The 72,089-nt window shown below is 37.4% G+C and overlaps 4 protein-coding genes across 4 annotated transcripts; 3 read left to right on the top strand and 1 right to left on the bottom strand.

Annotated features, from left to right (window-relative positions):
- The first annotated feature begins 32,718 nt into the window (after positions 1-32,718).
- On the top strand, positions 32,719-48,568 carry LOC108599892 (3-phosphoinositide-dependent protein kinase 1). The gene is made up of 6 exons (XM_017987081.2): positions 32,719-33,231; positions 38,590-39,115; positions 39,197-39,562; positions 45,318-46,496; positions 46,553-46,827; positions 47,116-48,568. The coding sequence occupies exons 1-6, from the start codon at positions 33,091-33,093 to the stop codon at positions 47,515-47,517; spliced, it is 2,889 nt and encodes a 962-aa protein (XP_017842570.2). The 5' UTR covers positions 32,719-33,090; the 3' UTR covers positions 47,518-48,568.
- Positions 48,569-52,056: 3,488 nt separating this feature from the next.
- LOC108598122 (DC-STAMP domain-containing protein 2) lies at positions 52,057-54,879 on the top strand. The gene is made up of 9 exons (XM_017984738.1): positions 52,057-52,265; positions 52,315-52,625; positions 52,682-53,156; positions 53,212-53,365; positions 53,702-54,179; positions 54,236-54,341; positions 54,401-54,475; positions 54,536-54,673; positions 54,732-54,879. Exons 1-9 carry the CDS (start codon positions 52,069-52,071, stop codon positions 54,877-54,879), a joined length of 2,082 nt encoding a protein of 693 aa, XP_017840227.1. The 5' UTR covers positions 52,057-52,068.
- Positions 54,880-55,420: 541 nt separating this feature from the next.
- On the top strand, positions 55,421-59,505 carry LOC108599042 (DC-STAMP domain-containing protein 2). Its single transcript, XM_017985821.1, has 10 exons — positions 55,421-55,446; positions 56,018-56,826; positions 57,227-57,475; positions 57,534-57,901; positions 57,960-58,128; positions 58,541-58,849; positions 58,905-58,983; positions 59,043-59,105; positions 59,167-59,304; positions 59,356-59,505. Exons 2-10 carry the CDS (start codon positions 56,412-56,414, stop codon positions 59,456-59,458), a joined length of 1,893 nt encoding a protein of 630 aa, XP_017841310.1. The 5' UTR covers positions 55,421-55,446; positions 56,018-56,411; the 3' UTR covers positions 59,459-59,505.
- Positions 59,506-62,601: 3,096 nt separating this feature from the next.
- LOC108598714 (WD repeat-containing protein 78) lies at positions 62,602-65,215 on the bottom strand. Its single transcript, XM_017985443.1, has 5 exons — positions 64,967-65,215; positions 64,680-64,904; positions 63,196-64,625; positions 62,930-63,142; positions 62,602-62,879 (listed from the first exon to the last, which is right to left on the bottom strand). The coding sequence occupies exons 1-5, from the start codon at positions 65,150-65,152 to the stop codon at positions 62,663-62,665; spliced, it is 2,271 nt and encodes a 756-aa protein (XP_017840932.1). The 5' UTR covers positions 65,153-65,215; the 3' UTR covers positions 62,602-62,662.
- Positions 65,216-72,089: the final 6,874 nt, after the last annotated feature.

Below are 72,089 nucleotides of genomic sequence, written 5' to 3'. Positions count from 1 at the left end.
TTGCAACTTTGTTGTAAATGCATCACTTAATGATAATTGCAAGTAGCCTGCCCCCCTGCCCCTGCCGCTCCCGCATGTTTTGGGTAACTCTGGCATGAGGGTGCGATAAGTGCGAGTGCCAGTGCTTGAGCTGCTATGTCATGCCCATATCACTGGCTACTTTTGATTGCCTTTGGCTTAGTTCTCGGAATTCATTCGGTTAGGGCTGACGTCGACGCTGCCGGCATCAGACGTCACACATCACGTTATCAATTGAGCTCAACACTTTACTCTGCCCCATGGGACAAGGCACAGGGCGCACTCGTGTGGAGCTCGTGTAGCTTAAAGTCTTTCCCCAAGAATTTCAATAAAAATTATAAAGCCACAAAATCCATAAGTTCAAGTGTTTCTCATTAGGCTGTAATGTAATTTCTCTCTGCTTAGCAAATATTTTTGTAAACAATACGCGATTGACGCAAATTTTTATTTTTATTTACAATTTGTGTATACGCTGATTGTCAATATTGACAGTGAACTTATTTGCGAGCTTTAATTATTGACCAAAAGGGTTCGCAGAATGCAAATTGAATGAGCAACTAAAATAAAAACAAATATGTCTAAAAATAGCAAAACGGATTCGAAATCTTCGTAAACAATTAAATTACGAAATTTATTATATTGTTGATTTAGCTATTTTTAGTAAACCAAAGGGCATTTAGCTGTCGGCTATTCTCGTGATTTGCGTCAGTTACAATTACGTATTGCTTGGACTCATTCTTTGTGGGCTGCAGGTCTCGGCCCTCATTAGATGCACTCGTTTGCAACAGCAAGGCACAGTGGGCCAAAACAGTTCTAAGAATTTCTCTTAAGCACAATGCACATAAATGTATTATTAAAGTATTTGTATTTATTTGTAGATATATTAAAAATATTATTATTAATATATCAATGAAAATTTATACATACTTTCTAATTAGATTGGTAAGAAGTAAAAAGTTACAACTTTTCTATTTTCAAGCAAAAAATGTGAACTCAAAGCTTAAATTTTTCTTGGTTTTTTTCCATTCTATATGCCAATTTGTCCCACTGTGCGACGTCAAAGCTGTTGTTGATGCAGTTGTTGTTGTCGCGGCCGCTGACGCTGCTGCTGCTGCTGTTGTTATTGTTATTGTTATTGCGATTGCAACGATTGTTGTTATTATTTGTGATTTTGTTTTGCTTGCGTCGTTTGTTTTTGACGCATTGTGCTTTGCTTGCCATTTTCGTTGAGTGCGCTTCCTACTCAGTTTCTATTGCTTGTTGTCGTTGTCATTGTTGTCGCAGTTGCAACTGTTGTTGTTGTTGTTTTGGTTTTTTGTATCTGTTAGATGCACGACATCGCTTGCACCTTGGCACGAATCGCACACAACAATATCATTAACTTCATTAACAAGTGCATTGCAAATGTTTATTGTTTATTACGTCGTTGCTCAAGCGCTCAAGAAGATTACATACATATAGTATATATATATAGACTTAACTGAAGCCAAAAGAGCGACAAGCAGATAAATTTGGATTTTGGCACAATATCGTGTTTTCAATTTGAATCGCAAATTTTATAATGAGCACGAAGGTCAAGGCGCACAGCTGGCCAAAACTGGTTGCGTCTCTGTCTTGGCTACAGTTGCAGCAGCAGCAGCAGCAGCATCAGATTCAGATGTGATTTGTATCTGAAATTAGATCTCACTTTTATTTTTAACATTGATTTGCCAAAAGATAAATTAGCCGGAGAGCTTTTGCCGTAAATTATTTTCGTTTTCTCGTTTCACAATGAACATGTTTTTAATTAGCGCACTGAACTGATTTATGTCGCATAAATCTAAAATTGCAAATACAAAATGATTATTTTTAAATGCATGCCAATCAAAATCAACACAAATTCATAATAAAAACAAACAGCTGCTAACGAGATCGTAGAGGCGAGAAATGTACAGAGATTTTCTCTTTAGTAGGGGTCACTGCTAATCACTTGATGTCGACGCACATTAAAATAACATTAATGCTCTGAGCAAAAATGAGCAGCACAATATCAAACTCAAGTTTGCGATTGCCAACAACAACAAGAGCTGAAAGCCCCGTTATGTCAGAGCGCTCTTAAGTAAGAACAAGAGCGCACAGCTTAAGTGCGTAGCAAGTAATTTAAAGCGACACCAAGCGGATGAGTTTGAACTTAGCGTAAGAGAAGGACCTAAAGAGTGCACTTACCGCTCATGCACAAATACATGCAAAGCAGCACGCAATAGTGCCATTGTATTTGCATAGTGGTATTAAACACATTATTTTACACATTAAATGTGCACTATACATTTAATTAAACCCTTTGATTGGTAGCTTTGCACTAAACACAAAACAAATAAAACAAAAAGGCAAATGGCGCTTTGCATAGATAAAGAGAGAGAGCGCGCATGCTCTTACAGCTAAGCCAGCATTATATTTAAGCAATTGAGGCTTACTATTAACACTTATTCAATGAATTACACATTAGTTACACCTTTGCGCATTTGCATATTGATAAATTGACACTTCACAATAAGAAACACTCACAAACAAAAATAAAATAAAATGGTTGTTAGCGAACGCGCCCAACTTAAGAGAAAAAAACGCGCGCATTACACTAAGAAAATATCAAATTGTTGCATTTTACATGAATTTACACATTTATATATACTTCCATGTGTGCATAATTTTATATAAATGTTATTAAACACATTGCACACAATTTTACATATAATTATACTAGTTAAAACACAAAATTTTCGCAGCGAACAAAATGGCAGCCACTCGCGCGTGGGCTGCTTAGAATATTTACGGTAAATGACTCCAGTGTCATCTAGGCACAATTATGTAATGAGCATTAGCATAAGCTGTTAATTAGGATACATATATCGATAGAACACAGCAGTCGATTAATTTAATTAAATATTAATGTGAATATTGTTCAAATTAACGCATGATAATTTAATATTAATAATTTACATAATACTTAATTAAAATTATCAATGCTAACTCAAAAGAAAAAGAAATCATTTAATAATAGTTTGAATACGCATTAAAAATATAATTAATATTGTGATTTCGATAAATCTGTTTCCCCAACAATCAGCTCAAATTCTATATCAATTAATTTATGTGTTTTCAGTTACAACTGCAACTCCAGTTTAATCTGTTTTTGAAATTTAGCAGAAAGAAAGCTGCACTAAGCTAACAACTGCCAATTGCAATTACAATTCAAAGCCACAGATGTTCAATTAATATCACATATCGTCTCAGCAGCATTTCAAGTGCCTTAGTCAGAGTCAAAAGATATACACTCACGTCCATTCTACAAACAGCTGTTGATTGCAAAATCAAATTGAGTAATTGACTGACTGACTGACTGGCAAAGTCCAACCCAACCGTGGGGCTCCAAAAACCAAACCCATAATAATGCTCCAGACGCATGCCAAGAATGTGAGAGAGACAGAGAGAGTGAGATTACCTCATCATCATTAAGAAGACAAGAGCACATCGCTAGAAATGGCAATGAGCGCACGTTTCCAGGAAAAGCGTGCCTCAAAGCTCACACCCACATTCACACACACACACCCACACACACATACGCAGGCAATTGCACATTGGACTCCCTGGCTGTTAATTACAAGCAAACGCATTTTAATTTTCATAAAAATAATCAAAACATGTGCCAATAAAGTTGAAACAATGTGGCAAGCTAAGAAAACAACAAACAAACAATTTAATGCACTGCAAAAGATAAAAAAATAAATAACAATATATCAAATGCAGTTTAACCAACTAAGTTTAACTTACTACAAAACTGTATATCAACTGCTTTCAAAAGTCTTTGCAACTCTTTGTGGGGCAGTGTATAATGACGCTGGTTGTTTGACACATAAATAGAAACAATTGAACAACAATAACAAATGTTTCTGCAAGCGCGCGCTGATAAATGAATTCTGCGAATCTGTCGAGGACGCAACGCCATGTGCGAATTATATTTTTGGCTTTGTGCGTACTTTAACTTTTGCAAACAAAACACGAAGTTAATTTTAAGTAAACTAAATATGTAAATATGTGTGTCTATGACTATGACTGCGGCAAAGGCTTTAGCATTGAGCAACTTACGCTTGCGAAAACGCAAAGAAAAACAAATTGACGTCAATTGGCTGAGATAATAATCAAAATTGCAGCAACAACAAGAACAAGTAAATAAATAAATAACTACAAAAAAGAAAACGTCAAACAATTTTTTACACAAATGCAAATAAAAAAGGCAAGCGGCCCCCACTTGAGACGTCAGAGCGGCAACTTGGAATTTTAGCAACTAATTTTTTTATAGCACTAAATGTTTATATAGTGTAAGCTATACACTTGTATTTGCAGAGAGGCTTCCCCCTATGTGATATGCTGATAATAGTGCTGAGTAAATATTTTCGGTTGATGATTCAAGTCAAGTTATAAACAATTTACAACTCTATTGAAGCTTATCAGCAACATTGCCCACAGTTAATGTTGGCAAACGCATTTTTAGCATTAAAAATGCGGTTTACTATACCTAGAATTGTTTGCTTAGGCCAACGATAATCCACACCATATTTATATATATATATTGACAGATATTATGTTGGCAGTTCTAGGTAAAGCAAACTATACAGCAGCAGTACTGAGAATGCGAACAGCGTATTATGTTTCATCAAAATATGGCATGATGTAGCAGATACGATTTTCGTTTAATACGTATACGCAACGTTTCACTACTTTGTTGTCAAATATTTGTGCACACACATTGTTTTGCGTTTAAAAACTGTTTTGCAATTAACTGAAACTGAAAAATTGTTTGTTTACTTGCTCTTGGCCCTGAACTTGACGAGCACATTCACCCAGCCGCGAGCTGTGCGAGCTGCGAATGTTTTTTTCAGTCTCTTATTGATAACAATCTCACATAATTCGCCAATCCATTAACCTAACTTTTATAATCGTGGCCCTGGCTCAAGCATATACATGCATATGTATATGTCTAAGTAAGAGCTGCAGAGCTCTAAACATTCTTTTTATTTTTGCTTTGTGGAATGACTGATGAAATTAGTCAAGTGAAATCGCTCATACGACGCGACTGCCAGCCAGCCAGCCAGCAATGTTTGTATGTGCGTATTGTAATTTATGTGCAACGCTCTCATGTTTATTAAATCGTATTAAAATGTTAATAGCCTTGCCGTAACTCGACAAAATATGAACGACAACAACCAAAAGGCAAAGCCGTCTCAGCAGGTAATTATGCCTCCATTGACCCGACCACGCCCCATGTCGCCGCTTAAAGTGCATTTGTCGCAACGCCATGCAAAAAGGCACAAAACTGCACAAAAGTGCCAAAGTCGAGAAAAAAGTAATTAAATGTCAGACACAACAACTCGCAGCTCGCAGCTCGCAGTTCGCAGCTCGAAGCGCTGCAAATGAGCGGCAAGAGTCTAAATTCATAATACGTGTGTACCTCGAAACGCAAAAAAGCGATTACAGTAAAAAGTAAGTAAAAACAAATGCAACTGCGGCTGCTTACTTAATATACACTAACTATAGGGTATATGCCCCAACAAAGTAACTACTATAATATATTAAAAAGAAAATTATTAGCTGACCTCAAGCCTTCATTATCAATGCTAATCTCTGCTTGGAAATATTGTAGTCAATTAAATATTATATTTAAAAAAGAAAATAATAAACTGCCCTTAAATATTATTTCTATTCTTTATCAGGCCAATCATTTACAATATATATCATTGTCAATCATTTGCAAAAATTGTTGTAAGCTATTCAACTTTATTAAAACAATATTATATATTGAAAACAAAATTATTAGCTGACGCCAAGTATTACTTTTTATGCAATCTATTCGCTAATAATTAAATATTCTATATAAAAAAAGGAAAATAATAAACAAGCTTTATATATTTTTGATGTATTAATTATCAATGCTAAGCTATATACTAAAATTATAGTAAGCTAAATACTATAATATATTTTTTTTGATTAATTATCAATGTCAATCAATCGTAAAAATTTGAGTGATCAAAGTGTATATATAAAAAAGAAAATAATAAAATGACTGTGCATAATTTATTATCAATGCTTATAGCTTTGCAAGTATTGTAGTAAAATATACTTTATATACAAAACAAATTTTATATATTGTATATATTAAAAAGAAAATAGTGCGCTGACCTTGTATATTTTTTTTTATTAAATTTCAATGTCAAGAGCTATAGTAAATTAAATTATATTAATTCAATATTATATATATGAAAATAATACGCTGACTATATATTTTTTATCAACTATCTGTGTCAATCATTTGCAAAAAATTGTAATAAAATTATTAATGAAACTGTTTTTTAATTGATAAGCGCCTGGCATAAAATTTTCCTGTCTAGTTTTTCCGTTGTGTATAAAACAGCTGATGGGCTGCAACAACTATTAGTAAGTATTATTTACACTAAAAGTGTTGCTGCTTTTAGTTGAGCTTTGCGCTCTTTTTTGTTAGCGTCACTTGACTCGCATTAACTCCAATGGCCATTAAAACAAATTACAAACTTATTATTATAGTAAATGCGTTGCAACGCTCTGGGGCGTGGCAGTGGCATGAAATTGTGTAAAATAACATAATTTAAATTATTGAAACGGCATAAATAATGCAAAATAAAAATATGTAAATAAATTGCTGCAGTGGCTGTTAACACACACCCCCAGTCGAGGCCAACGCTGGTCGCCAGCAGCGTCACTAGCCGCCAAATTATGTAGACAACAGAGGTACAGTGGGCAGCATATCCAAATAAAATGCAAAAGGCAAAAAATTTACAATTTGTCTTTAAAATTTTAGATTTTTATACACAGCTTGCAAAACATTTATTACGTATACGCAATATATTAATTAAACGACATGTGAACACTCGTTTTAGGTGTAGCCAGTTGTACTTATAATTTAATTTTAACGCTCAGGCTGTTATTTATTTATTTTTATTTCTTTTTATTTTTGTCATTTCGTCCCACTGTGCTGGCGGCAGGTTCACATGGTGCGTGCATGTGTGAACATGCATTTATATCCATAATTCATCGCAATTCATTTAATATGATTTACAAAAGAAATAAAACTGAGCAGACGCTGAATTTATTGGCATTTGGCTCTGAGGCTGAGGATGAGGCCAAAAGCCGAGCTGCTGCTGCTCTACCAAAATAATTTGTTTGTATTTTGGTCAGCTGAGCGAAAATTCATTGGCGCTACTTAGCATTTATGCTGCACTGAAAAAAAGCTTATTTAATGTACAAATATATATTAAAATTATGTTCAAATATTTACTAACAAAAGAAAACATTTTGATTATAAGATCAAACTGAATTAAAATGTGTGTAAATAAATTATTTATTATTTGTTTACATATTATTTCAATACACTTTAACTATAGTCTTGAAATTCAATTTGCTGATTTCATTATTTTGAACTCAGCTGAGAAAAGTTCCAACAGCTTAGCAAACTTTAGTAGCCTAGCCAAGTTTTTACGCCTTCTTCATTCTCACCACATGCTAATAGCAGTGGCTATAAAATAAACCTGCTTTGTTGCAACTTTGGGCTTTTCTCACAATGTATCCTTTGGCATTGCTGTCATTTCTTTTCGTGTACTTCATTTGCTTAACCCATTCGTTAGCCCAGCAAGCAGCTGCCCCCCCGCATACTGTGCCCCATTCCCCCCACGCACTTTGGCAACTGCAACATTTGTTTTTTCTGCCTGAACAGCGCGAGAGGATGCGGCATGCCCCCCACCCCCCTCCAACCAGCAACATGAATACATTTTTCGCAATCTATTTGCTTTTATTTGTATTTATTTATATTTGCTAGCGGAGTTTTTACGGCTGGCGAAACGAACGAACGCAAACGTTGTGGGAGTTGGGCCCATTCCCATGACCATTTCAGTGCCATTTACTGTTTTCCCAATAAATTGTAAGTAATAAACTGGCAATTGGTTTGCTGTCTGGCCCCTGACAACGTCGACAGTAGACGTCGACGAAGACGACGACGACAGCAGCAGCAGCAGCAGACGAGAAAGGCGGCCGCGCCCAAAGCATTTTGACTTTTACTTCCTTGGTGGCCCCGGCGTTGGCCTAGCCTGGCCCAAAATCAAAGGCAAACTTACGAGCGAACTAGAGTAGACTGGCGGACGCTGCTCTAGCACCAACGCCACTGGGAAGCTGCTGCTGTCGCGAACGTTGTTGCCTCGACTCGACTCGAGGCTTTCACTTGACACTCGTACGAATGTTGCTGCTGTTGCTGTTGCTGCTGCTGCTGATGGGGCGACTCTTGAACCCGCTGCCGACTTATCGACATGTTGAAATACATGTTCTGACAGCTTTTATGGCGTGTTTACAAGGACATAATCCGCATGTAGCTTGTAGCTTCTCGCACACAGGCACAGCACAGCACAGCACATCACATCACACATACGCCCCGTGCAACGCCAGCGCCAGTTACTTGCCCACTTTTTATGGCGGCTCTTGCTCATTTCTTTTTATTTTTCTTTTTTCACTCTGCCCTTTTGACTAAGAAAGCTCTAACTGCGACTGCGACTGAGACTGCGACTGTTAAGCAAACTTCACATAAAATAGAATTTTATATGGCTAAAAAATGTAAATCATGTCAGACAGCCAGCAAGTCAGCCAGTCAGCCATCCAAGTCAGGGGTCCATCCTAGCTGATTATGAACAATGTTTGCACCAAAATGGACAAAATATGTCCGTGCCCCAGTCCAGCGATCTGCAGTCGAAATGTTAATGTCTTGTCGAGACATCGGCTGCAAGTTAAATAATTCAATCTGGCCTAATGTAGCCAACAACATGTTCGACTCTTACACTTGCCTGAGTACATGTGTCAATATCGAGACGTTACAATTGCTAAAAATTTGCTGCGACTTGGGACACAAGCATTTCAAATGTACAAAATTGTTCAGACTTGTTTAGATTTGTCGCAGACTGAATTAGATAAAATGCAAAAATAAAAAAAGTTATTTCAGTCTATCGAATGCTAAGCTAATCTCACTACAAGGAAATTTTTTAATTAAATAATAAATAATGAAAATTAAAACATAAATAAAAGTAACAAATAAAATATATTAAAATAAACAGCAATAATAATCATAGAAGAAGCAATTTTAATAATAAATAAATGTAATATAAAAATATAATAATAATATATGATATAAAAAAGTAAGAAAAATAATATTATTTACAATTTAATTATTTACATTAATATTTTTTAATTAATTAATAATAATAATAATAGTAATAATAATATATAATAATAATAATAATAAAAAATTAAAATTAATAATAATTTAATTATTTGCATTAATTCCTTTACAGTTCACAGGCAACATTAACATCATTAATTTATAATTATTATATTGTCTTTGGACAATCCACAGAAAACATTTTAATACAAATATTTTAAAAATTATAATAATTAAAATTTAGCTTGCATATTTTTTTTAAGTGTCTACAATAACTCTTGTAATTTAATTAAACATAAATAATTCGATACAAGTTATTTTGCTGCATAAGCTCAATTTCTATTTTTTTGCAATTTAATATTAATATTTAATGTCAACTATTCTATATTATTGCATTAGTTAGAAATGTTTGCCATTGCATTTAGAGCTCGGACATGGCTTTGACAGCTGGACGGGCCACTTGACCCCTTCAACTTCTAACTGTGGCTGAACTGGCAAATTGTGGCGACAACAAGCGTTGAAATGGCAACCGTACTTGATTTCAGCAAATGCTTTTTTGGCTTAAAATAATGAAAATTGTACGCGAAATCGGCAAAGCGAATCAAATGAAAGGAAATTGAATTGCAGGCGATACCCCAAACTTAACCATGTGCCCCACCAGTTTGTGTTGCTGCTGCTGCTGCTGCTGCTGCTGCTGATGATGTTGACATTGCGTGCAGCAAATGCCTGAAGCTGCAAGTCGTTGTATATATGCTCATATGTCCAGCTATAACAAACCTCCGCACTCCCCCCTCAGGCACAAAACTCATACTCAAACTAAAACTGAAACTCAAACTTGAACATAATGTAATTTCCAATGGCAGTCCCTGGGGCCAATGGCTGCGAAAAGGGTTGGAGCCGAGCCGAGTTGAGTTGAGTTTTGGTTTGTTTGCCTTACCGGCTGGGCGGTGGGTGGGTGGTGGGCGTACGCGTGCACTGACATAAGATACATTATTGCAAATTGTTTCGATTTCATAAGAAATTTTACAATGAGCATGTTGCCCTCTGGCATAGCCTTGGTTAGCTTTAGCTGTAGATGATTGCTATATGCAATCACAGTCACAGTCACGCCCACCCACCCCTTTTTGCAATACATTTTATTGCATTTGTCGCACATTTGTTTTGCTTAGTGTGGTTTTTTTTCTCGTTTTGCTTGGCTGCTGCCCAAAAATAAAAAATATTCTGCAACAAATTTCACAAAACTGAAAATTGAAGTCTCGCTGGCGCTGCCTCCATTTAACAAAATGAGCTGCAACTTTCCCAGCCAGCCAAAAGCCAACAGCCAACAAAATCAATGGAAATCATTTGCCACTGCATTTGATTAAATGGCCAGCTAGGCTGGCAAATCTGAAAGTCTAAAGGCTGCTAATGGGGCCAGCCGAGCAACAATAGCTCAAAGCAAATGCTATTAACTAGATTAAAGTTGCCAGCAATTTTACACTCAACACTCAACAACGAAATTGAACTGAGAATTTAATTAAATGTAAACTTGAGCGGAAGTTCTAGTTACAAGTGTCCTACAATTAATTTATTTGTTTTATAATAAACAACATTTAATGCTAAAAATTGTAATCAATATAAGTTATAAAAATTCGAATTGTTTACATTTTTCTTAAATTTTAATTATTAATTTTTGAATAATTTTATAAAGATTGTACCCTACTCAATAAAGATGATTAATGAGACTTAAAGCAAGCAATAAAAAATAAGTCAAACTTAAAAGATTTTAAAAAGATCATTGGACTTAGTACATAAATATTTGATTAATTAAGAATTATCTAAGTTTTAAACCACATTTAATTACTAAACAATTATTTATAATTAATGATTACAGCATTTACTAATTTATTCATTAAATGAATAGACTCAACTTGATTTATAAATTTCATTTGAATGTATGTTAAATACAAATTTATATTTATTACCTATATTATTTGTAATTTTTTCTTTACATTTTTTAATGCAGCTAACACGCATTTTGGTCTTCACAGGATGCGCTGCTCTGCTCAAGTTGTCAAGTGGCGCTGGCCCCAACAAGAAAATCCACTTAATAACTAGATCAACGACCTTGAACTACTTGGCAATTAAAACGCAATAAAACATTTAACAAACTCACACACACACACACGCACACAGATGCGGCTATTAGCTGGCATAAATAAATACATCAAAATATACGAAAAATATACAAAATAAATTTTCCACATTTCTTTTGCTATTTTGTTGTTGCTCTTAATTAGGCGTAGGCGCAGTTTAAAATTGAAATGCAATAAACACAAAATTTTCCACATGTGTGGAAAGCGAAATATAAATATGAATAAATGTGGTTGTAATTGTTTGTCTGGCATTAAATTGCTTTTATGCTAGTTTGGCCATCAAGTGGAGACAACAGCTGGGGAGATTTTCAATTATATTGGCGACATTGCCAGGTCGAGGCGGCGGCGGCGACGACAATTTGCAGCTAAAGCAATAAATTATGGCAATTAGCAAAAGGTTAAGGACACGCTATGTGCAAGTCTCTCTCACTCTGTCTATGTGTGTGTGTGTGTGTGTAGTAGGGTGTGTAACCTTAACGCCTTTTGCTTCAGTCGTAGTGGCAGCTCCTTTGGCTTCGCCTTCGCTTGTGCCTTGGCACACATTTTAGGCGTAATTGTAGCAATTTAGACGCCTGCCAGGCAGCGCAACATCCTTAAGGCTGGCAACCTGCTCTGCTATTGTTTTGCTGTGGCTGTGGGCGTGGCAAGTGTATACGTGTGTGTGTGGGGGGCGATCAGGCATTCTATTATCACCTTGATGGGCCCCAGACATACGCATAAAATTTTAATGAGATTGTTAGAGGCATAAAATATATATGTACAATACACACACACACAAAGTGCCACGCCCCCACCCCCACCACAATACACAGCTCACATTTTGGGGGTGGCTGGCAACTTCATCCAGCAGCTAAAGTACAAAAAAAAATTCTGCAGCTTGCACACGCCATCAAAGAAATATGCCAGACCAAAGACAAAAGCATCAAGAGTCTAACGTTAGCCAAGCCCACCCACCCACTCTCTACTTCTCTCTCTCTGTAGTTGAAAATATTCAAATGCGCAGCAAGCGCTCGCATAATTTAACTGCATTTTTAAATGTGCCGTAAACCGAGATGCTAAAAATATGTACAGAATATGGAAGGTGCTCCAAACTTCCACCCACCACCCAGCTCACTTTTCAAACACACATTCAACTTATAACATTAGAATAAGCGAGCTAAGCAATGAGCGAAGAAATTAAAGTTTGCTGTAGTTGCTGAGACATTTGATAGATTCAAAAATTCTAATAATAATAACAGTCATGGGAAATATTATTTGAGTTAAACAGAAGTTTAATTTTAATACTATAATTATGACAATTATTATGTGAATGTGAATTTGCTTTCAAAGTTTGAAAAATCTGAAAAGCTTAAGACTTGAACTTCTGCAAGCAATATAGTAGGCCGATAAATAACTAAGCTATGCATATACAGTTGCCATTATAGATTAATCATTTAATTTGCCTTTTTTTCTATTTGTAGTCTAAGCGCTTAAAGCATAAATTTAATGTAAAAGTAAGTCTTACCAATAATACCAAACTACAATTTTACAATTATGCAATTAAGCTACACCTCAAATAGCTTCTTTTTAGCTAAGTTTAGTTTAGTTAGTTCAAATACAAACAATACTCGCTGGCACGTAGGCCTCAATGCTTTGACTGTGGTCAAGCTGTGCTTGAGATCACGTATGAGCCCATGGCTGATTCTCTACCTGCAGTCAAAATAAAATAAAACCCACCCACACATTCTTCGATGCACATTGGGCGCTCTCTAAGCGACTAAAGCAGCGACGCTCTCAATCAGGCGCAGAGCAATCGAACGAAAGACAGGAGCAGCTCTCCTAACTTTTGAGCGAAGAGCAGCAAACATGAGTGGAAGGCTGGGAGGCAATGCAGCAGACGTGGCCACTTGCACTTAAACAAGCAGTGAACAAATTGTTACAATATTATTAATACATATTTTAAATATGTTTACTTATTATACAAACAAATCTATTAAAACAAAATGACTAAGTTAGTCTTGCAAGCAAATGTTAAGTCTTAAATTCAATTGCAACTTTCGCTGACTTTAATTTTAATAATATTATTGCCTTACTGCTGCTTATTTTAAGCTGCAAATGCTTTCAGCCAGAATTATAAAATTTTCAATTAAAATAGCTTATTTGTATTATATACAAATTATATAACGAAAACTAATTAAAACACAAAGTACTATTTCAAAATACGGGTCACTACTATTATATATCTTGAACAAATTTACTTAACTTTATAACAATATAAAGTTTATTATAAACACAAGCGAAAAGGTAATGACTTTGGCTAAAAGCGTTGCTTGTTATGCGAACTTTAAAACTAAAGTAAGTATTAGTTTTATATAAATTATTTGACTTGAGTTAAACAAAGTAAAGTTTTTGAGCTCCAGTCTTGACGTCTATATATAGCTTGCATATACATATATCAGGTGCAATGATTAGCCCGATGTATTGCTCAATAGCAAACCCAATAATGTGACTATTGCACCAAATAGATTCCCAAATGAATTTATTTAAATAAATGCGCTGATTATCAAAAGAAGATAGTATTGCTCATTGTTTTTAAATCGTATAATGATGGCTATAATTCAAATTCTCGGTTGATAAGCTGAAATGAATAATTTATTTCTATTGTAGTCGCGGTCTCTGTCGCTGTTTAGAGATATGTAGACAATAAATATTTATGTCGGCAGCTTGAAGCATAAAGTTATTTCAAGTGCAAATCAAATGGAAAACCCAAAGGTGAAAAGTGTGTCAACAAATTATGAAAAGTAGCACTTCCCCCCAACCCAACCCCAAACCGCTGCTAACTTCAAATTATGGCCCATAAGTTGAGTCACGTGCATGTTAATTTTTTTTATTTTACCGTCTGGTCTCAGGTCTGAGGTCTGAGGCGTTATGACAACTGTCACGTGGACCCCATCAAGCGGCATTTGCTTTCATTATAATGTTTATTTTTTTTCGTTTATAGGTGTAAAATAAATTAAATGGGCAAAACACAACGAAACCAAAAGCATTAACAAAAAATCACGAGTGATTTATGAGTCGCCTCGCTGCACAAAAATCTATTTACAGTTAATTGTCAAAATGAAATTCATTTGTTTTTCTTCTTCAGCGTTTGCATTGCCAGTATTGTTGTTATTTTTGTTGTTAATTTTTCTGCTGGGGGCCTGGCATTGTCAACACTGCAGATAACGTAAATTTGTTGACCATAAGGCTTAGCCTTGAAATGTGGGCTAAATAATTTTCTGCGACGTTTTGTAATAAATTAAAAATACACTCGGTGGCAACAGTATGTTGACAAATATATTAAATTAGCTAGTATTTTTAAAAAATTAAATTAAATATATTTAAATATTTAAAAAAATGGGACCGTATTTTGACAAATGTAGAAAACAGTAGCATTTTTTTTAAATATTTACTAAGCGGATTAAAAAAAAGAATTTTATTTAATATTTGCTCGGATCAAATTGTTGATCAAAATAAATTTTCGTAATTAAATTGAAGAATTAAAGACATTTCATAAATTTTTGTTGCCTACGTGTATTTAAAACTAATTAGATTGATTTGTATAGCTTATAATATAAACCAATTTTTCTCTCATTGAATTTCCCAAGCAATTCAGTAACAATTCGCTTTTGCCAAAATAATTTCGGTTGACAGAAAAAAGGCGAGAGGTACTCAAATTGCAAAAGCAAGCACGAAATATTCGCAACTACCGGATATGGTGGGGGCGTTAATCCATGTACTAACCAAGTGTTGCCCACTCGTCGGCATTTGCCAGCGACAGCAATTAAAAAGACGACAATTGCGTTTGGGCGTCCAACGACGACGACGACGACGACGACGACAACAGCAGCAGCCCAGACCAAGAGACCAACCGACTGAAAATTATATACGAGGCAACGAGGCCTACGACACGCCAGAGCCACAGCCAAAGCCAAAGCCACAGCTACGATGACAGGCTGGAGTTGCAAGCGTTGGGGCTGAGGCGGAGGCGCCGGCGGCAATGCAACAAACTAACATTGTTCAGGTGCCCCTGGTGGGTGGTGGTGGCTTCAACTGAAGTGTGGAGTGGGCCAAAAGTTACGACAAGCGTCGTGTCATAACGTGGGAGCTTTTTATGAGTTTCTCGCAATGGAGACACACACACACACACACACACAGATTCACATCAGCATGCAGCTTGCCACAAAGCGTGGGCAGCAGCAGCAGCAGCAGCAACACCAGCGGCAGCTGTTGCCGCCAATTGATTGAAATGCACCGCCCGTTCATTCAGCTGCGCATTCGGTCATCTGTCCCCATCTCCATCCTTCCTGACACACCCACCGCCTCACTCCCACTCCCACTCACACTCTCTCGCCCCCTGCGCTGCTTCACTTTGGTATTTGTAAGTCGAAGGCAGCTCTCGAGTGCTTTTTGTGCGGTTTCACAATTTTTATGAGAATTTTCGTCGGTTGAAAAAACTTTCAATTTCGTACTCGAAAGAGTAACAACGAAAAAAAATGCACAAGTGAGTGGGAAAGAGCGAAAACTGTTACAAAATGGAAATTCCATGAAGGCAAAAGCAATCGCCATGAATTATAGTTGTTTGTCCGAAGTAAATATTCAAGATGATGAACGAAAAATGCAGCTAAACGTGAAAACAATCGAATGCTCAACAGCCAAAGCCGGAAGTATTCGTTAATAATAAAAAAAAAACAACATTGATTAAAGCTCAAAGCTGCATAATAATTGCATATAAATAATATTGATTGAAGCCTGTACTGTATGTAAATGAAATGTTTATGATCAGGATAAAATCATATATTTTCGGAAGAAGTTTCTTGCCAAAACTTTCCTAAAAATGTATTAATTAATTAATACCTGTTTCTGTGAAGTTTCTTTGCCTTCAAAGACTTATTTTAAATTATATTTTCTTGTTCCTTTTTTTCTACTTTATTTCTCTTTTGGAAGCTTAGGACTTATACAAGAACTTCCACAAAATATAAGGATCAAACCAATTTTATATATTTTCAGATTATTCGATAGAAGCTTCTTCCAAAGAGATCTTTTCAAGGACTTTCTTTAAAATGTATTTTCGATTTTACCTATTTAATCCTCTTTTGGAAGTACATCAAATGTTTATAAACAACAACTGAAGATCAAATCATTTTTAACTAATTTAGGAATATTCGGAAGACGTTTCTTCCAAAGAGATGCAATTTTGTGTTTCGTTTTTCCTACTCTATTCCTCTTTTGGAGTTTTGTTTCTTTAGTTTCGTGCATTTTTTTCACTCAAGCTCAGCTGAGCTATCGTGGAATTCCTAGAATGCATTATAAATAGATTTTCCGAACTATAGATTAGTGTAATTTGTTTTGAATTGTTGCCACACTTAATGCTAATTAGTGGACTCTTTGAGTTAACGAATATGCATGGGCATTAAAAGACAATTAGCTCAATTGGCAGTTGGCAATCGTATTATGGAATTTGCATATTCGTTAATAATTAGCAAATGCATTGTTCTACTTAAGCAAATGTTACCCATACGCCCCGTGTGCTTTTGTTTTAATAACAGACACTTTGCAATGACCATGCATTAAATTAACATGCGCAATGCTCTCAAAATGCTTTAAAATGCAACGCTTGGTCAATTTTCAAGGCTATAATTGAACATCGCTCTATCTAATGGCAAATCAAACAGTCAGAACAAATAAACAAGCAGACAGACAGATTTATTGTTAGTTGATTATCATACGGCAGCACGAACTGAGCACTGAGAGCTTCCGTATCAATTTGCCGGCGTGCAGGTTCAAGTCCAAGCCAATTTTCCCAGCGGTCTAGCTGTAAGGCAATTGGAGCTGAGCGAATCTACAATTAAAATGCAATTGCGCGCGGCTATTGCACAATGCGCAAATACGACAACACAAATTTTCCAATAACTTTGTTTACTCGCATGTGAAAATGCAGCCTCCCAAGCTGACACCCCCCCTGGGGGCCTGGGCGGCTGCACAAATTGCGCAGCATCTTGAAATTACGCCCTTTACAACAAGGTAACGCCGCATAGCTCGAGCTACAGCTACAGCTACAGCTATAGATACATATGTATCTATGAAAACCACACAGCGTACACATAAGTAGATTTATCTTTGTGTGTGTGTGTTTAATGTGTCGCAATCTTGTGAAATTCCGCGTCGCGATTTTTCTGCGCGCCCAGCAGCGTCACAAAAAAAAAAGAAACAAAAAAAAAATCACAGACCCCGAAACGTAAACCAGGCCGCAAGTAGAGCCATCCGTCCGTCTGTCTGTCCCGTCAGTCAGTCGAACACGCTATCTCGCTCAGTTGCGCTTTTTGTTTTGCTATTTGCTTTCGCATTGTATGCAACTACGTCGTTGTTTTCATGTTATTGTTGTTGCATCATCATCAGCAACAACAAGAGCCCAACATGCAACAAGGCCTCGCCACCAGCAGGTACTGCTGCCCCCCGATCAGCGTCTATTTATAGTGCGCTGCGCATCCATAAGATACACAGCTACGCAGTCGAGAGCTACAGCAATTGTCTACTTGCCCCTGCCCCCGCCCCTGCCCCTGCCACGTTGCTGCTTGCCACCCAATTGGCCCACACGAAACGCCTAGTCATGCCACGCTCGTGTGATTTATAAGGTCTTTGGCCACCCCACCAACAGTCGCGTCGCTCTGCCGCTCCGTCTCTATCTCTTAAATAGGCACAGCACACACACACACACAAGCACACACACATATTGCTCTGCTCTCTGTTTGGGTTTGGGGTTTCGCGTTTTTTGTTTTGCTTGCCTGCTTCTTCGCTTGTAATCATATTGAAATGATAAACGCCAGACATTCTTACGCTGATAATTATCATCAACGACTAATGCTGCGCCATTTCTCTCTCTCTCTCTCACTCACTCGCTCTCTCTCTCTCTGCATATCGACCTAGTTCGCCTAGAGCACACGTCGAGCTAATTACGTCGCATCAGCATCTCGTCAACGTCTACTGCGCCGCTGCATTTCGAGCTTTAATTGCTGATCAAATATTTTTGACAAACACTTTAATCAGCCAACAAGCGAACGCGCGTACAGTCTGTTGCCCAAGTAGTTGCTGACTCATGGCTGGGCAAACAGTTTAGCCAACTAACAGCTAATTAAATTGTCTTATTGAAAACTTCTCTCCATTGCTTATTCATAAGCTAACTCAATTGGCATGTTTACCAATTTCGCTTAAGCAGCCTGTCCAACTAATTAGATTCTCTTGGCCATAAACAAAAGCTCAACAATAATATGCTAGAAGTTCAAAGTTGATTTGGTTTCGGCTTATCTCTAACTGTAACTGTATCTGTCAGACAGTTTAGTTTGTTTTGATTTCTATTTGGCTGAACGTACAATTCACTGAAAGGTTCAAAGATCCAACACGAGTAAATAAATACACACACACACACACACACATATAGATACGCACGAACATTATCAAAAACTAACTGCAGGCAAATTGTGAGCACATAAATCATACGACACGTTAGCCAAGCCACAGAGGTTGACAGCTCAGCATCGCAGTGATAAGCATAACCCCAATCTTGGGCTCTTATCAGCAGCTTCTGGGAACTTTCTTATAATTTGTCCATATTTTAGTTTACTCCTTCTGCTCGCGAAATCTAACGCTTAACTTAATGAGACAAGTTTAAAGTTGAATAAAAATTCAAATTAATTAAAACATACTTAATCTGAAATTATACTCTTGGCAGCAAATTGATTTGTTTTGTTAATGTGAATTTAATGCAATTTTATTCGCTTTTAATTCGCAAGTATTAATTATATTTTATTATCAAAAAACATTTACATAAATTTTTGAAATTTCGCTGACTCTTGCATTAAATTTCTAAAAGCTTTGTTGTTATAAAAAATTTAATTATATATTTTAAAAATGTAAAAATAAAGATTAATCACACAATATCAAAATAATTTGTTATTTCATCAAAATTGTTTTATTTTAGCTACGCAAATGGCCAGCAATTTAAATTTATATAATTTTACAATTTTAATTTCAATTCTCTAATTGCTTTGTAAAGCAAAAACAAAACAAAATAATATTTTTATTAAATTAATGTTTAAAAAGTGTAATTGACATTTATATATAATATATTTTTTAATAACAGCGCTTTAGATTTTCATTTGCTTAATTATCTATATTTTTGTATTGTTTTATTGCGCGTACTATTGACAATAATAATGCACAACAGCAACAACAACAAATAATAAAAACAAATGTTACGTTGACTTAATGGCGTTTGTTGCTTTGTTTTTGGGGCTGTTCATTCACTACTCGTAGATTCATTCATTGATTCACATGAACACACACACGCAAAGCAATTGTGTGTGTATTAGTGTGTGTGTGTGTTGTAGATTTTCCATTAGTGTCGTTGCGTATGCTTGATGCTCATATTTGTTTCGATGCTTTGTTGATTGTTTTTGTTGTTATTATAATTGCTGACATGTTTACATGGCTTACCCCCCACCCCACTCCAACGGCTAACTGAATTCCAACCCCTCATTGCATTGGCTGTATGGGTAAATGTAATCATAACTAAATCTCTCATTCAATTAAATTAATTGCCGCCTTTGTGCTTGTGTGTCTAGCGAAAAAACCGCGTATTATTTACATGAGCATGGCCCAGAGCCACAGACTGTTGCTAATGGAGGTTACAGCTGAAGTTGGAGTTGATATCAGACTGGGCATATTTATTGACCCAACGTCCAGAGTCGAATGCACGTAATAGAGCATTGCGAAATAAACTCAATTGACATTGCCCCCCGTACACCAAAAATAGAATTGAAATGCCGAAAAAAAATAAACAGAAACCATCTGGAATTGTAATGAATATGAAAATAACCGACACGTGCCTGCGAGCATGAAACAGTGGAATGACCTTAACAACAGCATTTAACGACTTTTGCAAAAATTATATATATTTGTTTATAGTAGTTAGAGGCGTCTCTCTCTCTCTCTCTATCTCTCTCTTACTCGTTTGATCTATATGGCTTGAAGTCTTGATTTATTAGCTTGTTGACGCGACGCGAATAATTCAGCGCATGCGCCATGTCCTTAAATGTCAGTGATCGCAGCTAGAGTATGTCAATGACTCTTTGCAGCAGATAAGACATCTTAATGCTAAACAGACTTCACTTTGTTAGAGAAAAAGCCTTAAAGTGTGCCAGAGGCTGAGCCGCAATTAATCATTGCAATAATTTATGTGTGCTTGGCTAATTCAAATGAGCGATTTGACTTATTGTTTCGTTCAAATTAATAGAAGTAGCCACAGAGCACTGAACTCCCCCAAAAGCCAACAGGTTTGCCTTGTTTACTTTGCACACTGCACATTTATTAAGATTAATTAGCAAATTATCTAAAATAACTTTAAGAAATGTCAACAATTTAAATGCGTTTGTTGACTTTAGTCTAAGATTTAATGCGCTAAATTAAGTTTATTAAAAGTTTTAAGGCAAGAGAGTCTGAAGCTCATAAATTTGTAGAATCAGCTGCTTGTAATTCTCTCTCTAAATTCTAAAAATATCTTTCTCTTTTATAAATGAATCTTAAACTGTATTTAATTCATATGATAATGTGATAATGTTTATTAATAAACAATTACAAGTAGTTGACACACTTTAACTCGTGGCCACGCTAATTACTACACAGCACTCTCTGCTCTTGTTCTTTCTTATAATTTCTAGTTCAAAAAAATATATTCTGTTAATTTAATATATATTATAACTACAAACATACTACATAATTATTTGTTACCATTAAACAATCTATAAGTAATTTCTATTTAAAATAAATTTGTATATTTCAGTGGCAATTTCTTATAAATCATTGAAGCTAACATTAAATATTTTTAAATTATAAATTAAATAATAAATTGTACAGCATAACATATATTTTAATATTTTCTAGGGAATTTCCTTATAATTCTTTATATTTTTAATAATATTTTTTAAAGTTTCTTCAACTTCAATTAATCACTGAGGTTTTAGCTGCTGATTACTGCATTAATAATTTTAAAATAATTATTAAAAAAAGATTACATATTTTTAAATATTTTCCATTTAAAATTTAACATATATGTATAGCTTTAAATATTGTTGTTGCAACATCTTATTAGTTATTGAGGTTAACAGCTTTACATATTTTTAGATTATGCCTTAATAACAAATTAAATGTCATTATATATTTTTAGCTCTTTTTAAAGTAATTTCCATTTAAAAATAAATATATTTTTAAATTTTGCAGTTGCCACTTTTAGTAATCAAAGGTTAACTTTAAATATTAAGCAGCGTGACATGTTTAATAGCGAATTGAACTTAACATAATTTAAAATCACTTATTTTAAAATCATTTTAAAGTAATTTCCATTTAAGAGTTTTAATTTTACATTTTGTTTTTTCCACTCTTATTAATCATTGAGGTTTTAGCTGCTGACTGCTGTTGGCTTTGGCATTAAATTAATGCCTCTTGACTTGTCAGCCCCAATTAGCAGCTATAATAATTCAGCGCATATTGCAGCGCCAGTGACATTCATTAAATCAAATATCAAGCGATATTGGCAATACCGCAAATCCCCAAAGACCTGCGGTTGTCGCATTGCAACGTTAATTAAAATTTCGTTGCATTTATTGAGCTAATTAGGCAAAACCCCAAAGCCAAAGCCGAAATCAAAAGCGAAAACAAAGCTAAAACCAAATGACAGCGAATTCGAAGTCAACAGCAGGACACAACAGGACAGCACAGCATAGCAAAGCGTAAAGTTCACGCCACTTCAAATGGCAGCAGCAGGACCCACGCACGGACTAACGGCGCCCACGCCAGGATAATGGCAATAAGCAAACCCACGCACGCGTTTCCCAGTGACGTCGGTTGTGCCTTTGCCATTTACGCGCGTTGCGTGGGCGCCCCATACACGTGGGTGGGTGGCGCTGATAAGAGAGCGCCACAGCGGCATCATAAGCAAAGCTATGACATGACGAAATGATTGAGAATCCATCACAGAATCCATGCGAGAGCAGCTGCGCGCCCAGGACTATGCAAATAAGTTGCCATTTAAATGCAGCAGCAACAACCACCCACACAGCCTGGGTGTTAACCCCTCCTCCCAAACATGTCACACATTATTGCCTGTCCTGACATTGATGTATCTGGTGACAAACTGTTGCGGTTTATTATCGTTTGGCGCGGGGGCGCGTCACGTAGTTTGCCGAACATGTCACAGCTGCAAGGATAACGCCTTCGCCTATTGCCGCCAAAGACAATCGATAAATCATTTTAATTGCTTGCAATCCCTACACCCATAATGCACTGACTCGAACGCGAGCCTGCGATTTGTCCTGCCAGCTGTTGCAGCTACAATAATTGTATCTTTTGCTTTTGCTTAAGCGACTAATTAATTGCCCGCAAATAAATTAAAGTTCACGACATTTTTTCGACAAGCATTTGGATTGTCTAATGGCCCACACGTGCCACTTGAGTCAGTTGAATAACCTTTCGGCGCTGCATCGGGATGCGAGCTCTGAATTTATAAGCTAATCTATGTGCTTGGCATTATAATTCGCAGTCCAAAAGCCTGTTTCGGTTTCTTGGGCGGCTAATCCGCTTTTCGGATCTCTCAGACACACAAAAAAAAAAACACTTGCAAATTATTATAGAGCTGCGCTCAAATGACAATGAGATGCATGCGCGTGAAATATTCTATAATCAACAATATACATATATTTATTTTTAGCATATAATTAGTTTAAATTATTGATATGACTACAAAATGAACCAGTATTAAGTTAACAGCAAAGATCACAGGCAACGACGTTACGGTTATAATTTTTATCAAAATCAAAGTTAGGAATTATTATATTTTAATTACAAAATATTCGTTTTTAATTACTACAATTCATTTGCAATTCTAATATGAAATTTATATTTCTGATAAATTAAATTACTCTAATTCACTAAAAACTAGTATTTTTATATTTAAACAAATTAAGAAATTTTTATATATTTTACTTGTATATTGTTTCAAAACAAATCAAGAATTATTTTATTTTTATTAAAATATATACAAATGTTATACATTTAATCTTATTTATATATAAATTTAATAAAATCTCAATTAAGAACTATTTTATGCATTTATATTTAATTAATTTTCAAATAAAAATATAGCTAACTTTTTTATTTATTTTAAAAAATATATTTTTAATTACCATGAATGAATTTTGATAGTACGAATTTAATTTGATTTTAAATATATTTATTTTTATTAATTATGAATTTAATTTAATTACAAACTGTCGTATTCATTGCAAAATTTAGATAATAAGCCTTAAGATATAGACAAACCGCAGCAGCAATTCAACTTAACTGTCAATTTTGCGTACATAACCTCAAAGTGCTTATCAGCAATTCCATTCTGGCTGCAATATGTTGTCAATGCATTCAGCATCCCACACACAGGACTCGGCCCGCAGTCACATAAATTTTCATTAGTTTATGCCCACGCTGAAATTAGAGCTACGTACTTACGGACGTACGTAGTGGGCGGCGACGTAAGCGTAAATGTGGGCATGCCCTTTATGGTGGGGCAGTGCCCACGCAGTTTGCCATTAAGTTGTACACTTTAGGAGAATTGCAGTGGCGCAGGGGAGGGGGGGAGAGAAATTGCCACGTTACGTTTCCATTGAAAAAGCCATGACAGTTACTCGATGCGATGCAGTGCATCGGATACATAGCTTGTATATATGCCAATGGCCTGCTCTATATACAGCAAAGCTGCTGCATATAAATGAAATACATATGTACTCCATATACGTTTTGGTTGGTACATAAACGCCACGCCGGATAGTACGGCGTACAGTCGCTTCCATTTCCAGTTGCACTGTCTGCGGCATGCGCCATGTTCCATTTACGAGTAAATACGACGGGCCACACCCCTGCGCCCACTGCCAGCGTCTGCTGCGTATCGATGCTGCTGCTGCTGCTGCTGCTGCTCCACTCGTTCACACACTGGAAGGCTTTTGGCATTTAACCCACGAGCCCGAGACTCTGAGACTATATCAAGTAAGCTCAGCATAAACATCTCGTAGCTACATTGTTCCAATAAAATATTTACAAGTTACATTTGCATTGTTTCCATCTCTGCTTGCCGCACTGCATAGCTGTGGCGGCAGCTGTGGCAGCAGCAGCAGCAGCCCCAGTTGTAAAAATGCTGCACGTTCCGCCCATTAACCCCCGCCCAGCCCACCAAACCCAACCTCTGACCATCAATCCTGTTATCGCTTGTCTCTCAGTTTTACAACTTGTCAGTTTTACAAAGTTCACATGCCTACGAGGCAAGTTTATTTGAAAGTAAAGCTACCTGCATATACGTATACGTAATTTCATAATATTATAGCATAATCCCTCATTTCAGCCCGCATAAAGTTGGTTGAGTGAAAAAGAAAATATTTAAATAAATATAGGCTTAATTTAATTATTTATTACGAAACCAAATATAAGAGTTAAGTTATTATAATTTAAAAAAAATTATTTTTATAAATTAAAAATATAAAAAAAATCATATTTTATTAACTACAGTACAGTACACTAACAAAAAATTATAATTAATATTTTAAAAATTATAGAAATTAACTAGCATTCAAAAAAAAAATAATAATACCTAATTCGAAATTTGTATTGAAAAAATCTTTGTTTTAATGCGATTCATTAAGATTTTAAATGTAAATGCAACAAATTTTAACATTTTGAAATAATGAAAATATAATATTTTATTTTAAAATTTATCCAGGCAACAATCTGTGCTTTCAATTCATTTCAAAATTATATTTTTAGTTACAGTAGCCAAAATGTAAGCGCAAGTAAATAAATTGAGTTGAACTTTAATCTTTTATACAGTTGAGAGCCAACAGGCGGCTGCAATAAAACATACACATCAGACTCTCTCTCTCTCGCTCACTCGCGTCGGCAGCAGCTATCTCGCTTACACGATTTTATGCCAGGCCACGCTCAGCTTAGCATCATTCAATGCAAAATTCATTTACGTTGTCCTGTTTGCGTTTTACGTTACGCTACGCGTCCTATATACAAAACACGAGCTATATACACACAGATACGAATACACACACACACACACAGACATAGAGAGAGAGGAGCTAGTGCATTTGGGTGTGAGTGAGCTGGTGCATCGAGCGTCCATTTACAACGAGGCCAGTGACGTAACACACGATACGACAACGAATGAGTGACGAATGAGTTTATCCTCGTCCACCTGCCAGCCCAACGCGGAGAGCAACCTTCAGCATACGCCCCGTACGCCCGCCTAGCGTAAAAACTTCGTGCGGCGTAGTCATCGTGAGCGTAGTAACCTATATACGAGTACGACGCCCACGCCCACGCCCACATCTATATGCTTGGCCACCTACGCTAAGCGACTGCCATCCCCACCCCCCACCCCCCCATAGACACTACTGTTGGCCTGTTGCAGACATCGTGAAATGGATTTTTCCATATGCCGAGCACTCGACTCACTCGTATTGCAGTCGTTGCTTAGCGTTGGCTTTAAACAGTGACGTCACAATAGGCCAGGCCACTTTTAGCTGAGCGCGACACACGTCTGCAGCTGTTCATTACGTATACGACGCGTTGTACTGCGTACACCCAAGCGAAAAAAGCAAAGCTTACGATTTGTTTTAAGTAAAGCAAAACACTTTAGCTATAAATATATAAATTTGCATTTATCTGTAGCATTTTATGTAACTCTCGGCTCTAGGCACATTTTGCTTGGGTGTAAGTTGAGATTGAAATGCCGTCAAATGTCGTTAAAAGCAAGCGTAACGAGCGTATATAAGTCTTGGCGTCGCTAGGTCGTCATCGCCAATTGGACACGGCTGTAAACTGTTGCCAATTTGGCCAACACGTGTCAACGTGCGACGCACGACACACGCCAGACGACGACGACGACGACGTCTCACCAATCGTCGCCTGGTTACGGCCTGCTGGCAATTTCAACTTCATTTCATTTCAATCTTTGTATATTTGACGTCTCTGTCGTCATCGTATCAGCAACTCATTTCACGTTGTCAAAGATCAATGCTGTCTGTCAACTGCAGTCACTTTCCATACTATATATCTATTTGCTATATAGCCTTAGTCAGATCACTCCATTAATTGGGTTAATAGCACACACACACAAAGCTTTGCCTTCACATTTACTCACATGTCCGTGTCTCTGTAGGTCATGTCTGTGGGCTTTTGTGGGCGGCGTGGGCTGCCGACAGCTGCCGACATTTGAGCATCAAAGACGAAACTTGGTAATGGCTGCGCTATTTATTGACAAAGCCTTGGGTTTGCGTCTAAACCAAATTATATGGAAAAGTATCAAATTACCCAAAAGGATAAAAGCAGATTTCTGCTTTATTTTAGACACACACACACACACACAAAAATCCAAGCATCATTTAGGCTCAACACACAAAATATTTTTAGCTGCATATATTTTATTTAAATTACACATAAATATATAAAGAGACTCTTTGGGCCTTTGGGCTATTAAATTTCCATTTCAATTTACTTCTACAATAGAAATAAATCGTTATGCATAAATAATAACAAGGAATTTATTTTATTTTCAATTAATAATTGTTAACTGTTAAATTTTAATTACAATAACTAAACAATTATATCATTTTTAGAAAGTAATTGATGATTAAAAGAGAAAATAATTCAATTGATGACTGGGCTTACTTAAAGTTATTCAAAATAAGCTTAAAGTTAACAAATAATTTCCAATTATTTTGAATTACTCAATTAATTTTAAAATACAAATAATAGCAAAATATTTCACGCTTAGTTGAAATTATTAAGTAATTGAATTAAATCTTAATTATGTTCAATTACTAAGATTATTACTTTTAATTACTAATTACTTATATTATTGTTAACAATTTCAAAACTACAAATATTTGTCATTAAATAATGAAACAAGATTACTAATTATAGATTTCTAATCTACTCAATTTCATAGCTAAAAAATAATTGAAAATAATCTTCTGACTATAAATTAATTCAATTATTTCAAATAATGCCGAATTAGTTTTCGATTATTAGTACTTGTAATTAAGCGAACCGATCATAATTGAACTTGAATATAAAGTTTTACCAATGTTTATGTTAACTAATCATTAATAAACCGTTATGTGAGTAATAAATAACAACTAACAGCTTAAATATGCATGAGAAACAGTTGTCAACCGTTTTCAAATCACACCAATGGTTATTAGTTTGATCAATTATAAGTCCGAGTCCTTGATACATTCATTACGTAGTTACCCACTCAAACATCTGTCTAAATGTTATGCTGGGTGGGTGGGTGTGGTGGCTGTGGCATGTGAAAAGGTGGTTTGCTTGGTCAGTGGTGAGTCCAAAGTCTACGCAGGCCTAAGTCAACACCCCCCACCTCCCTCTTTAGTTGGTGAGAGACTAGGGCCTGTCATTATTAGCACTTGTCGCTCAGTTTTGCTGCTGCTGCTGCTGCTGGTGCTGACGTCGCTGCCTGCGTCGCTGCTATTCTTTTCAGAGCTCTTATTTTTCGTTGCTTGGTTGGTGGCTTGCATTATTTAAGCGTCGCCTGCAGCGCAAATGCAACTCAGTCGGTCAGCGGCAGTTTGCTTTTCCATAGCTCTTGAACTTGAAACCCCAAAACGGCAGCAGCAGCAGCAGCAACTAACGCAAACGGCGCGACTCGTAAAACACACAGAAACAAAAGCAACAAAAACAACAACAAAAAAATAAAAATAAAAACAACAACAAAACTAAACAAAATAGCGCGCGTGTGCACATACATTTCATTTAGCTGTTGTTGTAAATTTTAACAGCATTCTGTGAATTTGCACATTCATTTTGTTATTCGCTGAAAATAAATTAAAAGTTCGCGCCAATACGACGCGAGTTTATGTGGATCAAGGACAGACGACGCCGCCTAAGGATTTGGGCTATGAAAAAGGTAAATTTTCGCTTCGCTTGTCTTGTGTGTGTTTTTTTTTAGCTGTTAAGTCATTAGAGCAATTGGACTAAAGGTCGGCTAACTAGCTGGCTCAAGTTCATGCACACATGCGCCCACAATCCAACCCAACTACCCATCCACCCACCCACTCATCATCAGCAGCAGCAGCAGCACAATGAAAGGTCACATGGCGCAATGTCGTGTCTGAAAAGCAACAGAGAAAGTGCTAGAGAAAAATAGAAAACCCAACTGAGTGTCAACCCCACCCCCCAAGTCCCCACCCTATGCAAAGACGGTCAAACATATTTTCTACGACGCAATTGGAAAACATATTCATGCAATCATCAATTGCGCCTCAAGAAAATTCTCGTAAATGGGTAGAAAGCTAGAGAAAAGGGAAGAAGACACAACAAGTGCAATAAGAAAATCGCACAGCTTGAACTTGAGCAACTAATTCTAAGTCTTCGTAGATTGCAGAACGAATTATGTATATATAGAGAGAGAGAGAGAGAGAGAGAGAGAGAGAGAGCTTACATTTTATTTTTTAGGCTTTTAGTTAGCTTTAAACTAGCTGTGAATCAAATATGTTTATAAGCTAAAAAGTTCTCAAATTTTGAAAGTTTGAAAGCAATGCTGTTTAATAAAAATAAGTTATTTATTTATTTTGTTTCAAAGTTGAAATTATGATTTAATTACAATTATTATGGTTTGTTCAATTATTTATTCCAGAAATTCAAATATATAATGAAAATATTTGTGTTATTGAAGAAATTTTGAAAATAATTAGAAAAATATGGAAATTAATTGTTAAATTTTTAAATTATTTCAATATGCTCAAATAATCTTTTATTATTTTTTAATTATTTGTAATGCTTAGTAATTACTAAAGCAATTTATGATAATCACTATTAAATGAGGTATTTAAGAAATAATTAGAAAAATAAAAATAATTAGAAAAATATGTAAAGTAGCTGATTAAATTATTTACAATAATTTCGATTTTTCTATTATTTGAATATGCTCAAATAATCCTTTATTATTTTTCAATTATTTGTAATTTTAATCAAAATATTTTACTTGAGCAATTTATAATAATCATCATTATTATAATAAAATAAACTATTTAATTAGTAATGATATTTGAGATTTTACAGCTATAATTTAAAGCTTATAAAAGCTTTTTGTTAAATTTTAAACTCCCAGCAACTTTTTTTCAATCAATTCAAGTACTTCAACATTTATTGTTCACTACCCCTGGAACGCAACGTGTTTGAAATTTATTAAAAATACTATCAGAACGTAGTAAGTAGTACTACACGTAGACCAGTTAAAAGTTTCGCTGGCGTTTAGAATTTATTAATATACCGTAGTACTATTTTTTAATTGAGCGTTGCAAATTCGTATTGGCGCCTATTTCCTTTTTACACAGACGTCTGGACGCCAAGCTCGTTGGGAAATTGAAATTTCACTGTTTGCTCTCAGCATTGAGGTAACTTTATTTATGGCCTCAAATAAAATAAAAAGTTGCAATTTCAGTAACAATTTTTGTAACGTAGTTTCGGTTGAACTGCCTACAAAAGCTTTCACTATCGTTAACAATTAAGTCTCCATCATAATTAAGCAAGAATTTGTTTGGCAGCCATTAAAATATTTTCTGGGGGGGCCCAAGCCGATATTAATGAAGCAACTTAGTGACAACTAAATGAGAGTTTAGTTGAATTGAGTCACAAACGATGCTCGTAACCGGTTTTTGTATTTGTTCTGCCAATTAAACGGAACAGGTGAACAAGATGATGATCAAGTTTACGGAAAACGAAAGAGATAGTGTGATGGTGAAGACAGAGAGAGACAGAGAGCGAAACAGAAACAGAGGTTAAGCTTACTACGATCTCGAACTCGAATGAAGTTTTTGGCTTTGGGGCTTGTGGGCAAAATATGTGCGGCATTCATTTATCAACTTTGAAATTTAGCGCTAATGATTCGGAGAATGCGAGAGAGTGACGTCCGAGACTGAGGCTGAGAGACTGAGACAAATTGTTGTTTTATGTTAAGCAATTACAACAACAACAATAATAATAATAGTATTTGGCCAACATGTGTGGTTATGGGATTGATTTTTATGCAAATCTCCAACGTGTTTTAAGTATTTGGCTTTTTATGAAAAAATCGAATTCAACTTTTGCTCAGGCGACATTGTGTCTCGTCTTGTTGTCCATTAAAAATGCTAATTTCCAAAATATTTGTTTTTTATTTATTATGATTTTGCGCTGGCAGTTTTTTTGTTTGTTCATTAACAAATGAATTAGCAAAACATCAGCAGAAAAATTTTAAAGCGAAGAAAAAACCGCAAGCTCGAGCAAGTTTCAAAATGTAACCGAAAAGCAAACTGAACTATAAAAACTATACTAACTAACTAATAGATAAACTAGTAAAAATCTATTAAATAAAATCATAAATTGATTTTATTGCGTTGATGCTCATCAATTAATTCCAATCAATTCTATTGAGTTCAACTTCAATATTATATTAATTTGTCTGGCTTTCAAGTAAAAGTTGTTTACAACTTGTTATAGACGTCATTCTAGGCAATTTTTAGATTTTGTAAAGTGATAGATGTCATAAAAAACGTTATAACCTATTCATAACTCGATTTCTGACAATCTCTTAATAGCGAATTAGTCTAGTCTATTGTTCCGATTAATCAGACGCTCCAAATTTCTGATTCAATTTGCTAAACAATATTTATAAAAAGACATAGCGAACCTGCCCATCAGTCATAAATTTAAGTGTAGCAACATTCTTCTGTCTATTTTTAGTGTATCTAATCAAAGAATAAGCTATATTTGAAATTGTTTATCATTTTTTTTTTTTTTAATGTTATGCCTCGCGCTGCAAAAATGTGATTGCGTAATTTTCACAACAGTCTCGCACTTAAATATTTAAATTATGTTGCAGATAAAGCGCAAAAGATCTAAAGGCGCAAATGACGCAAATTACGATGCTGATTAAAGTTCCTTATACTATTGCAAACCCCACAGCGAAAGAGAGTAAGCTTCTCTTTTTAGTCTCGACACTCAAGAGACAAGTTTATTGCAGTGATCTGCTCGTTTCTCTTAGCGCACAAACTGTAAATATCAAGTGTAGGTGGATGTAACTGCATTACATTATATAGTTATACATATAAACATACATTTGTACTTATTTAGAGCATAAACTATTTGAAGTTACGACAGGTTCGTTCGTCAATATGCAAGACTTCCGTTCGTAAATATAAAACGAATGCAGCACACGAAAAACAGCAAAAACAACAACAAAATTGCGCGCGCTTTGTGAGCTGCATGAAATTGAAACCAAAACACGGAATGAAATGACAATTGAAACAAAGTCAACAGCTCTTGTGCCTGCTCGCTCGCTCTCTCTCTCTCCCTCTCTTTTTCGCTCGCTCTCTCTCTCTCCCTCTCTTTTTCGCTCGCTCTGTTTCTTCTCTCTCTCTGCCATAATGAACGTGTGGTATTTAATTGGGGAAGCATACAAATGAATTCACTCACACACACACACACACCCAAGCATAAATACATACAATACATGTTTGTTTGTATGTACATATGTTCCAAAAGGGACATCACAAGATCGAAGCGACTTACATAGCATCTGAGTCACTAAAGAATTTTATTTACTAATGCAAAAATCTTTGCATACAAAGCCACAGAAAAAAAAACAAGATTAAAATGCACATGTTCAGTATGTGTGCAAAAACAAGTGCGTCATATTGTCATAAATAATGCAAGAACTGTAAACTGTAACTTGCTTGTTGACAGTTTCAATATTTAAATCAAAATAACGGCAAGCTCATTACAAATTCAATATTCAAGTCTACGCTGAGATGCAGTGTTTATGTAATGGCTGCGACAAGTGCAAAACAAAAGACAGTTTTAAATTTTATTTTATTAATTTCTAAATTTTTTTCCATTTGTTTTATGCCAATCAAAAGCATAATATTTATCTGTTTTTCAAACATGATATTCAAGTGCAAGCAACCGCGCGCTCTTAGCACTGGCCCACAGTCCACTTCGTTCACGTTCACACATTTGGAATTGAAACACACCACAGTTCATTTTTACTGAGGGTTATTTTTTGCTCTGTTGCGTTTCTCCGTTTCATCGTCTCTTTTGTTTTGGTGCTGGTGTGTGTCATTCTCTTATCATTCGTCACTTGAGCCCCACATATCTGGTCGCCGTCGTTTCAGTTCAACTTGAATCTTTTTACCGTTTGGTTGGAAGCGCGCATCAATTTCAACTCCGCGAAACGACTTACAGTTTTCAAATCGTCTAGCCGTCGTTTTTCTCGTTTTGTTTTGTGTTTACCCTCCTTACTGGATTGTGCGCGCCAAATTTGTAAAAAGATAGCAAACAAGGAATTACAATAATATTAATCTTAAAACGTATTTACGTGAAATTCGTGTAATGTTCATAAACTGTTAAATGTGAAAACCAAAAACAAATTGTCTTGGCAAAAATAACAAACACCATTGTGAAGTGACTTTCAAAAAATTGTACAAGCTCTTCACATGAGTCTTAAAACAATTTACTAAAACTAAACGCAGTTTGCGTCTGTGTTTTTTATGTATGTGTGCTACGGATCGTGCAAGGCTCCAGCTACACCTACACACACGTACGCACCATAATAATTACGGCCTACTCATGAAATGCAAAAGTTGGTCGAATAAAATCAACAATTTTGTTGTAAGGAAACTTAAATCGATTAAGGTAAATATACAAGTCCAACTTTTTCCACAACTTAATAAATTTCCAAGTGCCAGCAGTAAAAAATTAAATTGTTAGCTACCATTTTATAATTGAAATTGGATATTTATTTCATGTGGTAAAAAAAAATGCAACGCAGTGTAATTTAATAAATGCATTTAAATTCGTTTATTTGAAAAAAAAAAACCTTACAACTGCAGTATTCAGCTTATCGAATATATTTAAAATATACAAATAATTCAAGTCTGAAATAAAAATGTTAGTTCATTTAGGACTTGAAAAAAATATTAGTACAAAAAATAACCGTTAAAATAAATTTTTGAAAATTTATTTTTGTGCATATGAAGCGATTTTATATATTTTATTTTTTGTTGCCTGCAGTAATAATTTCCTTTTGCTTCATGATTTTAGAAATTTATTATTAATAGTAATGAGTTTTTATTTTTATATTTAAAAAAAAAATAACAAAATCGACTTGTTAAATTTTTGTGATGTATTTCAAATGTGGTGAAATAGCACAGCAATGTTTTTTCTAAATGTGTTTCTGCGTTTATTTTATATAAAGGCTATTCAACATTATGAACTTGGCAGATAAATACGCAAATAATTAAATTAATAAAGTAAACAACAAAATAATGCACAGTGTTCTTTGAACTCGCCTCTATTCTCGCTTTCTCGTATTTTGTTGTCATTGTTTTTACACACGGATGAATAAAATAAACTTTTTTTATTGACAATTAAAGAGTCGCGAGCAGAGGCAAGCGACAATAACAACTAAATAATAAATCATTTATTTATTTATTACATTTTCACAGACTCTCGCATACAGTTTGTAATTGCGCTTCTCTGTTGCACAGCCTACTCTCCCTTCCTTTTGTGCGCCTTTCACTTGTCTTGCTTACATACAAACATTCGTACATACAAATACATAAATACATACAAAGAAATATATGTATGTATGTGTGTATGCATGTACTGAGAAACTGCATATTTTATAATATTTATTTACATTTAATGTTGGCATCGAGTTGTTTTGTTTTGTTTTTGTTTTCGTTGTCTTTGCTACCTTCGGTTTTGTTTCCTTGTCCTTGTCTCTACCTCGTAACTTCTCGAATTGTTTTTCCTACGGTGTGTGAGTGTGTAGTTGTTATTGTTTATTTTTACATCTTGTCTCCCTTTCTCTCTCTCTCCTCCTATCTCTCTTATGTGCTACGAATTCTTTAAATTCTTTTTTTCCAGCGGGAAAAACGAGTTTTTCCAGGCATTCTGCTTCTTGCTTTGTTTACAGTTAGGAATGCGGGCCCCATGTCTCTTGAACTCAAAAAGAGCAACCAAAAACAAAAACGCGCTTTTCTCTTTTCATGCTGTGTGGATGCCATTCGTCGTACGTTGTGTGTGGATTTCGTTCATAATTCTGTGGAAAACTAAACTCACACACACGCACACTAAGCAATTACAAAACATTCAACGACGACGACGACGACGACGACTCTCTGTTAATCTGTATACATACATACAAACATATCTACATGTACATATCTCGCTCTCACGATACGAAAACAAGAAAAGAAAAAAAATAAGAAATTCGAAGGCGCCAGCCAAATAGCCAACAACAACAAAAATGCCATTCAGCGACGACTGCGCTGCTTTGGCCCCATTTATTAACACATTGGTTTCGCTCTCACTCTCTCGGTTTTGCTTGCGCTCCGCGCTCTCTGCCCAAATCGCCGCCTCTCTCGGCTGCTGTTACGAGACTTTGTTGGGGCTCCATCATTTTTTTCTGATTAGTTTTTGTGGAGCTTTGAAACCGGACGTTTCGTTTCGTTTGTGTACGGTGTTACGATACACACATACACACACACACGCCCGCCCATAGTTTGATATGTGTGTGTGTTTGGTCTAACAGCTCTCAGCTCAGTGCGATTAAATAATACTCCAAACAAAAATTACATAAAGATTCAAAAGCAAAGCAAATAAATTAAAGCAACAAACGTACATAGTTCTATTTGTATTTGTTGCATAAATTGTTATCGTTACGTTATAGTTCAAATTACGTTACCGTTCATAAAAAGTTCCTAAATATATGTATATGTACATACATACACAGTAACAACAACAACAACAAAAGTCGTCATCGTGCGTGTTCCTGTTCCGTTTCGTAGCTTAATACAATTTGTATGTACTTTCGTGGAATTTTTGTTAGCTAGTTAAGAAACAACAACAAAAACAATGCGAATTGTTTATAATCCAACACTTGTGTGTGTTCATTCGATGTGTGTGTCTGCAACAACAAATTAGTGCAAAATTTTTGAAAAGCGAAATTTAAAAAAAAAAACAAAAACGTTAAATACAAATACAATTAAAATTCCACGCACACACGTTTTTGCCCGCTACGTTCACTGCCTCCTCTGCTGCTCTCATTGGAATTTGTACCGTAATACGCAATTACAACATAAAATACACAAACAGAGAGGCGCGCGCCTTATACTCCAATGTAAGTGCCATGTGTGCGAAAGAGACACACAGCTAGTCAGACAAAGAGAGCGCGACTTGGGGCTCTCCCCGAAAGCGCATTCCAGTTGGAATTCACACACACTCTGTGTGTGCATTTGCATTCGAACATTGTTTGTGTTTTTGTTGTGTGTGCGAGTGTGTGTGTGTGTGTGTGTGTTTGGCTTTGCGCTCTGCATTTTCATTCATAAGCTGCCATTTTTACAACCTCGCTGATGTTTTTGTTATTGGGGGCCTTGTGTACTTTGATTTTACTGTCAGTTTGTTGTTAACTTATTATCCAAAATTAAATGTGCACAAAAATTGTTAGTTTAATCATTTTTTATAAGCTAGCAAGAGTTCGACGCAGATAAGAGCGATTTAAAAATTCCCATTTCGCAATATGGCGGAGGTAATCAAAATTCTTTTGCTTAAGAATTTATGCTACACACTCACACATGCATATAAAGACATAAAAGAATGTATGTACATACGTGTTTTTTTTCTATATAATTATAATGAAACCTACCTCACTTGATTGGCCTGATCTGTTGATCTCTCAACAAATGGCCACCAAATTATGCAAAACATGTCGCAGTGCCTTGTTGAACAAAAAAAAAAAAAACAACACAAAAGTAGGAGGAAAAGATAACAAAAATTCCGAAACGTTCAAAGCAACAATAAAAAACTTTTATTAAACGACCAGCTAAAAATAAACCACAACAATTTTCATAGAAAAAACAACAACAGCGAAAATCAGGCAAAAAATTTTCTGCGAATTGTTTTTATATACACAAAAAACAAAAAAAAAAAAAAACAAGAATTAAAACGCCCACGTTAGGAAATTGCAAAAAAATAAAACAACATTTAAAAAGTGAAAGGTATTTGCAAGAAGCTGTTGCGTGGGTGGTAAAGTTAACTACTGCTATATGAAAATTAAATTAATTTCATTGAAATATTGCAGCGAGCGTAAATTGTTTTTATAGTAAAATAAACAGTGGCTAGAACTAAAAATATTCCAAAGAGCGATGTTATTATAATAAATGATTTCTTTTTAATGTGACTACAGTTTGTTGCTTCTTCTTCTTCTAGCGTGCCCCTTTAGGTTTCAATTGGTTGCAATTTGTGCGCTAGACGAACGTTGTTATTATTCTTTTTGTTGTTATTTTTAAAACTAAATTGAAGAAAATGCAGAGCGTGATAGAAGGGTGAGAGGAAGAGAAGAGAGGAGAGAAGTGTCGCAGCAGCAGCAGCAATAAAATAGATTCATTTAAATGTCATTTTTGTCTAGACGACCAACGATCAGATACAGATACAGATATAAATATATCTCAAGCAATATAAATATATTGTGTCATATGTTCTCACAGCACACACACGCCCACTCTCGAAATTAAGGAGGGGGCGCGTTCTAGTTGCGCACATGATTTTTTTTATTGCGCTTTCTTATAAATAAATTCATTTTATGGTAATCAGCTGATGTTTCCTCTTAGTTACGGGCAAACACAGAAAAAATTATTATTTATTTATTTTATGATCATATTTTGTTGTGAACCAGTTTTATGCTATTTCTGCGTTTTGTTTTGTTTTCTTCTGCTGGAGCCTCTGACGCAGTTCCAAACACTGTTAGGTGCTAATTGGCAAGAGTAGAAAAAAGTAATAGTATTAAATACGATTTAAAATAAAATAAAAGTAGGTTGACCGCAAATTTGGCGGCAAAGTTGAAAACAAATATACAAATTTATGTTTATTTGATTTTTTGTTGTTGTCTCTCTAGATATAGTAAGGTCATTTGAATAAACACTTGTCAAACTGAACCAACAGCATTCCATTTTCATTGAGTAAAATACATAAACAAACTAAACATTATCAAGCTGACTTAATGGATTTTGGTGCGGGAAATTAAGTAAAATGTTTTTTTCTTTTTAACTATGTTTAATCTTTAGACCTTTTTCTCTTGCCCCCCCTCATTCGATTCATCACATTCTCATTGCTCTGGTTCTTTTATTCGGTTTTCTGGGGTTTTCTTAGTGAACTTGTTTTTGCCTTTTGTTACCGTTTTGAAGTCTGGTTTCGTTTTTTCGTCGTTTCATTGTGAATTTAATATTGTACTTTCATTGACGCATTTGTTAACCTTGTTATTTTTTTAATGGCATTTTGAAATTTATTTAAATTTTGTATTTTTTGCATTCGATTGTGATTTGTTTTTGCATAAATTGTACATTTTGGCTTTATTTGATTTTGTGATAAAATCGGCGCTGCCAAGAAACTTGCCGTAGTCAACGCGTCTGGCTCCCCACCCGATTCCCCTGAAAAACCAACAACAACAACAACAAGAACGCCACTTAAATATCCAAGTTTCATTCTTAATAACAAAAAATATATGAAAACAAAAACTATGAAAAAAATTGTAAACAGGTGGCAATGAACTTTATTATGCTAAGAAATCCTTGAACCCGGAATAAAGCACAAACTAACAACAATATGTAAAGACAAGAACCACAACGAGCACGCGAGTGCGCGAAAGAGACAGCAATATGCTGACGTCAATGGCGCTGACCATTGGATAGACGCAACAGCAACAGCAACAACAACAACATGAGCGGGGCTGGCAATAATAATAAAGAAAAAAACAAAAACAGAGGTAGAAGTACATATAAAGCATAGGCCTAAAAAAATTATATTTCTTGTCAGCCTTATGTGAACCTGTTTGTGTTTTTGTTCGCTCTGCCGCTGCCGCTGCCTCTTGCCAGTTCCGCTTTGTTGTTGCTTTTTGTATGTTGAGCTGGTTGCGACTGCGCATTTACAATTTAACTCCCCATTGATTGATTATTCATATATCTCTCTCTCTCTCTCTTCTCTCTCTTGCAGAATAACGGTACACAGCAGATAGTAGCACCTAGCAGCGCAGCCAGCAGCATCGCAGCAGCCGCCGCCGTAGTTGTTACGGCCTCGAGCAGCAGCTGCAGCAGCAGCAGCAGCAGCAGCAACAGCAACAATTGTGAGCAGCAGCAGCAGCAACAATTAAATATTGCAACCGTGGCAGCAGCAACAGCAACAACAGCAGTAGCAGCAACAACGGCAACAATGCCGGCGGCTATGCAAAAGGAGAAAGCCTCAACTCTAGTATCCTTGAACGAGACAAATCTCACGGAGCATAAATTTAAGGACTTGGCGGTCGTGTTCGGTGCCATGGCAACGACAGCAGCGGCGCAAACCACGCGTCTCCAACACACATGCGCCTGTGGAGCGGCAACAGCAACAGCGACAGCAGCAGCAACGCAAGCGACAGCAACAGCAACACTCACTGAGAACAACAACATAAATAATAATAACAACAACGGCAACAACAGCAGCTTTTGCTACAGCAGAAGCGGCAACACCTTTCTAACAAAAGGTAAGCAACATTGCGGATTTGGCCTAGCAACATGTTGCTAATTGAGCAATCGCTCGCTATTCTCTTTGTTTTGATTCACAGGCTACACATCGCCATTGGCAGCAGCAGTTGCGGCCGGCGGCAATTCACTCAATTCAAGGCTACAAACTCAGCGTTCCAATTCCATGCAGCAGCAACTGAAGCAACAACAACAGCAGCAGCAGCAGCAGCAACAACAACAGCAGCAGCAGCAACAGCTACTGCAGCAGCGGCAGCGACAGCTGCAGCAGCAGCAACAGGAACAATCAGCTTCACCTCCGCCAGCAGCAGCAGTCGTTGTCGCTCCACAAGCGCAGACGCCGCCACGCAAATCGCCCAAGGATTACATCTTTGGTCGCTACATTGGCGAGGGCAGCTTTAGCATCGTTTACCTGGCCCAGGACATACACACGCAACGCCCCTATGCAAGTGAGTAATCAGTTAGACTACTATATATATATATATACTATATATATATGCAGACATTAGCATTGGCTGCAGCATTTGTGGGGCTGCTTGGCGCCAGGCGAAAAATGCGGTCGCTACGGCGGCGCCAACCGCCCCCGGGTTGACACCAACGCCCCACCGCCCGCTTTAGTCACCTGTTGTAGTTGCTACTGCCAACAAATTAAAATACACACACACACACACACACTCAGACGTAGCAGAAACTGAAACCAGCTGTTTCTGGTTTGAGCTTTGTTGCTTAACAAAAAATAAAACACTTGATGCGCCAGGTGACAAATTTCTTTCGGTCTCTCGTATACCAAACAAATAGTTCAACACGCATAATTTCTGTTACAAATTTCATCAGCCAAATACATTTTTTATCTCCCGTTAAATACGCATGTACTATATGTATATTTGTATTTGTATATAGCGTTGACGTCTTTTGATAATCAACACAGCCGACAGCATCGTCTCTCTCTCTCTCTCTCTCGCTCTCGCTCTCTTGATAGATAACACTGACGCCCGCACACACGCAATTGATGACAGTTTCGTTTTGTTTTCTATTATATTGTTGCCTTGTTTATCGATTGAAACAGCAAACAAAAAAAAAAAAGATCAGCTGCTCAGTCCAGTCAACGCGATAAGCGCGTCACAAAAATAAACAGCAACTTCTACTCCCTCCCGCTCTCTCTTTCGCTCTTAGCAAATATCACTTGTTGTCAGCAGCAATTTCAAACTAGCAGCATAAAATCTAAAAACATTAAGTTAAGACCCAGGCACGTGTCGCTCGAATGCAGCGCAGCAAAAATAAATAAAAATTGCAATACACACACAATAATGTGCAACAAAAGCAAAAGACAAAGTTAAGCGGCGCGTGTCTTGCACTAAGCTTTTTAGGCTTGATTGTGCTTTTGCTGCTTCTGCTGCTGCTGCTGCAGTTCGCTGCCAGCGTTGACGCAGCTGCGCTGCTGATAAAGCAGAACTTAAAACAACAGCAAAGCGCGCCTTGCACGCGCTGCCAGAATGAAACGGTGTGTAGAGAGATAGAAGCGCGATGAGTGAGTGAGTGAGTGTGCGAGTGTGTGTGTGTGTGGGTGGGGGAAAGAGAGTAAAGCAAGCTTTGAATGTTTATTGACACTTGCAGAGGCGTGTGCATTTGCTTAACCGTTATTTTAATGCTCTGTGTTTAAATATAGACACGGACTCGTGTCGTGTGGCCCGTCACTGCTGCTGCTGCTGCTGCTCATTAAGCTTACAGTGGCTTGTGTTATATTTTTATTTAAATAAAAGCTTAGTTTGCACTTTTTGACATTGAATATATGTTGCGTGCAAAATGTTGTAAAAATATTGACGTACAGCAGCTGAAGGTCAACATATGTTTTATGCATGTGTGTTACTGTTATTGTGTGCTTTTATTAATATACACACACACACACTTTTCCATTCGCTTGTTCCTGTTTTTGCCAGTGCTCTGGCATCAACAACAGTCAACACCCCCGACTCCCATACAGACAGGCAACAAGCAGCTTGACAGCAGCGCAAACCGATTTTTACTTGTATTCATTTGTTTACATACACGCATACGCAACACAATGTCTGCAACATATCATTGTCTGGCAACATGTTGCCAACGCCCACTCTCGTGCGCTCTCTCTCTCTGCCCAAATTGCCCTGTTCGCTGCTCATGATGAACGCAGCAATTTTCGTTTTCATTACGTTTGTCTTAAGAACATTGTCGCAGTGCTTCAAAGTGTGAGCGCAAAATATATATGTATGCGTTTGTGTGTGTGTGTGTGGGCTAGTTACGCTGTATTGGGATAATAAATAAATTCGTTTTTACGCATTTTCACATTGTCTCGTTTTTGCTTTTTCGGCTATACACAAATCACTTCCAGCTTACTTTTTGCTCAGACAGCAGCTGTTTAGCAGATTTTCCGGGCACATTTCTTACCTGAGTCGCCAGCAGCAGCAGAAACAACAACAACTACAATAGTTATAATAATAATAACAACAACACGTGCGCCCTAATGCTGCGCAGCTGCGTTTCCAAATCCGTGAGAACTTCACTCGAAGTGAAGTGAAGTTATTTGTTGTTGCTCTTGTTATTGCTTTTGCATTTTTTTCTGCACCCACGCGACAGCGTTGATATAAACTGCAGCTAACTGTTAATGCTCGAAATGCAAAGAGAGAGCGCGCGCGCTCACTCTCTGTCGCTCTTAGAAATTTAGTATACAGATCGCTACCTTGCCGCAGCCCCCTGGGCTGTCTGTCGGCTCGTTTCCTTGTCTGGGGTTGTGTTTGCCTCTACCTTGTCGTCGTCGTCTTCTTCTTCTTCTTGAGTTGAGTGTGCGTGTGTGTCTACTCCTTGTTCTTCTTTCATGTTGTGTTATTTTTAATTACAACAGCAGCTGCGCAGTCGCAGCTGGACTGAGGTTAAATAACCTTTTGCCAGTGGCGTTGGCTCCCTCTTGCTTTCGATCTCGCTCTCGCTCACTCTTTTGCGTATTGTAACATAATATTTGATGAATTTGGGTCATTCAACTTCTGGCGAGCGCGTATCCCTTTTGTGCCATAACTTTTTTATGTGCGTTTTTTTTTCTTTTTGCTGATTCATAACAACTGTTATTATTTGTTTTTATTTATATTTTGCTTGCACCTGTGCGCAACGCCTGAAGTTGCTTTTATTTTCAATACATTTCTACCAATTGGGCTTGTGGCACGTGTCAACTACTAGGCGATTCACCAAGTCGCCAGCAAGTCGCCTTGGCCCCCTTTTTATAATAACAAACACACACACATACACATGTATACATATTAGTAAGTTGTTGTCTCTCTTGACTGGCAAAAATCCTTTGCGTGCCATCAACATGTTCCACATGTTGCCCTAAAGGGCAATAGACTTTTTTTCGTCAGGCAGCAACAATAACAATAAAAACGGAGGCGCACTCAAAATTGTTATTACGGTAACAACACACGGAACAGCAGCAGCAACAAAAACAACAACAACAATATTAACGCACTGTCGTAAGCCCCTCATACGACGCTCAAAAGCTCATTGCTATGTTACCTGCGTGCTGTGGATTTGTTTGTGGTCCCCACATATTTAAAACAAAGCAACAAAAAACAAAAAAAAAAAACAGCAAGCTAATATGTTTCAAGCGAACATAAACTTACGTCATGCTGTAGTTTGCGAGAATGTGAGAACGAGAGGGAAGAGAGTTTGCTATCGCAATTTTGTTGCTTTTTTGCCAATTTTGGCGCCTCTAATTAATGAAATTGAATGCTGTGCGAGACAATGCGAATTGGCACACACACACACACACACACACACATGCAAAACACATTGACTATCAGTATATTTTTGTTTCCTCTGTTTTATGTCAATTTGCCTGTTACCAAAAATGCGGCCAATAAATTAAGCGTACATTAAAAAAAAAAAAAAAAAGATATGTATTGGAACATGTCGATGTCGCGTGGGCCGCTTAGAGTTCCACGCCGCTCCTCCCCCCTCGCCACACAATTCTCAGCCCCAGACCCACGCAGAGCAAACACGAAAAGTTTTCGTTGCTATTGGGGAATCAAAAATGTTGCTAAAAATAGTTTACACTTTAATATGATTACACCTAGAGTTTGTTTAGCGTCTTGCGCTCTCTCTCTCTCTTAAGTTTCCTCTAGGTTTCGACTTCCTGCTTAACGTGTTTCAATCCCACAACATTGCTCCAACGAACGGCCTTGCGCCCAATTAACTAAGCAAGACTTTGTGCTTTGTCGCTCTCGCTCTCTTCAAGAGAGTCGCTTGGAGTGGAGTTGGTGGAATGTAATCCAACAACATTTCTGGTTGCAGCAGCAGCAGCATTGAGTATTGTGTACAGTTGGAGTTTGCTGCAGCATCTTCCAGTGTCTTTATTTATAGAATCGTTTGAATGTTGGCTTCAATTGCAATTTATGGTTGCCCACTGTGTTTTTCTCTCAGTCGCAGTCGCAGTCTCAGTCACTCGATTGCATTTGAAGCCAAACTCGTTGTGCTGCATTCCATTGTATTGCATTTGTAAACTGTCAATGTGTGTGTGTGTGTATTGCATTTTTGGCGCCTCTTTATCTCGCGCGCCCTCCACGCTACGCTCTCTGTTAAGTACAGTGGGGCAGACATCAAATAAATTCACGCTTTGGACAAATTTATATTTATGCTTATCGTTGCCAGCTGCTAAGCTGTTGCTATTTATCATACATATGTATAGACACACACATACACATGTACATAAGTATGCTTGTGTACATTTTGCACATGCGCCGATGCCAAGTTCAAGGCTGCGCTTTCGTTGCCTTATCATAGTCGCCGCGTCGTGCATTAAACCCAAAAAATACTCAAAAAAAAAAGACAACAAAAGTAAATACGCGTACTTATGTACGTTTGTATGTGTGTATACATATCATTAAAAAAAAACCGCAGCTCTGCAAATGGCGTGTAAAAAAAAATTAAAATAAATATAATGAGACAAACAAGTAAACATAAGCACTGCAAAGTTATGTGCACATTTCTTCTTCTTCTTCTTTGTATGTTTAATAGAAAGCCTGCATCTGTATTCTGTTGTATTTTTGAAGGTCAATTTTATTTATACGCACTTTTGTCGTCGTCTAGTGGGAAATTTCAAAAACATAAAAAACGCTCTCGGTTTATTTTCTACTTATCTTTTAATTGCTATTATTTTTATTTTGCATTTGTATTTAGTTTTCTATACAAACACACACACACATACATACATACATATGTTTATTCCACTTGACTTATCGCTTCTGATTTGTTTTTCGTCGACCAGTTGTTGCGATCTTGATAAAACGGCAAAAAATAATCGCGAAAAGAAAAAAAAAAAGTTTTGTTTTATTTTCTATTGCCTATGCCGCATACATGCGCAAATATGTAGATATAGTGCCTGGTAATTTATTATATTCTTCGGCTTTTGTTTATTCATATTTTCGCAATTTTAGTGTGTGTGTGTGCGGCTTGCTTTTGCCAAAAAATAAACAATCTTTTGCGTTTTATGTTTTGTTTGTGCCTCTAACAAGTTTAGTAGTTTTTTCCCACGATTTTGAAATCAAAGCATATGCCAAAAGCATATAATTTATGAATTTTGCGTAGCAACGCCAAAGATATTGTATAAGAGCTAAAATGAAAAAGAAAAAATAAATACGCGAACAGACTGATAAGCACCGTTAAACTTTTCCTGCAAAGCTAGCGATTAGCAAATGTTCCAATGCCAAAAGATTCCTGCGACATGTGCGTGTGTGTCTTGCGGATAGTTCAACAACCAGTTTAGAATTTCTTAAGAGAGAGAGAGAGCGCAGAGCAGCTTAAAGAGCGCGGAGGGCAGAGCGCGAAGAGCGGGGGAATCAAGTTCTCAAAGCGCGCTCGCTTTCGTTGCTTTGTCGTTGTTAATTTAGCAATTTGAGCAAATTCCTTTTTCATGTTGCTTGGTGGTTTATTTGCTGCTTGGCGCTTCCCTTTGGCTTTGCATTCATTTCAATAAATCACACATAAGGAATACAAAATAAACAGGCGACAAAACACGATCAGCGAAGGCGTCGCTGACAATTTTGTCGCCTGGCTGCAGTTTATTTGATTTTTAATGCGCGTGCGCACATAAATTAGCTGAATGAATATGCAGACTATAATTAATTAATTGTGACAGTTTTACAGTTACTAACTCTTCGCTCTCTTTCGCTCCTTCCATTGCAGTCAAAGTATGCCAGAAGAGTCAAATACTGCGGGAGCACAAGCAGGATTACATCAAGCGCGAGCGCGAAGTGATGCACATGATGACCAATGTGCCGGGCTTTGTGAACTTGTCGTGCACGTTCCAGGATCAGCGCTCCCTCTACTTTGTGATGACCCATGCCCGCAAGGGCGATCTCCTGCCCTACATCAATCGCGTCGGCAGCTTCGACGTCGCCTGCACGCGTCACTACGCCGCCGAGCTGCTGCTCGCCTGCGAGCAAATGCATCGTCGCAATGTCATCCATCGCGACCTGAAGCCGGAGAACATTCTGCTGGACGAGGATATGCATACGCTGATAGCGGACTTTGGATCCGCCAAGGTGATGACGCCCGAGGAGCGTGCGGAGGCCGTGGAGCAGCTGTCCAAGAGCAGCAGCGATCAGATTGATTCACATTGTCGTCGCTCGGCGCACAGCTCGGACGATGATGATGACGATAGCGAGTGTGAAGTGTATGACGATGATGATGAGGAGGAGGACTATGAGGAATCCCACGATGAGTCCAACTCCTATCTGATTGTGGCTGATCGCGAGGACAGCTGCCGCTCACCGCGACATCGTCGCAACAACTACAACAATCGCAGAAGACGCGGCAGCTTTGTGGGCACCGCTCAGTATGTTTCACCCGAAGTGCTTCAGAATCTGCCCGTGACGCCAGCCGCTGATCTTTGGGCGCTGGCCTGCATCATTTATCAAATGATATCGGGTCTGCCGCCGTTCCGCGGTGGCAACGACTACGTCATCTTCAAGGAGATTCTGGGCAGCGCTGTTGTCTTCCCCGAAGGCTTTGACAAGGACGCTGAGGATTTGGTGCGTCGCCTGCTGAAAATCGATCCACGCGAGCGTCTGGGCGCTCAGGATGAGTTCGGCCACTATGAGAGCATTCGCTCGCATCCGTTCTTCGCCGGCATTGACTGGAAGACGCTGCGCCAGCAAACACCCCCGCCCATCTATCCCTATCTGCCAGGCGTGAGCCAGGACGAGCAGTTCCCAGCGGTAAATGGCTGCAGCAGTAATCTGCCCATAAGCGGCGATCTGGAGCCGGGTCTGGATGAGCGCCAAATCACGCGTCTGCTCAGCGCCGAGCTGGGTGTGGGCAGCAGCATTGCTGCGCCGGCACAGAAGCCTTCAACAGCAAAGAGTAAGTGGACACTAATGCAAACTGCTAAGCAAGTTAACTAATTGTGCTCCGTTTAGATTCCTTCGATTTGAGCGATGCACAGAAGCAGCAGCGCCTCGAGGCACAAAAGACTGACAAGTGGCATGTGTTTGCCGACGGCGAGGTGATCCTCAAGCGCGGATTTGTGAACAAGCGCAAGGGACTGTTCGCACGCAAGCGAATGCTGCTGCTGACGACGGGTCCGCGTCTGATCTACATTGATCCGGTGCAGATGATTAAGAAGGGCGAGATTCCATGGAGTGCCGAGCTGCGCGCCGAGGTCAAGAACTTCAAGATCTTCTTTGTGCATACGGTAAGTTGCCAATCCGTGTGCATGTGGGTTAACAAACCGCAAAGTATGCTGCAATAGTTTAATGAACTTCCTCATCGTCATCATGATGACGTCATCGCAGCTTTGGCCCATTGAGCGTTTCGGTTTATAGCTGCGGCACGTGTGTTTACGAGCTCGAAACTCAATTAAATGCGACATTGAAAACTGCACACGCAACGCAGATAAAAACAAATTAATTCAACACTTGTTTGGTTTTATTTTTATGGCCTTTTGACTAACTTTTTGTTTGCTTTGCTCTGTCTCTTTTAGCCAAATCGCACCTACTATCTGGACGATCCCGAGGGCTATGCCATACACTGGTCCGAAGCCATTGAGAGCATGTCCAAGCTGAGCTACGGCGATGCGAGAGCAACAGCCACGTCGGCGACAACAACAACAACGACAAGCGTCAGCTCCTTCAGCTGCTCCACAGGCGGCGGCGGCAGCAGCAGCAGCAACAACAGCCTGGCCGCCAACTCCTACACCCTGCTACCCGCCAACGCCTTCAGCAGCAGCAGCAGCAGTTCGCCCACAGCGCGGCGTCTGTCTCCATCGCAGCGACAGCAGCAGCAGCAACCTGAGGAGACAACAACAACAGCAACAATTAAAGCAACAGCAATGTCATCGTCGCCAACATCAACGGCGCGGAGTAAAAAAACAGCGTCGAAATAAAAAGTGGCACACACTGAAAGAAATTCTGTTACTGTTTCTCTTTGCTGTCTGCTGTGTGTGGCTGCGAAATTAAATTCTAATTTAGTTGAAATTTAGTGCAAAAAGGCAACGTATAGTGCTAATTAGAACTTTCGTTTCGTAAACTTTTGTTCATTTGTTTAATGTTTAATTGAGAAATTGTGCTTAGTGCATTAGTCGGCAAATTAGGGCAGTAAACTAAGCAAAAAGCGATATACACACATATATATATTATATAACTATAATAATCTACATAATATGATTACTAATACTTATTAAATTAATACACACACACATATATTTATACAACAATTTAAAAATTAATATGTGCACACACACACATGAACAGTCGATAGATGGCGCTAGCACAAATAGCATTATAAATTTCTAAACAAAACAAAAAAAAATACATAGATATTTTTTAGCGCGTAGTTAGTCACAATTTAAATGAATTCAAATTTAGCAAAAGCTCGCGCCAATTTTCGCTTCGTGTTCGGTGTGTGCGCATTGCGGGGAGAGAGACGCATTCTAATCTTAAGTCCAAAAAACAACACTAAATTCAATTGTATTTAGCTAATCTTTATTTAATAACTGTAAATCTACATATATATATTATATATTATGGAGTGTGTTTGTCATGTCACGTAACTGTAACTTTATAATAGAGAGAGACATTGTATAAAATAATGCGCACGTCTTTAAGAAAACGCCTAAAAATCGATGAAAAAAAATATTAAAAACAAAAAAAAAAAAGAATTACCACATAGGTTAAATAAATAGCGGAAAAAGCAGTTTAGTAAATCGGCCGTCAAGTCCGATTTAATATATACATATATAGCTCGCTCAACTTTCTAGTAAGAAAATTTTTTTGTATGCTAATTTTTTGATTTTTACAATTAATTTATAACAAAATGCTTATTTGCCCTATAAAGAAACGTATAAGACTTTGAACAACTATTTAAAGCAGAAAAACAAAAACAAACGAAAAAAAAAAAAATGAAACTACAAGAAACTTAAACAAAATATACATGAATATATTATATACATATATATACATCTATATATATATATATACAAGAAAAGAATAATCAAGCAACTAGCAAGTAAAATAGTAACGTAAAAATTTAGTTGAAATTACACTATTGGCTTTGGATTTTTGAATATTTTTATATCGTGTATTCGTATTGTATAACTCCAAACATTTGTTTTTTGTTTTCAACTGATTGTTTTTGTTTTCGGCTTATATTCTTTTGTTTAGTGTAGGAGAAGTGGAGAAGAAGAAAGTGTAAAGTGTAAATTACAGTTAGCTTGAAAAGTTCGTTGAGAAGAAACAGGTATAAAAATTGAATTTTTAATTAAATTATATACATACCCATACACAAAACTAAAACAAAGATAATGTTAATTAAGAATACATTACGATTATTATACGATCGTATATATATATATATATAGCATAACAAACAATTATGTTCGGCATTTTGTTATGTTCGTTCATATTTGGAGAAAAGTTTCTAAAACTCGCGCGTATTAGTTCAATTGTAAAGCCTAAGTTACGCCCTAGAACACGCCCCTAATCATTACACTACTACAACTACAACAACAACAACAACAACAACTCGCCCTATTTAAGTAATCTATATATGTATATTGAGAGAATGATCGATCGATCGATCGATCGGTAGAGATAGTGAGAGCTGGATTTAAGTGAGAAAAACACAAAGAAAGAAAGCAAAAAATACATTTGTATATACATATCGCGTCCCGCATTTATGGTGGGCGTGGCCGTAGCAGCAATTTAAAACTATATATATACATATATAATATATATATAAAAATATAGATTACAACGTTACGCAAGTATACAATTAATTGAATTAAACTAAATTAAATTAAATTAAATTAATGTAAACTAAATTTAACTGAATTAAATTGTATAATTTATTTAAAACGCAAAGAATAGTGAGTGAAAAGAAAACAAAAGAAAAATGTAAATTAATATAAATTCATATTTATATATAAACTCACGCCGTCACACATAATAGTATAAAAAAATATATATATATATATACATAAATTAATTTGGTCAAAAAGCAAAAAAGAGAAAAGCTCCAAAAAAAGATAAACGTATCATTAAAAATTAAAAAATTGAAAACATTTTCAAAACCACAAAAAATTTACAACAAATTGTTTTTATTTCCGTTTGGTTTTAAGCATTGGCAACATTTTTCGGAAATTGGTCACTGGAAAGATTTTACAGATTTCCTCTTACCCGACTCCCGACTCTTCCATTCCTGCCTACTCCCTGCCCTGCCCTGCCCCGCCCCCTTGTTTTTAGCATGATCTACAAAATACCAGAGAGAACTTACAAATAGGTTTCGACAAAGACACACTACTGTAAAATACATAACAAGCCCCAAAAACAAAAGAAAGATAACAAAAGTGAAGGAAATACAAATAGAAGTAAAGTTAAAGTTTTTTGAATTTGAACATTTTTTGCTGCAGTACCTTATAGAGTCCATAATTGGATACCTTATGTGTAGACGAGATGAAGCCACGATAGAGAGAGAAAGAAAGAGAGAGAGAGAGAGAGAGAGAGAGAGAGAGAAGAGAAAATCCAGAGCGAAAATCCAATTTTATATTTAGATTTGTCAGATTTTTTTTTCGAAACCTACATATATAATATATATAGATGCAAGTGCCTAGTAAATCAGATTGTACTCAAAGTTTTACTTCCATATTGAAACATTTCTTCGAAATCCTTTTTGACTGGGCAATGTGTATACGATATACGATCGTTGAATATATCAATAAATAAATTATTATTTAGTGAATTGGTAAATTTTGAGAATTTTTTGGGTTCTCCACCAATTGGTAGCAATCGTGTTCGATTTTGATTATCCGAAATAAAAGATATATTTTTCGTATTTGTATGTTGTGTCATACAGTTAAATATATAGTATATATATATGTATACATAAATAACAATTATTATATATATATATACAGCAAACTATTAATCCAATTGTATATTGATAAATTCGATAGCAAATCGATCGTTTTATCCAAGTTCAATCTCTAGGGGTGCTAGACTGAGTTATAAGTATAAGAGCCTAATCCGTAAACTTTAAACGTAAACGTAATTCAATTACTACCTTGCTATCAAATAAAATACATCCAAAACTAATCTTATGTTCACACATACATATACATATATGTGCGTATATGTATACATACCTATATATTCTCATAGCATACAATTATCGGTATTCGAAGACCTTCCTCTCTTACATTTTGAGCCCATAATTGTGTACTTACTATTGAACGAATGATGAATTGCAATACCTATTTATGTATGTAACATATATTATATACACATATACATACATATACGACTATATACTTACATATATAGCTTTTAAGCAGACGAACACACTTAAGAATTACAATGGCCTATTAAGTAATTTATATACAGACTTGTTCCCGTTTTCACTTTCACAGCAATTTCTCGAAATATTTGTTGAACTAAAAACCCCAAAGTCGCTGGAGTGAGAACGGGCGCATATAATATATACATATACCTATATATACATAGGTGCAAAACCTACTTAAACACACGTCTACCCCATATGAGTACCCCATACATACCTATAAAAACAAAAAACGTAACTGTAAATTGAGAGAGATGGATATCAAATGTCGAATCCGTTAAATGTCGACTGCAATGTTGTTTTTTCAGCACGTATAGAGAAAGGAAACTAAACTAAACAAATGTAACAGCAATAATACCAAAAAATTTAAGAGGTATGACTAAAACAAAAATGTTCTACATATATCCAAAAAACCAAAACCAAACACTACAAAAAAACAAAACAGAAATGAAAATAACTTAAGAAAATATCCTTTCAAAAAAAAAAAAAAAAAACAGCACAGTTTGTTATTAAAAATTACAATTTGATTGAAATAAAATGGAGGCGCAATAGAAAAAAGCAAAACATGCATTTTAGTTGGGCGTAGCTAGTTCTTTGATACACTAAGGGAATTTGCAACAATGCTTAGACTTTGAGTAATTAAATTGTTGTTATTTATATATCAATAGAATAATATAGATGCATTTGTATGTTATTATAAAAATAGATCAGGCTTATACAAATCTAGAAAACCTTAACACGATCTTAACAGAGTTTAGAAGTTTATAGCAGAAGCTTCTAGCACTTAACTTATTGTTGCAAATAGCTAATGAATGGCTTAAGTGTTTGCTATATATATTAAAATATAAAGTTTTAGCGCATTTTCAATTTTAAACGCAATTAATTAATTGTTAAAAAAAAAATGTTTATGTTAATGTTAAAACAGCGGGCTGCAGCTTGTTTGGCTTAGCTGTGACACAAACCTTTTGCGTCAGCCCTAGCGCGCACAGTTAGCTTTTGTCAGCATGCATTGCGCGCTTGAATTTAAATATTGTGAGCAAACAATTTGAATTTTGTAGCTTTGCTGTATTTGTCAGTTGATAGAAGTTTGCTTAGTTGGAAAATGGAAGATTTGCATCGAAATCTGTTCAAGTTGGTGGTGCCATTTGTAATCGGTGGCTATTTATCTGGCTTGGTGGTGGCATTGCTCTGGTACCATTGGCATCCGACGCTGCGAGAAACGGACATAGATCAGCTCTGGTGGCTTATAGTCTGCATAGCACTGTTGCTTATTATTCTAATCTTCAGTCGTCCCGTGCGGTAAGTTTATAGTGCTAAGTGTTGTTCAACTTTTAAAAGCCACTGTTAGTTGCATTTTGCTGTTGACGCTGCCTTCGCTGACGAGTTCGCGCGGACGTGCGTTGCTTATAGCGCTGGCGTTTTTTCTAGCCGCCACCGGGCCGAGTGCCAATATATTGGCCAATGTCATGGTCATGCTGCGTAGTCTGGCCTGCAGTCAGGAGCTGCTGCGTCAGGTGCTGAGTCAGATGCTCGATGTGCTGCTGGAGCCGGTGCAAGCTTTGCGTACAGCGTTCACTTTCATGATGGAGGAAGTGCGTCGCGTGCTGCGCCAGCTCACGCTGCTGCTGCTGCGCATACAAAGCTATATGCTGATTATAAGTAAGTCAGCCCACTTATCCTTTACTCTGCGTATAAGTTTCATGCATTGCTTCCAGTTAATACGCTCAAGAGCTGCGCCGCCTGGCTCAAGTCTGTGGTGGAGCTTTGCAACTCGCAGCTGGGCACGCCCTGGATGCGCTGCCAGCGCGCTGCCGAGACTGCCATGTTGCGTTGTCGTTCGGAGCTGGGCATGCTCAAGTCGCTTTGCTATGCCACCAAGCTGTTCCTGGCGCTTTGCTATCCCACCAAGCTGGTGGACATATTCTGCAGCGGCTTCTGGGATCCCAAGTGGGAGCTCATGGATCCCATTCTGAAGCGTTATTTGGAGTTTGTAGCGACGCTGGAGCAAATGTTTGATGCCAGCATTACCTTTGAGCATGAGTTCTTCTTTCATAACAATCCCAGCAAGAATCTCTCCGATGTGGGCGAGCAGATAGCGCAGGATATTAACCAGGACTTGGCTCCATTTCTACGCTTGCATAGCTGGACGCATTTGCTCTGTTGGCTGCTGCTGCTGGGCGTTTTTATCAAGTGAGTTTATCTCCTATCAATCAATCAAACAATTAATCTTTTAATCTATTTCCAGGGCCATCTATTTCTATCTGCGCTATATGTTGAGCAGGGCGTATCAGAATGTTTACATAACCAGCGATTTCTATGCCATCGACGAGGAGAATTGGCGCCTTAATAGGGATACTGTCCTGCCGCTGGAATATTTGGAGCGATTTAAATACTTAAAAGTATGTAGCACCCTCTAAAAAGTATGCAAACTTATTGTTGATCAGCTGAGTCATGTCTGTACGTCTGTCTGTCTGTATGAGCGCCTAGATTTCAGTAACTATAAAAGCTATAGACTCCAAACTTGGCACGTAGATCCGTAAGCATCCTGAGCAAGTCGAGTTTGCTTTAGAATTTTGATAACTGCTCCTCTTTACTCGCAAATCGAGAAATACTGGCGTAGGCACAGCTTTGAATAGAAGAGATATTATAAATTGTTAAGTTTGCATTAGAAATTCGAATTCAGGCAGCAATATTTATTTTTCTCTATGTTGACTGATTCCCTCTTTTACTTCCAGCTCAGCAGTTTACGTCTGACGCAGTTCGAGAGTCTGCTCATAGCCAAGAACTCGTTCTTTATGCTGATCACCTGCTTGCAGCTTGGCTGCATTTGCTTTGTGGACTACAGTCTGTTCTGGCTGCTGGCCACCATCTCGTATTATGGCCATGAGCAGGCGGAGCTGGAGGTGCCCGCCTACATTGATTTGCATATCAAGGGCGGCGGCATTGTGGGCGACATAATGCGTGGCATAGTCAACGCCTTTCGTCCCTTAACCCAAAGCAGCAAAATGGATACCAGACTATGTCTGCCATTGCCGAATCCACCCAGATACAATCACTATGTGGAAATACTGTCGCTCTGCCTGCTCGCCTGGATTGTGGCGCTAACTGAGCCGTATGTGCTGCGCTTGCGACACGTGATCATGCGTTGGATATATCCGGAACGCGCACAAGAACGTGCCATGTACTTCTATGAGCATCTGTTTATAGAAAGAGGTAAGCACTGAAGTCAAGACAAGTTAAGACTTAAGCGTCGTTTCTTCTTTTTGCAGACTCTGTCTTCATTTTCAACAGACGCAAAGCGCGTGCGGCCTTCAAGCATCGCAACACTGAAAGCTCCAACAGCTGCCCAAACTGGCTGAGGGCTAAGCTAGCCACGTAAGCTTTACCTACGCCGTAACTTTAAGCTAATTGATTAATGTTTTATGTTTATGCAGCTGCAACTGTTGCGCCTGCTTGTTGCCGCAGCCTCCTCGCAGTAAGTGCATCTTGTGCCAGCGCCCAATACCCAAGTTAGTTCGTTCCCGACCTCGGCTTCAGCCCCAATTCACTTTACTCTTTTACCCTTACAGCGAATCACGCATCTACTGCCAGAAATTGAACTGTCCGGGCGTCTACTGTGAGGTTTGCTTTACGAAATGTGAGAGCAAGTGCTGCCTTTGCCAGCATCCCAGAGAATATGGTGACTTTGAAGATCCATCTGAGGTTGAGTAAGTCCTTGGAGCTCTTTCAGTGAAGAGTGCGCATCATTTGTTCTTCTGCTTGCAGCGACTCCTCTGATGATGGTGCAAACAACTCCTACGGACAATTGGAGGCGAGAATTTATGGTCATTTCTGCACACAGCGTACAATCAAGTTGAAAAAAGAGAAAAAGATTATTATGAATCCGGAAACGGTGTATAAGGATCGAATATAATTAGTTATAATTAGTAAATCTTCATTTTTCTAATAACATTAGAAGTTTTCTTTTAGTAATTTGTAACTACAGAAGTACAAAAACTTCACTTATTAATAAAATATTTAAATAATGTCATTTTATATGCATATTTAGTTTTATACAGCAGAAAATTAAAATGCATTGCTAAAATAATAATTTAATAATAATACTAAATGCGGTCCAATTGAAAACATGCATATCATTAAGAACTGTTTTACTTAATTATTTAAATAGATTAGTTAATGCAAATAAACACAACTTTTGTTAAATCACGTGCATTCAGCTTAGCCTAAAGCCATCTACCTCCCAAGCCCACCCACAATCGTACGATGCACATTGAGCGCTCTCTGAGCAACGAAACGGCGACGCTCGCGTTCCGACGCAGCAGCGCAGTCGATCGAGCGCATACGAACGAGAGACGCGAGCAGCGCTCACTAGCTAAAGAGCGAAGAGCGGCTTTACATGTGTGGGAGGCTGGGAGTTAAGCCAGCCAACGAGGCCACCTGCCCGTCAGTAGTGTCTGTACTGTTGACGACTAAACAAGCAGTGAGTGGACGCCCGGAAAATTTTTTTTTTGTATATGTTTACTTAACAAATGTCTCGCTAGCAAATGCAAGTCTTAATTTATTAAGAATTTTATATTTATATATACCAATATATAAATTTATATAATTTATTTCTTTTACTTTCATAATCATTACTTTCATTGACAGTTAACTTGAAATAATTCAACCTTTATTAAGTTTTGGCAATCTGCGTGAAATTTTAATTTATGATAAAAAATATGCTCTCTTAAAATAAATCATAGAATATTTATGTAAAGAAGCATATGCCATATTATATAAATTTATGTTTATACATATATAATATTTTTTTTGTTTAAATATCATTAATTCTAAATATTTTTACTATAATCGATTATTTCTTTTATTGTCCATTGTTGACATTAAATAAATAATTCAACCTTTTGTTGAAAAACGAAAATGTATGATAAACGAAAGACAAAATTTGTTGTTTTTTATTAAATTGGAGCTTAAACTTAAAGCTTTTGATTATAAATAAAGCAAGCGTTTAATTTTGCGTAAATAAATGTTAATTTTCTATATAAAATGTCGAGCTCTAGTGAATCTGGCTCTGATGATTTATGGGTGCGGCGACAATTTGCTGGACGCTCTGCGAGAAAGGACGACCTGTATTCCCGTCCAGATACCGATGTGGCCAACGTGGGCAGTGCCAATGACGAGGATAAGGGGCCTCACATAAATGTTTTGGCGCACGCGGAAGATCGCACTCCCAACACTCGAATTATTGTATATCGACAAAATAAGAAGGAGCCTGCGGCAACAAAGGACGAACCAGCCATTTATCCTGAATCACCAGAACCAGAACCACCACCACCGCACCCACCTCCAGTCCTGCAGCATCGCAAGCACTACGATCGACATGCTCACATATTGTGGCTGCTGGTCCTGGGTTATATCACAGGCATTGTCTTGGTGCTCTTCTGGTATATGTTGCATCCACAGCGAGCCAAGCGGGATCTCACTATCAGTTGGCTGCTCATAGTGCTGCTCATGCTGCTGCTCCTAATCCTTTGCCACAGTCGCGCTGCCCGTTGTGTGGTCACTCTGCTGCTCCCTTCGATGGGCAGCGTCCGAGGTCGACTGCTGATGCTGGTCATGGCTTTATTTGTGGCCATGCGTGGTCCCGTTATGAACATACTGCAGAACATAACGGTGCTGATGCATAGCCTCAGCTGCGGCCAGTTGCTGCTGCATCAGGCCATAACGCCCATGCATGACGTCATGTGTAGACCCATCTACGCCGTGGAGCAGGCCATCTTTGCGATGCTCAGCCAGGTGCGCAGGGTCATGCATCGGCTGGAGCCAGTCCTGGAGGAACTGGAGCTGAAACTGGTGCGCATACGTAAGTGAGCCTCAATTGATATATATATTTATCGCATATTTATTTATTTAAATTTATATCAATCTATCTTTATCCATATTCCTCTATTTATATTTGTATATTTTTGTATTATTTTATTAATAATTGTCCATGTACTTATCTTTATCCCTATCCTTATCTTTATTCTTATATTTATTTTTATCTTTATCCATATTTTTATCCCTATTCTTATCCTTATATTTATATTTATCTTTATCCTTCTGTCTTTTTATTTATCTTCACCTTTATTTGTATATGCATATCTATATTTTTATCTTATTCCTTATCGTTATTCTTATGCTTATCTCTGCGCTCATCTTTATGCTTATCCTTATAAATATTTTTACATTTATCTATATCCTTTCTTTATCTATTCCTTCAGACGCCGCCTTTCAGTTTGTCCTTGCCTGGCTGCTGCAGCAGCAGAACTCCTTTGAGAATCAAATGGGCACGCCCCATGATCGCTGCCTGCGCGCTGGACAGCTCAGCACCAAGGAGTGTCTGCTCAAGTTTGGCCAGGACAAGGTCGAATGCCAGCTGCAGCAACGTTTCGATTGGTTTTGCGGCAATCTCAAGGATGTCGCTGGCTTCTTCTGCGAGAAGCCGCAGCTACCAATGCAAATATTTAAATGTGAGTTGCTTAAGTTCCGCCTTGTAACCTCTCAACTGAACTATGCTGCATCTCAAAGGTCTGCAGCAGCGCTTGGCTCTCATACGCCGCATCTTTGAGGTGAGCATTACCTTTGAGCATCTACAACAAGACCACGATACCCATCGCAGCAATAGCTCCGAGCTGGAAGCGGCCGTCGACGATCAGTTGGCAGCAGAATTCAATAAATTTCTTTATGTTTTTATCTGCTTGAATATGTTGCTGCTTCTATTGCTACTAAGCATTGTCTGGCACGCCAATTGCTTTCGCTGGAGTTATCTGTTCAGCAAGGAGTTTGGCAATTTCTATGTGACTCGGGACTTTTACGACTCCGAGGATGATCATAAGCGAAATAAAGGATACGCCGCTTTGCCGCTGCACAGCACTGAGCAATCCAAATTCGTCAAGGTATATAATAATTATGAAAAAATTACTATTTTCTTAATTCGAAAACTATCCTTTGTAGCTTTGCTCGTTTAGTGTGCTGCCGATGGAATCGCGTCATGCTCGATCTTTCTTTTGGTTCTGGCTGCTCATTTGTCTGCAGCTTGGCACCATCTGCTTTGTGGACTACAGTCTACACTGGATGCTGACCATCATGTCCTTCTATACTTATCAAACATCTGAGCTTTTGCGTAAGTTTACCGCACAGTAAATTAAACTTATGCGTAGATTTTAGGAATTGTAAAGCTAGGAGTAAAACAAATTAAGGCATAAATAATTTACTTAGAAGATCCCTGGTACGACAGTCTTCTATTAATTAATAACTATTATTTTATTTACATTTTTTTATTGCTTAATTTATTTTATCTTCAATGATACCTAAAACCTTTTGAATTTAATAATATTTGTTTAGTTATCTTTATTTAGAAAAGTTAGATGTTTATTTCGCAAAGTTAAAAAAGTTAAAAACTGCTTTATTACATATTACATCTAAAACAATTACTAACGGTGGTTGGGGTCATCATTTTCTTTTATTTCTTTATAAGTAAACCTCGGAATTTACAGAATTTTTTATTTTTTATCCAATTGATGCAAAATTCACAGCTCCAACGTATACTAAACTATGCATTAGTCATGGTGGATTCCTGGGCGACATACTGCGTGGTCTTGTGCAAGCCTTTGAGCCACTGGTCAAGTACCTGCTGGGCGATATACATCACTGCTTACCACTGCCCAGTGCGCCCAATTATATGAACTATTTGCAGATCATAGTGCTCGGCTTAGGCGTCTGGTTGTTGCTTTTGCTGGAGCCGTATACTCAACGTCTGCATCATTGTATTATGGGTTGCTTCTATCCGGATCGGGCGCGCAGACGAGCTCAATATTTATACACAAGCATAGTGCTCAACAGAGGCAGCATAATATATTTATTAGTTTAAATAAATTTATGTTTAAATAATTTTTACAGATGAGCTGATCACTACAGTTCGACGTAGAGCGCTGCTAAAGCAAAAGTTTGAGGATAAAAATCCTGCCTGCATTAATCGGTAATTTTAACTGAATACTACAAGTGCGTATCCCCTATCATTTATTCAATTCCTTTTAGTTGCTGTCCTTGTCTAGTCTATTGCTGGCGTAACTGCATAATATGTCAAAAGTCTTTAAGCAGGTTAGCTACTATAACTTAGCTCTATTAAACAGATATTAACTATTTTTTTGTTATATTTTAGAAAATCAGCTGTTTACTGTGATACGAAGAATTGCCCGGGAATCTTCTGCAAACAGTGCTTCATTGATTCCAATTGTCATTGCATATTCTGCAATCCACCTGCGTCTTATGGCGAGAGAGATAATATTTCATATGTTGGGTATGTTCTAGAATTGATAATGCTACAGTTAAAATTGATTGCATTAATTAGCGATTCATCGGAGGATGAGACCAATGACTGTCCATATCGACCAGATAATATATACTGCGACTATTCTCGTGATCATTGTGTAGGCAGACACAAGAGCGCCTAGAACTCTGTGATTATATACATATATAAGCCTGATATTAATATAATCTGCAATATTTTTATATGTAATTAACATATAATCTTTTTTACAAATACAAAGACTAAAAACATATTTCCAATAAATCTTAGTAATATTATTATTAATATTTAAATTCTATAATAATTGTCGCGTATGAATCGATAACTTAGTTATATCGATAGCTGCTAATTAACAGCTTATGCTAATGCTTATTACATAATTGCGCCTAACATTGCAATTCAGATGACATTTGAGTCATTCACGGTCAAAATTCTAAACGCCTACGTGTGGGTTGCTGCTCTCTTTTTCGCAACGAATATTTGTGTTTTAACTTAGTATATTTAAATGAAAAATTGTGTGCAATGTGTTAAATGCACATATGCAGCCATGTATTAAGTTACAAATCTACGTTAAATGCAACAATTTAATATTTTCTTGGTGAAATGCGCGCTTTTTTTTTAAGCTAAGCGCGTTCGCTACTAATCCCTTATTTTTTCTCTTTTTTTTTTTTGTGTGATCTCTTATTGTGAAGTGTCAATTTATCAATATGCAAAAAGCATAAAAATGTTGTGCAAAAAGTGGAATTAATATGTATTCCTTGAAAGAGTAAAGATCAATTGCTTAATATAATGCTTGCCTAGCTATAAGAGCATGCGCTCTCTCTTTTCAACGCGCAAAGTGCCATTTTGTTTTTATCTTTTTTATTCGTGTGGTGTAAAGCTACCAAGCAAAGTGCTTAATTAAATGAAAATTATATAATAGCATAATAAATGTGTTAATATGTTTAAAATTTGTTTAATAATACTATCCAAATTTGGCATTTGGCATTTGGATTCCAAATATGTACAATGGCACTATTGCGTGCTATTTTGAAGAACTTGTACACACATACATACATACATGTGCATAAGCGGTAAGTGCACTCTTTAACTTTTTCTCTTAAGCTAAGTTCAAACTTACCCGCTTGGTGTCGCTTTAAGTAATTTGATACGCACTTAAGCTGTGCGCTCTTGTTCTTAAGTAAGAACGCTCTGACATAACGGGGATAACTACTTGCTATTGCTGGCAGGCTCTTTTTGCTAAGAGCACATAGAATTTTAATTTGCGTCGACTGCGACTGCGCTGCCAACTAATATGCATCTCTTTACTTATGGAATTCATAAACAAGACTTACGTTTCGTGAGTAAAATGTACTTTAATTCTCTCAGTGCACTGTGCTGTACGCAGCTTGGGGCATTTAAACAAAATAAATACCCAAATCCAAACCCATACATATAAAGTAAACAATGTTACCCCCCATTTATTTATTTGCTTGCGTTTAATCGCAACAGGCAAATATTCACATAACTGCACATGGAGTTACTTAACATTTTTGAAAATCAGTTGACTATTCCTTAAGCTGCTTTCACAGGCTCCAATTTCTTTTTTGTGCAGTGCCCAGTGCGCGTTCCATTTGCAGCTGGACTGTACGCATTTAGTTGGTCATGAGAATCTCAAGCCCGGGCACAAACTGCAGATGAATCGCAGCTTTTATTGGGAAACTTGGCATGTTGACTGTCTGGCCAAGTGACTGGGCTCTCGTTCTGGTTGACATTGTCATGGCCATATCAGCTACTGTAAGCTCGTTTGTCTACTTGTCAGCTCAGATGCTGACGATGATGATGACGTGACGAGCGTTGGGCCATAACACTTTGTTTTCAATTTGTGCCCCAAACGGACTCCTCCTCCTTCTCTCTCAGTTGGAAAGACGTTTGAGATTGTGGGCATTGCTCGGCGCAAACATGTGAGCTACAATTAAATGTTCATTAAATGCGACAAGCACGACAAGCCACAGATTGTTGCACAACAATTAATGCAACATCGTGCTGCTGGCAGTGGCAACAGGCAAAGGATTTGTGCGGCTGAGGCTGATGATGACATCCAAGCGGCGTTTTGAGCCGCCTTTTGTGCCTGGAATGTGCTTCGTAATTTACGGTCATCTTCTGTATATAGATGGTGGTGGTCTCAAACTCGAGAGCCAAACCCTTACCACTGTTTTATTTATGAGCCACAAATTTTGACATTTATTTCTATTTTCTCTGGCCTGGCCTAAACTGTAACAAGCCGTTTGTCTTGTGGCATTTCATTTTAGAAATTCTTTTTCTTTTTTTTGTTGTTGTTTACCTGCAGCGCCGCCAGCGTTTGATCGGTCTTTTGTTCTTCAGCATTTTATGGCTCTTTAATAAATACTCTCAATTTCTTAGCTGCTTTCATCTCTTGTATGCTAATGTGTACACAAGTGTTTATTTGTTATTTAACACCCGCTGACCCGCTGGCGCGCTGGCCCTTTGCCGACAATGACCACCATCGGCGGTGCATTGACACTTAAGCCACACAACGAGCAAACGAGCAAACGACTAAAAGGGGCATAGTCAGCTTTATTTGCTTTGGCATAAGAGAACTGCTGCCTGCATTTGGGCAAACAGGTAAACGATCCTCAGGCGTGGCTTAGTTCTGTTTGCCTTTCTGAAATTCGAACCGATCGACCTTCAACTGATCCAATTCCAAACCGTTATATACAAATTTTAAAACAAAAGTGTCAACGAGTAAACTTTAATCGTCAAAGCAGCCAGTCGTTGAACTTTTGGGATTAACTACAGGAGACGATCGCTAATAAAGAATTGTGCAATAATTAAAAGTGCAACTGTTAATATTATGGTTGGGAATTATTTTATTGATTATTTAAATTTATATATTTGCTTTGCGTGGTCTCCAGGTGTTGCTTTTACTGTCGACTGTTCATAGTGGACATCAAATAAATAAATAAAAACTTTTTGAGCATTTGTAATTGTTCTTAGTTTGTTTCTACAAGACTTTAAAGCTTAGACTTTAAACTATCATTTGATGCAAAGTATATTTTTATTTATCTTAGGCAATTCCTCTTGTTGAAAAACAAAATTTCGAAGACGCTCGAAGAAGCTGAGGCAAATTTTGTTTAATTTCGAGTGTTGTGTATTGATTAGAAACATTTTTATTCAAACCAAAAACAAAAACTTACTTCATAATTAATAATTCTATTTTTTTGGCTCTCACCTGTAGCTTTGTATTCTAAATAAAGTTGTAGCTGATTTTTATAGACAGTCTGAAATTCTTTATTATGCGTAAGTTCAGATTAAGTTATAACAGTACTCGATGCAATTAGCAGACAATTTAATATGGCTTCTTGCACTTTTTATTGGGGTAACCAAAGAAGCCAATGCTCTTGAGTTCAATAAACAATTCCTGATCGTTGCCAATGGCTCTGTAGATGGCCTTCTCCATCTCATCGTATTGGAAATGGGGAGCGAAGGGCATATCATCAATACCATAAAACAAAACGTTGCCGCGTTCATTGCCCACAACCAAAGTGGTGCCACTGTTGGAGAAACTGCAAGAGAAAATTCAGTTGAGCCAAAAATTTCGGATGAAAAACTTTACCGCGCTGATGTATTATAGGAGGAGTCCAATTCGTGCTTGCCCATGGGCTTTAGAATATTGCGGCGTATATCCCAAAGGGAGGCGGCTTCGCGATTAAGGGCAACTATAATGGTGGAGTGGGTGGGACTCCAGTTGACCCAGTGCAGCGGCTGAAAGTCGTCGAAGAGCTCGATGAGTGGACGCGTAATGCCGTCAATCCAAATGCGTACGTACCTGGAAAGGAAAAAATATCAATATAATTAGTTTAAATAGTGTATGGAGCTCACCAATCATTGCCGCATGTGAGAAACACTTTGGGTGACCAGGGCGAGAACTCCATGACGTTGACGCCGCCGTCGTGGCACTTGAGCACCTCCAGATACTGATGCTGATAGTTGATCGAGCACTTGTGTATGCAGCCCTCGTCGGTCAGTATGTAGTAGATGTCCTTATGCACTGGATGAGTGGTTATGTAGAGTCCTTGGGGATGCCTATTGGACTGGACTTGCAATTGCGGCGATAGCGGTACATGTATGCCCTCCGGCTGACCTTCGACGCGCTCTAAGGTCATTTGAGTAAAACCTAAAAGAAAAGGACTGCTGACAATGCGAAAGCGTGTGACAGTGCCGTCCTGGGAGAGGCTCAGAAAAGGATCAATCTCATTGTTGTCATCATCGTCAATCTGCTTGAGCCAGCGAATGGCTACGACAGGCGAACAGCCTGGGGAGCTGCTGCGCTGTGACACGGCAATGGGAACGTTGCTCATGTCCGCCACATCGCGAACTTCGACGGTGCCGTCATAAAGTCCAATGGCAATCAGCGAGGGAAGAAAGGGAGAGAAGCAGACAGCGGTTACAGGAATGTTGTAGTAGTAGGCGCGCTCCGGCTCGCCGGGATTCTTAATGCTCCAGACGTAAACGTCGCCGCTGGCGGGCACATGATTCGATGAAAACGAATAGAGTCCATAGCTGACAACCAGAATGTCGCTATTGCTGTGACAGAAGCTAATGTCACTGACGCCCTTGCGCTCATCCTTGCTGGGCACGGGCACCAAACGAAAAAGAATATTCATGGAATACTTGTACTGCACGTCGGTGGAGCTCCGATCCACCTCCTTGAAATTGCGAAAACGCTGCATGCCATTCTTGTAAAGATTACTGGACAAAGTGCGTCCTACGTACAATATGGCATTCCGAAAGGCTGGACTGCTAAAGAGCTTAGCCTGTGCTGCCTTGGCCTGTTCGCGGTCTCTGGCTTCATCGTCGGCCATGACGACACCCTCGCCGCTGTCAAAGTCCATCGTTTGTGACCCCGTCGATATGCGGGAGGCGTGCGCCTTCTTTTTATTTGTACCCTCCAGTGTATCGTACATTTCAAAGTTGGACACATAGCTGCCGACGGTGGCGTAGTCCACAAAGATGGTGTTAACAGCTCGCGTGCTCGTCAGCAAGATGTCCGTCTGTGCATCGTTGTCGGAGCGACGTCGCACCTTGCCCTTGCCCACAGTCAGATACTCATAGTGGCGATTGTCCGACTCGACGTGATCGCCTTGGGGCGTGCCCTTGGGCACGGTGGTGCCCACCTGGCTCCACAGCTCTATGAACTCGGACTTGCGCAGTGTGACCTTGACAAAGCTGCGCTTAAAGGGAGTCGGCACATGCTCCTCTTCGATCTTCTCATGAATCGTAGGATCAAAGACAATGGTCTCATACATAATCTGTCGAACGGAATCGTTGAAGCAATTGATTGTTATCTAAAACTCCGAACTCACCCCATTGATCAGCTCATCGATGGACTGCTTGTTGCCACCAATGCCTCCTCGCATGCTCGAACGTGTGCGTGACCTGGAATGGGAAAATCTGGTGTGCATTAGTGGCAGATTAACCAGCTCATGCTGCAGAAATATATTGAAGTGTAGAAACTGATCGATGTAGGACGAGTCCATTATATAGTTGGGTGTCATGTCCACCTCCTCACCCTCCACCGTCTCCAGCACCTAATTTTTTATTAGATTTTTAGAATCAGAGACTTTCTGTTAAATTTTGTTGCAATTCTAACCTTAAGCTGCTGGCGGGACTCAATCTCCGCTTGGATTTCATTCATGTAAGTATTCGATTCGGGTTTCTTTTTTACTGGCTCTTCCAGCGGTTGTGGTACATCCTGTGGATTGATCATTGCTTTTTTTGTCGAGCGCCGCGAATCGGGCTCGCTATTATCCTTTTTACTTTCTCGATTCGATTCCATGCCGAAGTTCTTTAGGTGAATTGAAAAATAAAAGAGTTTATGCCTAGGTTCTTCTTGAGTACATATAAACTTTTTAGCATATATACTATAATTGAAAAGGCTTTGTTACTATGTTTTGGATTATACCAAAATTAGTTTGTAAAATTATTTCAAAAACTTAATGTATAAATAATACATGATTTATTTTGTTTTTATAAAAAATATCTTTCCGTGTTTTTCCTTTTTGTGTTAAATGTGTGAGTTTTTTACTAGTTTTATTTTAAAAAGGATTAAACATTATTAACATTTATGTTAAAAATATAATAATTCTTTAAACTACATGAAATTCCTAGAATTAATAAAACGAAACATATGTGCACAATACAATATCCAATAGTTCTAGTGAATTTTCGAACAACAACATATAATTATTATTTGATATAAATCAAATGCGAAGAAATAACTGCTGACTATACCTTTATTAATTTTGTGCTTTTGTTTATACTAGTTGATAACAAAAAATAAGATTTTGAACCACATATAGAAATTCAGAAAATAATTATTATTTAAAATAAACCAAATACGTTAAAATTACTGCTGACTATACTATTATTAATTTTAAGCTTATGCTTATAGTTGCTAGCGAAATAAATTGTAATTTATCATAAAGCTAATTGGTAACATTTATAATTTTTAATTAAACTCGCTGGCTGACTGGTTGGCTGGCTGGCTGGCACGTGCTCCGAGTACCCTTGGCAGAGTCAGAGATTCGCACACGGATGACTTGAGTTGCCGTTTGTCGCTCTTTAGATAAAACGCAGATAAAGTTAACACGTTGCAGGGCCAACGACCAACCACCCGGCACAGGCAGTAAGGACAACAGCTTCACGTAACTTTCAGTTACAGTTCAGCGGGCGTAGCGTTCAAATCGAAATCGTGTTGCAGCTCCAACGGAGTTTCGTCCGTGTTTTGTGTGTAAAAAGTGAATTTTTAAATAAAAGTGTCGCTGATTTTTTGGCGTTTGACATAAGATAGATTCGCAAATTGCCAAGCACACATATCAATGCGGCAAAGCTAATTACCAGCATGTCCATTGCACAACAAGAGCAACAGCAACAGCAGCAGCAGTTCGAGCAGCCGCAGCACGAAGCGGAGTTACCATCAATGGACAGGCAAAGTGAAAATCGAGTACCAGAAAACTCAATTAGGAATGTTGCAAAAACACAAAACGAAATGTTGCAGTTACCGCCACCGCCAGTGGCTAAACCAGCAGCAATACTTAAGCCACAGCAGCAGCAGCAACAACAGCAGCCGCAGCCTCAGCCGCTGCAGCTACAGTACGTCATAAATTCAATGCCCATGCATGCCAAGGCGAACACAGTGCATCTGCATCGGGCAAAGAGTGCACAGGTATGTAACAATAAGCTAACAATGGTGGCTTTATATATATACACAATTTACATATAGACAAGCAGACTTTTAATTAAAATAAAAGCTGCAAAAATGAAAAGTTAGCTTAAGAGTTGACAGCTAAACTTTAATTTAATGTGCAGGCAATATATATGGAATATATATGGAATAGTCACATACATATATATAATACAAATATATATAGAAATTTGTATAATATACAGCTTATTAATTTGTAGTATTTATAGTAGCATAAATATATATTTTTAAATTGTTAACAGCTTATTATAAATTTAAATTTAAATGAAGAGGAAAATAGTTTACGTAGACTCCTTGGACATCCCTTAAAAAAAAAATAATATTAAAGTGTTCTGATCCATTTTGAATATTATTATTATGTTAGCGCTGCATAGAAAACTTTTTTATAATATTTTTATTATGCTGCATTTAATCATTGAAATTACATATTTGATGTTAAAATAATGACAATCAGATCATTAACGATGCCATAATAAATTTCTTTATTTTCTTTAACTTTAAGCAAACAAACTAACCATGATTACAGTTTGATTATCTTTTATGCTTCGAGCCGCCCTCTTAGCTATAGTTGAAGCTACTGTATACAAAAGCCAAACACACACACTCACACACACACATATATATAGAGCTTACACATACATATTTATAGATGGTAGTCCTTACTCTCACTTGTATATGTTTGTATGTGAATGAGAGTAGGGTGCGTAGCGTAGTAAATGTTGCGCGTCCGTGTTTTCTTTTTTGTGCATGCTACTATTATTTTGCCGGCATCAGTGCGGTCTGGGTCTGGGTCCTGGTGCTGCTGCTGCTGCTGGGGCATGCGTACTCTCTTGGCTCTTGGCTGCTGCTGTATGGAGCGTCATTGTGCTGATGTTATGTAAACAGAGTCAACAGAGAAGCGGGCAACTGGGCAAGTCACGTCATTCATCAGATGCTCTGTGATGTGAAACGAATTTGTTGACGCCATTCATTCATGTTTTGGGGTTGTAATTTATGTACACACACACACACATATCAATATGTGTGGGTGGCTATTGTTGTGGCTAAGATGTTGCAGCTGCTGCTGTTGCGTGTGGCCCACTTGGCTGCACTTGAGCTGCAACTGAAGCTTAAAGCAACAGACTCAAGCGTTTCAATATCTTCGAATTTGCTTAAGTTTGCATTTCAGTTTCAATTTTTACCGCTGATGTGTGCGCTTTCGTTTTGGCAATTGCTTTGCTTTTTTTTTAGTCTTCTGTATCTTTTGGTATAGTGGGCGGGTTGCCATCGTCCTTGCCCGTCAGTCGACAGCCTTGCACTTGCCCGCAATTGAAACGCACTTGGGGTTGTTTCGCCCTCAGTGCTGGGTTGACTGCCACCCACTCGTATCCCAATTCAGCACGTGCTGAATTTATCTGAGCGCTCAACTCTCGCTCTCTCTCTCTCTCTCTCTCTCTCTCGTAGATTCTCTCTCTCTTGACTTTGCCCTTTGCCATTCAAAGTTTGTTATCCTTTGCTCAGGCACTCAACTCAACGATAGCTCGACTTTCATCTTAACTTAACTCGCTCTGTGTGTTTATTTTGCTCCCAGCCGCATCTCACGGGGTTAATCAACCTTCTGTCCTGGCCCAAGTTGTGCACAATTTAAGTCTAAGCACAATGGCAATTGAATTTATGAGCCGAGAGCGCAGCCATAAAGTTAGTTTGTCAATGGATTTATGGCAGTGTGTGGTTAACTTTACAGTTATAAGTTATGGCTTCGATTTAGAGTTCAGTTGAGTGTTGTGTGAAAATGGGAAATTGTCTTTGCTTGCACATTTTACAATATTCGAAACAAAAAATTTTTACTTTTAAGCAAGTAATTAATATCAGGGACTAAAAATAATAATTTATAACAAAAGAGTTCAAACAATTCTTTGACTTTTATTGAAGACTTATTTATTATTGAGTAAATCGTTTATGTTCACAAAATAAAAATTATTTTCTAGGGCTTATTTGGGTTTATGAAATGTGAAATATCTCTTGAGTTGCATTATTGATTAAAATATATATATATACTTGATTGAATTAATTGTTTTTTAGCTAAAGGTTTAACATTTTACAATTTTCAAACAAGAAATATATATTTTTGACTTAATAAAGCAAAACAATAATTTATAATTTATATGAAATAATTTATTAATATAAACAAACAATAAACAATAATTTATAATTAATATGAAATAATTTATAAATATCTCAATGGAACTATAACTTGGAGAATCAGAATTCAGGGATTAATTTTTATTAAGTACTTAATTCATATTTAAAAAAGATATTGTTTATATATGAAACTTTTTATGAGTTTTATTATGAATTGAATTCAATTTGTGCTTAGGAAAATTTAAACTGTTTATTTTTTATTATAGAAATAATTGTTTTTATTCAGTTTAAATGCATTTCGAAAACTTCGCTCATGAACTTGAAACCCCCATTGACTTTTTAATTTTCCGAGGCAGCCAGACTCAGTCGTTGTTGCTAGACAAATAGTAAATGCGTTTGTTTATAATTTATGCATTTGTTCAATGCCAATATCGGGCCAATGAGTATGGGCCAGGCTAAGTAGTAAATGCGCTTCAAATGCAGTTTGTGTCTAGCTGCCGGTCATTGAGCCTCAAGTGGGACGAACGGACAGACAGACGGACGGGCGGGCGGGCCAAATGAAAATAACAAGCCATTGCAAATGGATTTATACATAATCCAAATCCACTTCAGATTTTCAGACATGGCATGGCAAACATTTCGGGGTCGTAAATTGAAATGCAAGTAAGCAGATTTGCAGCTTGGCATCATACAGTGGCAGTACCAGCTCCCCACTCCCCCCTGCGCATCATGCAACGCTCAGTGGCGCTAATGGAAGTCAGCTGAGTGGCGCCAACATATTTTGCTGTCGCAGTCAGAAAGTTATGAGCGCTGGCTGTGAAAATTTGCATAAATCGCTGGCTGAGCTGAGCGGTCAACAAAAATTATAAAAACGCACACACATAAGAAAATGAAAAAAGTATCTAACAGAATGCGCTGCAGCGAAGAAAAGTGGAAAGCGGCAAGCTGAAGAATTTATGTGTGAGCGTTTGGACGTGTTGGAAATTCCTTAATTTAATATGAAATATGTTTACATGGCGGCCTTTTCCTTCTTTGGGCAAAACAACAGAAATTTTCATCACGTCAACTTACCTCAAAAAAATAAAGAAACAGCCAAGAATTTCAGTTTCGTGTATGCGACAAGATTTGATTACATAATTTCCTTTTTGGTTGTGGCTTCTTAAAATGCAATTGACTTTTGTATTTTTCCCAGCGCCGTCGTCAGCGTTCATTTAGTACAGCTGCCTGTCTTTGCAGATACAAAAACACAGATAAAGATACAGATACAAATGCTTGGCTGCAACTCCAGCAATGCGTGTGTTTGCCGCTTGGCAAATTGTTGGGGCCTGGATGTTGCTCCACAAAAAAGAAAATATCTCACGCATTCTTCTTGTTGACGCTTTATTTTTAATTAATTTATGCAGTTGACACCGAGATTTTCCAGTGCAGATTAAAAAAGTTGAGAGGGCATTTAATAAATTGCCGTTAAATTATAAGAAAATGCAACAGCTACGACGAAGATAAAATACTCTATAAAAATTCCACAACTAATTAGCAATAAAAATAACCAAATTGGTTAACAAGTCGCTTTAAATGCTTAAGCGCCTAGTTGAAGAACTAAATGCTAGTAAGATTAAAATAACATTTTAGGCTTAGTAGATAAAGCCTTGTTAGTAAGAACAGAGTTGCCAGCTACGCTTAAATAACAAAGGGAAAAAATAAATAAATATGGGCAACAAATAATTAACAATAAAAAAAGTCCAAATTGGTTAACAAGTTTTAACTAAATGCTAGTAAAATTAAAATAAATTTTTATCTTAATGTATAAAGCCTTGTTGATCGCTTTGATCGTGACAGAGTTGCCAGCTACGCTTAAATATGAATTTGATAAGAATTATTTTTAGTTAGCATTGTTAGCCAAGCGAGCGAACATTAGTACAGCTGCAACATTAATCCAAGCATGAAGCACAAAAAAGCAAAGAAATGTCAACTGCTGGCGTTAATGATCGCAACTTGATGATTTGATTGTGTTGAAGGGGCGCCCACGTCTTGGCCTCAGGGCCCGTGCCCGGGCCCGTATCGCTGTCGTTTTCAAGATTTGTAGCTGCGTTTATTTTGGATGCTCGCGTTGACCTTATAAATCAGTTGGGCAGCCCAAATTTGTGCGCAATCAAAAGATTTGTATGCACGTCCAAATAAAAATCTATAAACTGTAAGCTTGTTGACTTCGGAGCAGCAGAAAAGCTAAACATAAATTTATGATTTACGCAATGCACGCGGGCGTTACACACAGAGAATTCCCTTTTGATTTATTTTACCAATTTCAAGTAATTTGGCTTTGAACAAATCGATGGGAAATGGCAGCAGCTGTGATGCATTGAAAATCTTTTGACATGCTGAAGTGCATAAAAGAATTTTATTGCTCAATTATAATATATTTTGGGCTTAAAGCTCATAAGCTAATTCAGGTTACAGGCATAAAAGAATTTTGGATGACATCAACTTGGATAATCTGGTATTTATATAGCTTAGTCTAGCTGTAAAGAAATTTTGACGCTGTCTTAACTTTATGAATTTATTATATTTATAACTTGAAGTTATTTCTGCGGAAAATGTCGCTGTGCAATTCGGAATAAATACGCAAGTTCCAGTTTCCTAATCTTATCAATGCTTGAGCATATTTGTTTATATATTTCTGCGCGTTTATTTTGTTTATAAGACTGTCATAAAGATAACTTTCGTACATTTGTAGCGTCAGCTGTGAGCCTCTTGATAAGATACGACCTCCAGTCGTTTTAGCCAAATGCAGATAGCGCCGAAATCGCAAGCAAAATATAATAATTGTATATGTGGGAAAAATACTTGGAATATTTGCACGAAAATAAACCATAAAGGTCTAGCCGACAGTACTATATATAAAAATAAATTTGTTTATCAATTTGCATAGATAAGTTAGAGCACACAGAATATATAAACAAATCAATCATAACTAAAAATAGTTGTGTACTATATTTCTGCACTGCTGATTGATTTATTTATGCCAAACTAGCTGGAAATCCATTTGGACTGCTGACGTGCATAACTCAACGAGATTCGAGTTCAATTTGTTGACAGGCGAAAACATTTGCAGCTCGTCGGCGGCACCGGCAAGTCTCACGAGCGAGACTCATGACTCTGTTAGATAAGGTGCTGAAGATAGGATAATTATTGTTTATTAATCATAATGTACCTGTCCATCTGTTAGTCAGACGCTAACGTCATACGAATTTCCGCTTTACGTCAATTCGCAATTGGGTTTTGGTTTGCTGGAATATTAAAAACATTTAGCAACAAGTCGATCGAGCGATTGCAGAGCATTAACAATGCAAATTCACTGTTGTCGTCGCAGTTTATTGACTTGGTAATGAAA

Source organism: Drosophila busckii, chromosome 3L, assembly GCF_011750605.1.
Source record: "Drosophila busckii strain San Diego stock center, stock number 13000-0081.31 chromosome 3L, ASM1175060v1, whole genome shotgun sequence".
Classification (NCBI taxonomy): Eukaryota; Metazoa; Arthropoda; class Insecta; order Diptera; family Drosophilidae; genus Drosophila; species Drosophila busckii.
The sequence above is the reverse complement of the archived record's forward strand: the minus strand, read 5'-3'. Positions and strand labels throughout refer to the sequence as shown.

Excerpts from the sequence above, each read along its gene's own strand:
- LOC108599892 (XM_017987081.2), top strand. The coding sequence starts at position 33,091 with ATGTGTGCTACGGATCGTGCAAGGCTCCAGCTACACCTACACACACGT. Across the intron at positions 33,232-38,589 it reads GGAAACTTAAATCGATTAAG|AATAACGGTACACAGCAGAT; the intron begins GTAAATATACAA and ends TCTCTCTTGCAG. Across the intron at positions 39,563-45,317 it reads CACGCAACGCCCCTATGCAA|TCAAAGTATGCCAGAAGAGT; the intron begins GTGAGTAATCAG and ends CTTCCATTGCAG.
- LOC108598122 (XM_017984738.1), top strand. The coding sequence starts at position 52,069 with ATGGAAGATTTGCATCGAAATCTGTTCAAGTTGGTGGTGCCATTTGTA. Across the intron at positions 52,266-52,314 it reads ATCTTCAGTCGTCCCGTGCG|TTGCATTTTGCTGTTGACGC; the intron begins GTAAGTTTATAG and ends AGCCACTGTTAG. Across the intron at positions 54,342-54,400 it reads CTGAGGGCTAAGCTAGCCAC|CTGCAACTGTTGCGCCTGCT; the intron begins GTAAGCTTTACC and ends ATGTTTATGCAG.
- LOC108599042 (XM_017985821.1), top strand. The coding sequence starts at position 56,412 with ATGTTGCATCCACAGCGAGCCAAGCGGGATCTCACTATCAGTTGGCTG. Across the intron at positions 58,850-58,904 it reads AAGCATAGTGCTCAACAGAG|ATGAGCTGATCACTACAGTT; the intron begins GCAGCATAATAT and ends TAATTTTTACAG. Across the intron at positions 58,984-59,042 it reads AATCCTGCCTGCATTAATCG|TTGCTGTCCTTGTCTAGTCT; the intron begins GTAATTTTAACT and ends AATTCCTTTTAG.
- LOC108598714 (XM_017985443.1), bottom strand. The coding sequence starts at position 65,152 with ATGGAATCGAATCGAGAAAGTAAAAAGGATAATAGCGAGCCCGATTCG. Across the intron at positions 64,905-64,966 it reads AGTCCCGCCAGCAGCTTAAG|GTGCTGGAGACGGTGGAGGG; the intron begins GTTAGAATTGCA and ends ATAAAAAATTAG. Across the intron at positions 62,880-62,929 it reads TCCTATAATACATCAGCGCG|TTTCTCCAACAGTGGCACCA; the intron begins GTAAAGTTTTTC and ends TTTCTCTTGCAG.